At 41.8% G+C, this 72089-nt stretch overlaps 1 pseudogene; it reads left to right on the top strand.

Annotated features, from left to right (window-relative positions):
* The first annotated feature begins 47934 nt into the window (after positions 1 to 47934).
* Positions 47935 to 58806, top strand: LOC142108934 (F-box only protein 24-like; annotated as a pseudogene).
* The last annotated feature ends 13283 nt before the right edge of the window (positions 58807 to 72089 follow it).

Below are 72089 nucleotides of genomic sequence, written 5' to 3'. Positions count from 1 at the left end.
AGGCTAGTAGTGGATATAGGGTAAAAATAGGACTGCAATATTAAGTCTAGGGGGGATTTTCACAATTGAAACAGATTGGCGGTTGCTTACTCTGGATTAATTTCAAATATAAGTGCAGGATTGCAGGAGATCCAAAATAGGTTGAACTTGATGGACTCGTGTCTTTTTTCAACCTCATCAACTATGTAATTCGTCAACATCTACCTGGACGACATTCTGATATTTTCTCGAGACCTCCCTTCACATAGGGAACATGTAGGTCAAGTACTGGCCCGTCTGAGAGAACACAACCTCTTCTGTAAATTAGAAAAGTGCCTTCTCAGGCACAGCCCTTCAGATGGACTCGGCTAAACTAAGAGCAATTTTGGATTGGCCCTTGCTATCCAACGCTTCCTTGGCTTCGCCAGTTACTACAGACAATTCATCAAGGGGTATTCTACCATCATTGCCCCCATCACTGCTCTTACCATGAAATCAGCTAATCCCAAACTTTGGTCCCCCGAGGCCATCTCAGCCTTTGAACATCTAAAGTCAGCCTTCACTTCTGCTCCTATTCTTCAGCAACCTGATTGCCAATGCCCCTTCTTCTTGGAGGTAGATGCATCTTCTGTGGGCACTGATGCGGTTTTGTCTCAACGTGACACTTCTGGGAAACTACATCCATGTGGCTTTTTCTCTCATAAATTCCTCCCAGCAGAAAAGAACTATGGAATAGGAGATCAAGAATTAGTGGCTATTAAATTAGCCCTGTCTGAATGGCGACATCTGTTGGAAGGGGCCTTGTTTCCTATTACGATATATACCGACCATAAGAACCTCATTTATCTCCGTTCAGCCCGTTGTCTGAATCCTCGTCAAGCCAGATGGGCCTTGTTCTTTTCAAGATTTGATATTAGTCTTACCTTCCGCCCTGGATCAAAAAATAAAAAAGCAGATGCTCTTTCTAGGTCCTTTCATTCCGAAGACCAGGATTCTCCTGAGGACATTCATCCCATCTTCAACCCTAGTTGTGTCTTGGCCCTTACTCCTGTGCATAAATCTACTTGCCCTCCAGGCAGAACCTTCATATTACCACATCTACGTCTCAAGTTGCTACACTGGGCCCATTTATCTAGTTTCTCGGGTAATGCTGGAGTCAAGAAGACTGGAGAACTCCTAACCCGGTACTATTGGTGGTCATCCCTCTTGAAAGATGTGAAATCATTTGTCTCTGCCTGCTCTAAATGTGCACAACATAAGGTTCCTCGACATAGACCCTTCGGTCCTCTTATTCCTCTGCCTGTTCCTGAAGTACCCTGGTCTCAAATATATATGGACTTTATTACCGATCTGCCTCCCTCCAAAGCTCATACAGTTATCTGGGTGGTGACAGACCGTTTTTCGAGAGCAGCTCATTTCATTCCTCTCAAAGGACTCCCTTCTTCCGCAGTGTTGGCAGAACTTTTCATCAAAGAAATATTTTGCCTCCACGGCTGTCCACTCCATATCGTGTCAGACCGTGGTTCACAATTCGTTTCAAGGTTCTGGAGATCCTTTTGTTCTCAGTTAGGCATTAAATTGGACTTTTCCTCGGCATACCATCCTCAATCTAATGGCCTGACCGAACGGACAAACCAAGAGCTCGAAAAATTCCTACGAATGTATGTGTCTGCTCACCAAGTGGATTGGCTGGAACTCCTCCTGTGGGCCGAGTTCGCCCATAACAATCATTTCCATGAAGCTGTTTGTAATTCACCCTTTTTCGTCATGTATGGGTGTCATCCCAGACCACCTACCTTTTCTCAAACTCCTATCTCCTCAGTTCCTGCAGTAGATTCCCTGCTATGCAAGTTTTCTCTCATTTGGACATAAACCAAAAGTAATCTGGAGAATTCTACTGCTCGGGCTAAAAGATTTTACGATAAGAAAAGGTGTCTTGCTCCTCCACTTCTTCCAGGGAATAAGGTCTGGTTATCCACTAAAAATATCCGTTTAAAAGTTCCTAGTATGAAACTAGCACCCAAATTTATCGGTCCCTATCGAATCTCCGAGATGATCAATTCAGCAGCTTTCAGATTAGAACTTCCATCCTCACTACGGATTCCCAATGTGTTTCACGTCTCTCTGCTAAAACCGGTGGTACAAAATCAATTTTCAAGCGTCACAGCTTCTCCGCCTCCGACTACTTCTCAAGATCAAACTGAATATGAGATCAAACAACTATTGGACTCTCGTAGATCCAGAGGTTCACTGCAATTTCTAGTCGATTGGAAAGGCTATGGGATCACATGACTCACTTCAGGGCGTGCCATTAAAACCTGCTCTATTTAAACTCAGCACTGACACCTGCTCACTGTCAGTGCAACTTGTTTGCTAGCCTGTCTCCATGGATTCCTGTGCATTCTCTGATCTTTGTGTATTCCTGAACTCTCCTGTTGGATTTCCTGTGGGTGAACCTGCTTTATCAACCAAGTGCTGGTAGCACCATCTTTGGGACTCTGTTTGCAAGTATCTCTATGCATCAATTTACAAGACTTTGTTTATTATGCCAAGTGTGCAGATGCTCATCATTGTGATATTCTGAGCTGCCATCTCACCATCTCTACTGTGTACAGAACTTTGCTGCATTGTTTCCATGTGTTGATATATACTTGCTCATATTCATTGAAGTACTTATTAAGCAGACCCCCTGTCTTGTGTTCTTATTTTCTAAACATTGTATGATCCTGACTCAGCTAGTCACGTGCACAGGCCATCGTGGGAACTGCCCACTAGGCCTGATATTATTCCAGGCCATAACAGGAGGTTATGGCTGGAGTAGTGGGTAAAGAACCCTGTAAGACATCAAAACGGGTTGCAATACTTTGGACATACTGCAGAAGATGAGCCTGGGTCGCTTCCTGTTGTTCAACCCGCTGGGCCAGGTGCAGAAGTAATTCTCGGGCTGACGGTTCACCAGAGCCCTCTATTATCAATGGTCGAGTATACTGTCACAACTATATGCGTACCTGCTATTGTTGGCACAACTCAGAGGAAGGTGCGGAATCTAACGTGCCCCTGGTATTCACCAGGAACCCCTGCAAGGAGGTATGGACTCCGCTGCGGGGACACGCAGGTCGCGGTCCTTCCACGAGTCAACAGTGAGATACAAGAGAGGTGTCAGACAGGCCGGGTCAGTATCGTTCTGGAACAGGAGGTACACAAGGATATCCGAAGGGATGGTGAGGCAAGCTGGGTCGGTAACATTCAGGAAGCGCAGTACAAGAGGGGATCCAAGAAGAGGTGGTCAAACGGTCCGGGTCAGAAAGGTCACAGGCAAACTAGGAAGGTCAGGAACAATACTAGAACTGGTATCACTGGTAATCACAGGAAACGCTGGAGGCAGGAAGACCTGATACTCTGGCACTGGTAGGAGGGCCAGAAGATGTTTAAATAGTTCAGTGGCCCAATGGGGATTAGCGCTGCAGCACTGTCATAATTAGCGCCATGGAGATCAGAGCATAGCGTCCCGTTGCCTAGCAAAGGGACGCACTAGTGTGTGCCGTGGTCAGGTGGCCGGAAGTGACGCGTCTGGTGGCTAAGCCACCAGACGCGCTGGGGGGAGCACAGGCGACTGTCCCGGAGAGATCGTGGGACGGCACCTGACAATTATCAGCCACCACACTAGTTCTCTCAAGATTAGAGTGGGGGTTCTGTACTCAGAATTGCTTAACCTTCTTATCATTCCCAAAGCTTCACATCCCTTAGTCCTAGGGTTACCTTGGCTCCGGGTACATAATTCCCAGATTGATTGGACTACGTCTCAGATTACATCCTGCGGTGTATCGGACCATAGCCTCCTCTGGTCAAGAGCTTGCACCCCTTTTCTTATGTCTTCAGTAAAGCTGGTGCTGACTCCTTACCACCATATAGAGAGTGGGATTGTTGATTTGATGCCAGGGAAGACACCCTCTAGGGGGCGTACCTATCCGTTCTCTTTCCCTGAGTCTAAATCAATGTCTGAATACATCCAGGAAAATCTTGAGAAGGGGTGTATCTGTCCATTTTCATCACCTCCTGGATCTGGTTTCTTTTTTATGAAGAATTGACAATAGCTTTGAACGATATTATCATCAAAAATCGTTATCCTTTGCCCCTAATCACAGAATTGTTTGAATGTGTCAGAGGAGCCACCAATCTTTATCAAATTACATTAGAGAGGGGCTTACAATTTAATTCGAATTTGTGAAGGGGACGAATGGAAGACCGCTTTTAACATTCGTGATGGGCACTACAAGTACCTAGTCATGCCATTCGGATTGAGTAATGTCCCAGCTGTATTCCAGCATTATGTCAGCAAAATTTTCCGTGACCTCCTCTACAAAACAGTTGTCATCTATTTAGACGACATCCTTATCTTCTACAATAATCTGGAATCACATTGTACCTATGTCAAGGAGGTTCTTTCACGACTCCGTACCATACGCCGGCTCTATTGTAAATTGGAGAAATGCACTTTAAAGTCCCATCCATCTCGTTCTTGGGTTATATTATTTCTGGTACTGACTTACAGTTGGACCCAGAGAAGCTCAAGGTGATTCTCAATTGGCCACTTCCAACCACTCTGAAGGTGGTCCAATGCTTTCTGGGTTTCACAAACTATTACAGAAAAATCATTAAAAATTTCTCCACTCATGTGGGTCCGATACCTCCAATTGGTCTGAAGAAGCTAAAGCGTAATTCTATTTGTTACAGCAATAGGGTTTCTGGGATGCCTCTCGGGATCCTTGGGACTTGCTATGGCAGAAATGTAGTGGAAACTGGGAAGCCGGATGAATGTCTTGCTCATAGAGCTAGCTCTAATCCTGTATACTGGATGTTAGGAGGAGGAATGCTGGACTGGACTTATTACTGAAATAGATGACTTCAATCTGAACCTGATAGACTGGAACCATGATATGGGAACAGAGAGGACCTGAACTCACATCCAGAGACTCAGTACCTCCAAGAACTCAGAAACTCATCCAAATGATAGTACTGCAACTGGGACTGGGAAGACTCAGAACTCAGGTAAAGGATATACAGGGGTGACAACCTCTTGAACAAAATAAGCCTGGAACTGGTCCTGGACAACTCAGAACTGAGAACCTGGAGTAGGCCTGAAAATGGAAGTCAGTACCCCGAGACACAGAGATGGCTCCAGAATGTGAATGACTCAGAACAACAACCTACTACCCCAGATAGCCAGTAGGAGAAACAGGAAAAGATTGATGAGAGGAGGCTCCACACAGAAGGTAACAGTTGGAATCTGTATATGAGCAGATAGAATGAAGGTGAATCCACACAAGGAATAAATAGTGAAAGTCTTTATTTCAGGAGGCAGAATGAAGTTGGATTCACACAAAGGGTTAATAGTTAAAGTTTGTTTCACAGCAAGCATAGTGAACTAAACTCACTCAGAGGGTAAATGGTGTAAGTCCATAGAAGAGCAAACAGATTGAAGCTGAATTCACATGAAGGGTTGATGGTTGAAATCTGTATACAGCAGGCAGAATGAAGCAGCAAATAAACAGCAACTGGAACCAGGAACTAGGAAGTGTAGTACTACCAATTAGCTGAGTGTAGGCGGAAACTCTTATTGTCTGCAAAGGAAGCTAATTGGTGTATGAGATCAGGTGTTCAGACTCAGCAGGATGTTTAGCAAATGTCTCACCCAAGATGGCAGCCTCCAGTATAGCAGACAGAAGTCACACTTTGTCCCAGGATTTAGAATGCTGCATTCTGACATGAGGGAGATGCACGGTGATATGATACCGCCAAGTGGCGTAAACAGGACTTAGACCCCGATTCATGACACCATTGCATTAAACAACTGTTCATTTCTGTTATAGTTCTTCGCCAGCCTGATTTATCCCGACCTTTTATTATGGAAGTTGATGCCTCTGCAGTACATGAAGGTGCTATTTTATCTCAATGTTTTGAAGATGGATATCTTTCTCATTGTGGCTATTCTTTTTATGCAAATTTCTGTCGGCAGAGAAAAATGACTTTATAGGAGATCAAGAATTATTAGCCAATAAGTTGGCTTTGGAGGAATGGAGATATTTGTTGGAAGGTGCTCAATATCCCATCTCTGTCGTCACAGATCATAGAAACCTAAATTCAGCCCAGTGTCTCAATCCACAACAAGCTAGATGGGCTTTGCTCTTTTCCAGGTTTGACTTCAAGATAACCTACCAGCCAGGATCCCAGAATTGTAAGGCCAATGCCCTTTCTCGTTCCATGGTTCAAGATGAGGATCTTTGTCTCACCCAAAAAAATCCTATCATCGATCCTGTGTCTTTTTCTACCACCAACATTGTTCCTACCCCGCCTCTGGGAAATATTTTCGTGGCCCAGCACTTCGCAAGAAATTGCTTCATTGAGCTCATGCCTCCCGATTTTCCGGACATTCTGGAGTTCAAAAGACTCTCAACTGTCTCCAAAGATCCTATTGGTAGCCTCAAGTAGGACTTCCAAGAATTTATAACTTCCTGTTCCAGGTGTGCCCAATATAAAATATCTTGCCAGATACCTGCCGGCCAACTTCAACCATTGTCAATTTCTCACCAACCCTGGACTCATCTGTCTATGGACTTCATTACTGATCTACCAGATTCTAATGGTTTCAACATCATCTGGGTTGTAGTTGACAGGTTCTCCAAGATGGCTTATTTTTTTCCCCTCTCACTGAAATACCCTATGCTCCAAAACCGACTCAATTATTCATTCAGGAGATTTTCAGGGCTAGATTTAATAAACTGCGGGTTTGGAAAAGTGGAGATGTTGCCTATAGCAACCAATGAGATTCTTTCATTTATTTAGTGCATTCTACAAAATGACAGCTAGAATCTGAATGGTTGCTATGGGCAACATCTCCACTTTTTCCAACCTGCAGTTTAGTAAATATACCCCTCAGACTTCATGGCTTGCCTTCAGAAAAAAATCTTCGATTGTGGGGTCCAGTTCGTGGTCAAGTTCTGGCTGTCTTTGCGTACAGCTCTTCAAGTGAAACTCAAGTTTTCGTCTGCCTATCACCCCCAAACAAATGGCCAAACCGAAAGGGTGAATCAGGACTTAGAAACTTCTCTTTGCATATTTGTCTCATCTTCACAAGACAACTGGAAAGAACTTTTGCCCTGGACAGAATTCTCCCATAAAATTCAGTACCACTCCTCCTCTGGGTCTACACCCTTTTTTACAGTCTATGGTCTTCATCCTAGAATACCTGAGTTCCAGCCTTTTCCTTCTGCCATTGTACCTGCTGCTGTTAGTACTTTACGTCAGTTCTTTAAAATATGGAAGGAAGTCCATTCTTCCCTGTTAAAGGCTTCCTCCAATTGCAAAAAATCTGATGATCACAAACGTTGAGCAATATCCAGTCTCAAACCAGGGGATAGAGATGGCTTTCCACTCGCAACCTGAGGCTTAAGGTACCTTCCATGAAATTTTCCCTTCTACATTGGTCCATTTCCCATAGAATGAGTTATCAATCCAGTAGCTTAGAAACTCAAACTTCCTCTAAATCTATGAATCCCAAACTCCTTCTACAAATCCTTGTTGAAGCCTTTGGTCTTGAATAGATTTCATTCTGCACTCCCAAAGACTCCTAAAATCCAAACTCAATATGAAGTCGAGCATTAAGTGGAAAGGATACTCGATTCACAGATTCATCATGGTCATCCAGTAAGAGAGGTACTGGAACAGCGATGGTTTAGCACAGACCACAAACTGAGAGCAGACTGTAACACAGGCAAACCACAAGGAGAACAGGAACCAAAACCACAGGCTGCAGGAAGTGAGCTTGAAGAACAGGCATCAGACTGGTGAATCCAGGAGGTTTAAATAGTGCGCCAGAAGTGCTTAGCCAATAGGCTTGCATCTGCACAGACCTGAATATAGCTGAATGAATGAACTGGATAATGTCTGATGCTGGGACATGGTAGTTTCCAGATGAATGGACTGCAGGTAACGAGACAGGTACTATCTGTGGGACCGGAGCATTACAGCAGTAAGTAGATCATTGGTCCCTTTTATGAGAGCAGTTTAAGTGGAATGTTGGGAGGAAAACCGAGATTGTAGAAAGTCAGAGGAAAGAAAGTGAGATAGGTGTTTGTACACTAATCGCTTGTCAGACGCCGCCCCCACACACTCACCGGGCGCTGGGGATAGAAGCCCTCTCTTCAGCCTGGCCGTCCCGTTGCTTCCGGCCAGTAGAGGAAGTTCAGGCGCATCCCATAGATTGTAAGCTTGCGAGCAGGGCCTTCTCACCTCTTTGACTGTTTTACCCAGTTTGTTTATTAGTTTACTATGTTTGTCCCCAATTGTAAAGCGCTACGGAATATGTTGACACTATATAAATAAATGATGATGATGACGACGCTGGGCAACGGAGACGCCAGGCCGCACTTCCTGTAGGTGGTCAGGTCAGCTGACCGCCAACCCCACGTCCACCAATGATACAGGGGCAGAATGAATTTAAACTAGACTCTGACACCACTAGGGTGCCAGAGTATCTAGTTTCTAGTGTCAAGCTCCTTGTTTCTTGTTCTTGGCTCCATTTATTGTCATACCTTTTATCATTCTCCTCGGATTTGACCCTGCTTGCCTGACTACCCTCTTCGAATTCTTCCTTGGACCATTTTGATTTCCTGGTTTGACCTCTGCCTTCCTCACCATTCCTTTGCCTCATCCTTTGGTACCTTATCTTGCCAGCTCGGTTCTGACCTTGGATAGCACGACTCGATTTATCACCGTACCTTGCTGGTAGCTACCTGGGAGGGCCGTGACCTGCACGTCTCAGCAGCTCAATCCAAATCTCCTTGCAGGGATCCCTGGTGAAGACATTAGGCGCGTCTAGACTCCGCACCTCCCAATGTAGCAGCGCTGATACTGGCAGGTGAGACCCTCATAACTACCCGCTTGTGACATCGCTCAAGTAGTTTGGAGGCAAAGGAGAAGAAAAAAATTGGGTGGTGGAGAGAATAGCTGGATCAAGTGATGATTTCTTTAGAATTGGTGAGATGAGGGCATGTTTAAAGGCAGATGGAAATGTGCCAGTGGAAACAGACAAGTTTAAGAGGTGAGCTAGAGGTGGTCATGCAGTGGAGTAGAGGGAGCGGAAAGGTTGGGAAGGAATGGGGTCGAGGGGACAGGTTAAAGAGGTAAGATGATAAGATGAGTGCAAAACTTCGTCTTCTGTTACTGGAGAAAATAAATTAGCATAGTGTGTGTAATTTGGCAAGAGGAAATATCTTGTCGAATTATGTTGATTTTGTCTTTGAAGTAAGTGGAAAAATCCTGGGCTTTGTGGGAGGAAGCAGGAGGAGATGCAGGTGGGCAGAGAAGTGAGTTTAGTTGGCAAAGAAGAAATGTGAGTAGAAGACTGGGTGGTTATTAAAGATTTGAAGAATGCTTTTTGGCAATTGAAGTGGAAGTTCTGTAACATGAAAGTAAGAATTTATAGAGGAATAAATTGGGATAGGAAAGACATTTCCTCCAGTGGTGCTCTACAGTGCGGGAGCACTTTTGCAGGTAGTGGGTCTGTTTGGTATGCTATGGTTGGGGGCTGGGGTTTGGATCGTCGGATACTGTATGTGGTTGCTGGAGCTACATTGTCTAGGACTGAATAGAGTGTTTTGTTGTAGAAATAGGCAGTCTGATTAGGGAAGGTCAATGCAGTCTTTAGAGAAAATAGCTGTTTTAGTGAAAATAAGAAGTGGATTGGATGAAGAGTAATTAGTTGTCGTTATGTACATATGGATTTGGGTTCAGGGGGAGGGCATGAGGTAAGGTGAGGCTAAAGGAAAGGAGGTTGTGGTCAGAGAGTGGGAAGACAAAGTTGGAGAAATTAGATATTAAGCAGTAGCGGGAGAATACAAGGTCAAGACTATCACAGTGGGTGGGAGAGGATATCCACTAGAAGATATAGAAGGAGGAAGTAAGTGAAAGATGTTTAGTGGCAGAATTAACAGAAGAGACAGTGGGATTATCAATGGGAATGTTGGGATTGCATAGTATGAGATTAGGCAGGTCAAAGGCTAAGAAAGAAGTTAGCCAGGCCACAAAGTTGTCAAGGAATTGGGAAACTGGACCTGGGGGAGATAAATGACAGCAACATTAAGGTGGAGAGGATAAAATAGACGAAAAGTGTGGACTTCAAAGGAAGAGATTGAAAAGGAGGGATCAGTGGTTATGACTTGAAAAGTGCAGTTTGGACAAAGTAGAATGCCTACTCCCTACCAAATTGTCTGTTTCCAGGTCTGGGAGTGTGATTGAGATAAAGTTTCCCGTAGGAGAGAGCTGCAAGTGTCAGCTGTAGTGTCAGAGGAAGTAAGCCAAGTTTCTGTAATTACAAGTAAGTTGAGGAATTTAGAAATGAATAGATTATGAATGGATGCAAGTTTGTTACAAGCAGATCTGGTGTTCAGTAGTGCATATGAGAAGGGAAGATAGGGTAGTGGAGATATATGGATAAGGTTGGCGGGATTGCAAGTACAGTGTGGATGGAAATGTTTGGGCTGAAGTGAGGAGCGTGAATAGATCATGGGGATTGTACAGGGCCCAGGGTTAGGTGAGATTTCATCAGCAGCCATGATAAGGAGCTGGGTGAGAAAGAGGACAGGAATCTGAAAAGGATTTGTGGGTGTGAGGTTTATGTAGGCTGGTGAGTGTGGTGGGTGAAGAAGACAAAACAATTTGTGTGTACAGACTACAGATGAGAGAAGTAGTGAGGGGAAAATCATAATGGAGAGGGAGAAATAAGATGCTGGAGAATGAAGAGGAGATTGAAGAGAAGTGTGGTGACAGAAAATAGGAGTGAGTGTAAATTGGGTAGGTGCAAGATGAAGGGATCTGTATGAATGTGAATATGTATTAACTAGGGTAGGTGATGAGAGAGTGGAAATGAACAATTGATTCAAATTGTGTAGGGCAATGGAAGAGGTGAAGGACACTTTACCATCCTCTGGTTGGGGTTAATAGAGTAGACTGTTTCTGCTGCTCTCACATGACAAGGTCCAGGATGGCAACAACAATCACAAATGAGCTCAGTAGGCAGCTGAACAGATATTGAAACAACAATGACAATTGAGCTTTGTGGGTCCCACAGCTGCACAGAGATGGTAGTTCAGTAGATCCTAAAACAGCCTTGTTTTTTGGTATTATTATTAGTTTTTCTTTATTTGTTATTATATAATTTTCTGTAGCGTTATTAGGATGTATATTATATAGAGGTTTTGTGACGATTTTTTGGCTGTGATTGTGGACATAGATATAGATAGATATAATTATCTAATATATAAAAGCCTAGCGGCGTGTGTTAGTGTGTGTGTGTGTGTGTGTGTGTGTGTGTGTGTGTGTGTGTGTGTGTGTGGAAAAAACTATTTTCTCAGAAAGGGCTCATCCAATTGACCTGAAATTTGGTATACTGACATTATTTGACAAAAAAATTATAATAGTGAAGTCAGTTAACTTCCATCATCCCACCCTTCCCCCCGTGGGAGGGGTAGTAAAGGCTAAATTTACGAGTTGAGGGCTCAAACTCTTGACTCCTTCCGGAATGCCAAGGCACAGATTAAGATTGAAAGTTGGAAGCATTATTATGCTATTGAGAAATCTGAATGTTAAGAGAGGGCTGTGCAATGGCACTCGATTAGTAGTGACAGCACTGAAAACGAATGTGATACAAGCAGAAGTTTTGACTGGCTCTGCTGAAGGAGAGAAGGTGATGATACCTCGGATTGACTTATGTTCATCCGAAACAGGACTGCCGTTTAAGCTAAGACGGCAGCAATTCCCTTTGAAGGCGGCATTTGCTATGACCATTAACAAGTCACAGGGTCAAACACTTGACCGTGTGGGTATTTATTTACCAGAGCCTGTCTTTGGTCATGGACACTTGTATGTCGCATTTTCACGAGTACGGAGAAGCAGTGATGTGAAAGTGCAGGTTATGAATACTGCTCTTTAAGGAAGACTGATTGAGCACAGCGATAAGTTGTTTAGCAGAAACGTCGTGTATCGAGAGGTTTTAGAACAGTAAGACGATGGAGATTAAGGATGTGGCGATGAAGATGAATGATGCGTTGGTGACATGTGGACAAAACCACGTTAAAAAAGGGCACTTACGTCGGGAAGTAACGCTCTTCCCCTGAGGAGGCCTGGCCTAGCACCAAATGCATGACAAGAACCTTTTTAACACCTTAAGTAGCTTGATTTGACTAGAATGCACGAGTATCATGCACGGGTTAACTTGTTATTGAATATCTGCCTAAAAATATAGATAAAACTAAAAATGGGAATTAGGATAAAAATAAAGATATAGAGAAAATGGACATAAAAAGTAACAACTGAACTTTAGATTAGCTATTTAGATAAAGTTAATTATATATAGAAATTGTAATTTAATTGTTATATAGTTTAATCTAGTTATATTAGGATATGTAAAAATGTAATTATATATAAAAAATTATATTTATCTTGCAATTGTTTGATACATAATGTTCATGGTTATAACATATTGGGATTAGGGTTGTTATTATTATAGGAAAAATTAATCTGTTAATTAGTTAAAATTTATGGCTACTTTTGTGTTTTTATATACATTGTTTTTGATTCTTTTTCTCTTGTATTGTTTGAAAAGAGATTTGCAGATACCTGTACTTCGTTTGAAAATCAGGTGTTCATTAATTAAGGAAAGAACATTCATTAAAGAGAGCAAAGCATAAAAAAGTAGCACCTTTGCACCTGGGCAAAACCATGTTGCATTGGATGGGGCAAATTTAAAACGTGGGGACAGATTTACAGTTGGAATAAGGCATGTCCTAGACCAACTTTAAATTTTAGTGTACAAATAAAGCTATCAGGTATTTGTGTGCTATATGAAAAAACAGCCAGTAATTAACTTATGTACAAAATAATAAACTAATTTGAACCCCTTGCATTGTAAAATGGTTTGTTCTGGAGAACATTTACTCTTTTTTTGCCTTACTTTCCTTAATAACTCGGGCCCTTATGTCTCTATGTTAAGATTGGACAGAGTATTTTAATATAATCCATCCTTGCTATGCTTATGAACTCACTATCAGCACAGAATCGCCACCTAGATTTTTGTGCGTGAGGAAAAACGTTAGCTCTTGTGTTAGTGTCGCTCAACAAACGAAGAATATACTGAGAGAAGACATCAGATGTTTCACCCAGGGACAGTGGGTACAGTGATAAGGATTTGGCTTTATTATAACAGAGCCCCACGGTTATCAGCGGCTGCTTGAAAAGCTGTCAGTGTGGAGAAGTGTGTCGGGCATCTCAATGGGAGACGGTAGCAGTTGTTTTAACTCAGGGCAGCAAGTTTAACTGAAGGAATTTGGCTTGAGTAATAGAGCCTGAATCATTCATTAGTAACTGCCTAGGAGCTATCAGCATGGAACATCCTATGTGAGTAAACTTGTTGTAACTATGGACCGCAAAGACTATACATTTCACTTGGTGAGAACTTATAATTATTTGAAATGCCTGGATGTTGCTGTGAGCATATATAGTATCTGGGAAACACTTCTCCCTCATTAATTACACCTCCGGACAATACATTGGGTGACATCTATTTGCAAGTGGACATCTAACAAATTGGCAGTATTTTTGTTATTATATTAGGTCAAGATTGATCCTAAAGCTCTTCTTAGGGACCTATACAACAAAAATTAGTGTGGATCAGTAAAGATTTTTGGGTCACTTTACATTAAGACCATTCTAATGTGGGACCTTTGATAGAATCTTTAATAGATTTGATGAGTCACTGGCCACTGACTTATTAAGGTTCAAGTTGTTACTATAAATTCCATTTATGTCATCACAATTATATATTGTTTGAAATATTTTTGTATGCTTTGGTGATATTTATTTATTCTAGAGTTTAACTGTGGAGTTCATGAGCATTTTATACATTGTGTATGAGTTTTAGTAAATGTTTAATAAATTTATGTAATCAATTATCCACAGGTACAATGGTACAGAGTGGATTGTTTTCGTTGTATATTTTTTTTTGGGGGGACAGGCAGAACCATTGCTAATGATTGCCTTGTGCTATTGCAATACCCGGCTCTTTTTCTTTAGAGATTATTATTTATTTTTCGGTATGAAGTCGATCCTCAGCACTGCTGTGACGTGTGCCAACATTATTCAGAAAAAGCCAATGCTTTATATGTGTGAGAATAAGGAAAAATTGGAGCTTCGGCAAAGGTCTTATCCAGTATAGAGCTTACTCTAACTGCAGTCTGCATGTCATAGTAAGGACTTTCTTCCAAATAAATTTAAATGTAAAGTGGTGTAGTGTACTTCTGGGAGATTAGTGGGTGGGAGATGAGACAAAGAATTAGCTCTAGAATGCTGACAAATTACACAGAAGAATGGAGAGGATTTGGATGAGGAATGGCAGGCATTGTTGTATGCAAATTCAGTTTATGGTAAATATTTAATATAATCATTATAACATTTCCAAATACCACACCATACATTAGTTTCAGAGTTTGGTTGACTATTTCAGTCTGGCCATTAAATTGAGGGTCTGAGGCAGAGGATTAATACCCAGAAGAGAGCAAAAGGACTTCCCGAACTGAGCAACAAATTGAGATTCTCTGTCTGAGACTATATTGAAGGGCAATCCCTGGAGACTGAATATAGGTTGAATGAACAGAGAGACTAAGGATTTAGCAGTGGGTAACTTGGTCAGAGAGACAAAATAAGCCATCTTACTGAACAAAGACCAAGATAGTGTTATGCCCATTAACAATGGGTAGTTCAACAACAAAATTCATGGTAATATGGGTCCAAGGTGTACTGGGTACAGAGGGAGGTAGGAATTGATTGGACAGAATCTTCATAGGAGTTTTATTTCTGGAATAGATTTTGCAAGACAAAACAAATTTTTGAACATCCAGTTTCATTGGTGGCCACCAGTCTGAACGTGATAGCAATTTCAATGTTTTCAAAATACCAGGATGACTGGAGATTTTGCAGGAGTCAAATTCAGAAAGTAAAGCTTTTCTAAGACCTTCAGGGACAAACAAGAGGTGAGCCAGAGTCTCAGGAGAAGCTTAGCCTTGAACCAGTGACAACTGAGTAGTGAGTTCTTAAATGTGAGACTTGCTAAAATGGATGAAGCATGAATTATGTGTAGATTCCTAGTGATATGATCTTATCTAAAAAAGGAAACTTCTGGATAAACCATCAGCTTTGAGATTTTTGAGCCAGGTCTGAAGGTAAAATTAAAGCTAGTAATGAATAATGCCCATCGTGCCTGTCTGGAATTTAACCGTTTCACAAACTCATTATATATGACCATTTTTATGGTCAGTAAAGATGATAATACTATGGTTGGCTCTTTCTAACCGGTATTCAAATGCCCATTTGATAGCAAGAGTTCATGACTGCCAATTTCATACTTGGAGTCAGCCAAAGACAACTTGCCGGATATAAAGGCACAAGGATGTAACTTCTTGTCAGTATCCACTTGTGAGAGGATAGTTCCAGCACCAACATCAGAAACCTCAACCTTTATGATGAAAGTAAATTCTGGATTGGGATTACAAAGCACTGCAGAAGAAATGAATGCTTTTTTTAAAGCAACAAAACCTTCAAGAACTCAACTAGACCAAACTGCTGTGTCAGCCCCCTTTTTGGTAAGGTTAGTAATTAGTGCAACCAAATAGATAAAGAGCGAATAAATATTCTATAGGAATTGGAAAATCCTAGGAACCTTTGGATGGCTTTAAGGTTGGTGAACTGAGCCCAATCAAAGATGGATTGAAGTTTACTGGGATATATGGAAAAACCTTCAGGGGATATAATGTGCCCAAGAAAGGAAACCTTGGCAACTTCAAAATTAGCATTAGCGTTTTACGTGAAGCTGATGCACTTCTAGACATGGGGAAAAATCTAGTATGTTGTCCAGATTTACGATAAATTTGCCAAGGAAAGTATGAAACACATAATTGATTAATTCTTGGAAGACCACATAGGCATTGCAAAGACCAAATGCATAACAAGATATTCATAATGTCCAGATTGAGTATTGAACATGGTCTTCCATTCATCTCCATTTTTTTGATCAAATAATTTTGAGATCAAAGGTAACAATTAAGTATTCTTATTGGTAATTCTATATAGAACCCTAAAATCAATACAGGGTGAAGGACTCCTAAGTTTTGTAGAAACAAAGAAGAATCCTGCTCCTGCCGTTGACCTGTACTAAGGTTTGCCTGGATATACTCCCCATGGCATTAGTTTCAGGACAAGACAAAGGATGACCTCTCCCGGTAGGCAGTCTTGCCCTGAAACTAATTTATTAGCGCATTCATAGGTCCAATGGGGAATAATGTATCAGCTGCTTTTTTTTAGAGAAGAATTCAAGGATTTCGTGGTAAGGATAAGGAAGAATTGGATGAACAGAATGGAGCATTCATATGGGTAAAGATAAACATGAGGCAGTACAAGAAGATTCTCAGCGAATAATTTCACGATTAGTCCAATCAATAAGATGATTATGATTAAATAACCACAGATGACCTGAGATGAGAGGACCGTGGTACAACTAATCAAATACAGCAACAGTTGCTCCAAAAACAGACTCCTAGGGGGTATCTGTATCAAGCTGAGAGTTTTCCAGCGGGTTTGAAAAACCAATCAGATTCTAGCTATCATTTATTTAGTACCTTCTACAAAATGATAGCTAGAATCTGATTGGTTGCTATAGGCAACATCTCCTCTTTTCAAACCCGCTGGAAAACTCTCAGCTTGATACATTTACCCCCTAATTGCTAAATATATGAAAGGAGTTTTGTACAAACTTTTACCCGGGACCTGGTGATTGCCATCAAGACCACATACTGTGATGGGAGGGTCCATCTTGCAGGAAAGGGCTTCAGGATTCAGCAAGCCCAGTATCCAGGAAGGTAGAGAAGTCAGCAACTTGATTGTCAAAAGAGATAGGAACAAGAAAAAGAAGATAATTTTTTTTTAATTGAAAGCCTAGGTAGATCTCTTCCAAAAGCCACTAGGTTTTGCCTTTTTCGCTGCTTATTGGGCGGGAGCGAACCATATGCTGCTTGGCAGCACAATACAAACAAAGTCCCAAAGGTCATCTACTTCTCCTCAAAAGAAAGTCTATAAGCCCAAGTCTGCATGGGCTCTACCAGTTCAGTCACGGTAGGAGATGTTATAGTTAATGTATAAACAAAATTCAAATTTTCTTTCCTTAATGGGTCTTTTGATTTTAATCATTAATTGCATTCATTTCTACAAAGTATCTGGAACAGGGTACTGGATCAGGGAAACTAATCTGTTCCAAAAGTTCTAAATTGAATTGGCAGTGCAGAGCTGGATCATTTCACTGTCTGTGAACCACGCGTCTGAATTTAAGACTAAAAGCCCATATGTGTTGGTCTCTTTGGGAGTAGGGAGATAACAATTTAAACTTTTTGTTGTTCAGATCTGGAGCAATTAGGCCTCTGTCTAAAATATAATTTGCAGCTCTCCTTAAAGTTGTAGAAGAGCTTATGTTCTACAGAAAAAATCTCAGGGAGGTAGACAAGCCAAAAGGTCAAGGCAGGCAGTGCACAGAAACAAGCCAAGGGTAAAAACAGGCAGAGAACAGAAAATATCCAGTAAACAGGCAGAAGGTCTGGCAACAGGTAATCAATCAGAATTGCATTCAATAGAATAGCAGGTAACAAGGTGCAGGCACAACGGTATAACCAAGCAGGGAGGCTAAGCCCTCCCTTCCATTTAAACTAATGAAGGCTAATCAGAAAGCCCCACTGCGAGTTCCACCTCACAATAATAGGTGATTGCAGTCACATGAATGCAATCCCTGAATAACAGGCAGTCGGCAAAAAAAAGGCAGAGACATGGCAGCTGTACACAGAAAGCAGTGTCTTGGCAGTTTAGCAACAGCCAGAATAAATAATCAGTTTGAGCTGTTGTGAGTATCGAAGTAACTCATAGCAGAAACTCAGGATGATTTATCTCAGTTTCTTGCATGGGCAAAGTTCTCAAAGAACAAACTGGTGCAGAGATATCACTATTCTACCTTAAAAGAGTTTCCAACCAGGGGGTAAATGTATCAATATGCGGGTTCTTCAACACCCGCGTGTTCAGCCTCTTCCGCGATTAAATTTCAAGCGGCGCTGCATTGTAAAGGGAAGTTAACCCTTTACAATGCAGCGCCGCTTGAAATTTAATCGCGGAAGAGGCTGAACACGCGGGTGTTGAAGAACCCGCATATTGATACATTTACCCCCAGGTGTTTATCCATATTTGACTCCCCCTTTGGAGTTCCTTCTACAGACAAGCATGCGCAGGATCATCAGGGACTGTGGAGGTGGACAAAGATGTTGTTACCTAATCTAAACATATTTGCAGACCAGAGGATTTGGGATAGGTAAGTATTCTCAGTGAACAATAAAGTGTGACTCTCCATATAAATCATTGCCCTAAAAATGCAATCATTATATAACTGGGGCCTAAAAACATCAGTCCATACTCAATCAACAGGAAGATAATCCCAGTAGCATTGAAGATTCGGCTATGACCTCCCTTCCGGATCCGAATGGTATTTCACTTATCCATTCTGAAGCAGGTGTGAACTGACCTTTTTTCAAGATGAAAGATGGTTCCTCCTCCTGCAGTAGAGGTAGAAAGCCAGCAGGAATTAATCATTTAATCGATCATTAAGTCAATACATCATTGCAGTCAATGGATTTTCACATTCCTGCACTATGCTTTAGACTGCATCCTGCATTCTATGACTGTATGTGGAGACTGCTCATAAATGTACTGTGAGTATCTGCAATATCAGCTACAGATGGCAGTACACCATCAACACTAACAAGGGCAGATTCTTTATCACTCTAATTACTGCAATAACCCCTTTGCTAAAGTACAAGTCAATTAAGACCATGAAACCTCACCTGTATGCCACCTCTATAAGGCCATCTGTCACAAGCTTGGGGCACCGCTGCCACTCACGTTGTACCTGCAGCTCCCAGCATGGCCGAAGTCATGATAACTAGGACGTCATTTCCTGTATTGCCATCCTGACCGTCTCCTAGACAAATGGTCAGGATGCTCTTTCATTGTAATTAACGCCATGTTCCAGCAAAAGTGCCAGCAGAGCGAGTGTACGTCAGCTAGGGTTAATTCATTTATTAATCGACTCCTGGGGCTGATTGTTCACAGGCTAGTGCCTGTTTTCTCATCGCACGTCCCACATTGCTTATCAGCTCTTTCTGTGACTCTCTGCTGTTCTACCTTTTGATTATCTTTTGTGACCTTGAATTGACTTTGGGCCCTGCTTGAATTCTGATAGCCCCCGACCTCTGCCTGCTCTCTGGATTATTCTTTGCTTGCTACCAACCCTGACCTTTGGCCTGTTCCTGTTTATCCTGCTTGCTGCCAATCCTTGACCTTTGGCTCCTGTTTTCCGGCTACCTTTAGTCTGCGCTGCGGTTACCTTTGATAAACTTTTACTAAACTAGATTAAAGTCCTTGGGGTAAATGTATTAACCTCCGGGTTCTTCAACACCCGCGAGTTCGGTGTCTTCGGCGCTTAAATTTAAAGCGGCGCTGCCTTGTAAAGGGAAACTTCCCTCTACAAGGCAGCGCCGCTTTAAATTTAAGCGCCGAAGACGCCGAACTCGCGGGTGTTGAAGAACCCGGAGGTTAATACATTTACCCCCTGGGGGCGTCCGAGTACCTCCGAACATAAATAGTTCTACAGGAAAAGCGGCTGCTATAGGTGAAGACCCCTATTCCTCCATTGTTCTAAAATGTACGGACTTCAGCTGTATCTCCTGCACCAGTAATGGGTCTATACAGTTTAAAAGTAAATAATTACATTTAAAAAAATGTGCCCCCCTACCCCAATGATATTAACCTTTTTGCTGCCAATCTAGTACTTGTAATTGCAAAATCAGGGGCATAAAAAGTGTGGGGTCCTCCTGATTTTACGATAATCAGCACTAGGCCAGTAATCAGCCAGCTGGGACTGGTGGCATTATAGCAGGGTAACCTGCAGGGTGGGGTCCCCATGTCATAATGACAAACCAGCCCCAGATTGTTCAGCATAGGGATAGATTCTCTATGGAGATGGCTTCTAGCTTCTTCAATCTCCTTACTGATTGGCTTGCAAGACAATTGTATATGAAGGAATGTAAGTCGCTGTTCCCTTCAAGACTCTATCTAAAATGGCAGATAAACTTTCCTTTTAACCTGCCCACAATGGAGTACCTGTTATATCCCCTTCAATCATAATATTCATCATCATCATCACCATTTATTTATATAGCGCCACTAATTCCGCAGCACTGTACAGAGAACTCATTCACATCAGTTCCTGCTCCATTGGAGCTTACAGTCTAAATTTCCTAACACACACACAGACATAGAGAGAGACTACGGTCAATTTTGAATAGCAGCCAATTAACCTACTAGTATGTTTTTGTGGGAGGAAACTGGAGCACCCGGAGGAAACCCATGCAAACACTGGGAGAACATACAAACTCCACACAGATAAGGCCATGGTCGGGAATTTAACTCATGACCCCAGTACTGTGAGGCAGAAGTGCTACCCACTGAGCCACCATGCTGCCCGTAATATTGGGCCGTACTAACACAATTAGGGGTGTACCAGTGCCTGGCAGGAGAATACGTTTCTGCAGACACTATAGAACACTGAAGAGGCAAGTATCCAGTCTCCATTTTGGTATTATACAGTCTTTATTATACAATTTTGTAGAATGTCCCATTCTATGGAATAAAAGCCTGGCCCAGTTGAGTGTTCATAAACGTAGGCAGCCCAACTTTGGATACAAATATGTTGAGGTGCTGCTGGAGAGACTGCACCAAAAAAACCACCAGCTATCCACCCCAGCAAAGCACCACATTTAGGAGGATATTACAGAGCAGGTCAATGCCTTGTGCTTCTATTCATCACTGAGGTCAAAAAGAGGTAAGTGAACACAAATATTTCTAAATTATATTACGCTCATAATATAGTTTAAAAGTGTCCACCTGGTTTAAACAAATGTTGTGCAAGGCACGTGAATAACAACCTACACACATTTGCAAAATATAAAAATCTTTATAATTCCATTGTTTATTTTTTGGTTATATTTTTAATCTTTATTTTTAAAAACAGGGAATATAGAATACAATAGGTGTAAACATAGACTGACTGGAGTGAGGGGGCTGGATATTCAGTGAGTTTATATCTTTTAACCATTATGTCCCATATATCTAGTGTGAAATCAATGGTGGGAACAGAGAATGTTGAGATTGGTCTATAATCCCAGGGTAATAATGGAAGGAATTTAAAATTTTGTGTCTGATTAAAGGTATTTTCTATATCTACCTTTTTATTTTTTTAATGCCTGGATCAACTTGCCAGGAACTAATTTGCTTGCAATAATTGGTTGTAGGCTTTTGTATTTGGATTCCTAGGTATTGAAGTGATGTGGGTTGCCATTGAAAAAATTGACCTTAACGTTTTAAAGGTATGGGTGGAGAGCTCTCTGTCTCTGCAACTATCGTTGCAGAGACAGAGAGGGGATCTGTGTGCGCATGTCCAGTTCTTGGAACTGGTCATGCGCAATTGAAGAGTGAAGAGAAGACCCGGAGACAGCGCTTCCGAAGAGGGGGGTAAGTATGATTTTTTTTTATCACTGAAACAGCAGTTTTTCGGAACTGCTGTTTCTCTGCACGGCTGTACATAAATGTGAGAAATAGTTCAATCCTTATCATTGCGATAAGGATTGAAAACTACTTTTCACTTTATGTGAATATTGATAAATGTGCCCCATAGTCTGATAGATACAGTTAATACTCATAAGTTTTTCAGTAATATCTCAGTTTTCAAATTTAGAACACAGATCTATCCTATTATTTTGTCTTGCAGGCTTAATAAAATATTTCGCCAAAATTATGGTCTTTATTTGATATGTTTTTATTGTTTCATTCATCATCTGTGAAGATCGTGCACCAGATAGTCTAAATTTCTAATAGCCAAGTGTCTATCCAACATTAATACACAGGGTTAAATCCTTTTAGTAATGCCAGAGTTCAAATACTCCCCAACCTAAATATAGGAAAGTTTGGTTTCTCCATTTACAACTATTAGGTTAATAGGATTAGCAATTTAAACAGCAACAAACAGTCTGCCTGTCAGCTGTAGTGTAATATTATGCAGCACAGAGAGACTGCTCCTCAGTGGTAATTAACCCTGAAATGCAAAGCTGTAGTTGCTTTGTTCACCAAGCTTTGGTCAGTGTGATTAGGATTTCAAATAACAATAGGAATGTATTTGTCAGCTATTTATTTAAACATACATGGTACAGAGAGGCTGATTTGCAATAGTAATCAGCTCTAAAGACACAGGTAACGTTAGTTCCTCTGTCCGTAGCTTATTGACTCAAAAAGATAAACAAACTGAATAATACTGGCAAATTGCCTATCAGCTGTTGTTAAAACGTCTGAAGTAAAGGGAGACTGGCATTTGATATTGTCTAAACATAGAGAATGATAGGATAGTTCTTTCATTTGCAGCCTGTTGTCTTGCTATAATTAGCAGTCTAAATAGGATTGGTGATCTGCCTGTCAGCTATTGTTGCAACATATAGGGCTAGATCTAAGAGTTCCCCATTCTAGGCTGAGATAAGATAATCTGTGTCATTATTGAAACATTAGTAGTAGACTCCTTAATCATATAAGACAGGTACACAGCACAAACAACCAGCACTTCTGGTCATGGTAGCTTTTAAATAGAGCAGTAACCCCACCCTCATAATGACATCACATTCATGGGGCCAATCCTGATGCTTTGTCTCCAATAATGATAGACAGTGTATTAATCCAATCCTGGGGCACAGGATTAGTCAGACCCGCCCATCGTGTCTCACTATTGGTCAGTGTGAAGAAGTTCATAGGGACACATAGCATTTATCAGGAATAGCATGAATATAGCCCAGGTTCCAGGAAAAATAGCTCCAATGATACAGATATTTCTTATGGTTAGTGATACTAAGATATGATACTTCATTCTGACCACCAATGAATACAGTAAGATTAAACAGTTAAAAATAAACAATTAAATCAACAGCTACATGCTATATTCACAATTATTAATCAAGTTTTTATTTTATATATTTTTTCATAATTAACAGTAATTTTTATATAATCTATTTTTGATTGAGCAATAATATTATTAGGATTTTTCACTGATTTATTCTGTTTACTATAATAGTCCATCCAGATTATATATTCTGTTTACTATAATAGTCCATCCAGATTATATGCCCAAACAGGGACAGGGTGATCTGTAACATGTAGCTGTTGATTTAATGGTTTATTTTTAACTGTTTAATCTTACTGTATTCATTGGTGGTCAGAATGAAGTATCATATCTTAGTATCACTAACCATAAGAAATATCTGTATCATTGGAGCTGTTTCTTCCTGGAACCTGGGCTATATTCATGCTATTCCTGATAAATGCTATGTGTCCCTATGCACTTCTTCACTCTGTACACAAACAATACTTACCCTGCAAGTTGATTTATTTTCTGTGTGGATATATATCAACATAGCTCTTTCTGACCAATAGTGGGACATGATGGGCGGGTCTGACTAATCCTGTGCCCCAGGATTGGATTAATACACTGTCTATCATTAAGATAAGATAAAATAAGATAATCTGTGTCATTATTGAAACATTAGTAGTAGACTCCTTAATCATATAAGACAGGTACACAGCACAAACAACCAGCGCATCTGGTCATGGTAGCTTTTAAATAGAGCAGTAACCCCACCCTCATAATGACATCACATTCATGGGGCCAATCCTGATGCTTTGTCTCCAATAATGATAGACAGTGTATTAATCCAATCCTGGGGCACAGGATTAGTCAGACCCGCCCATCATGTCCCACTATTGGTCAGAAAGAGCTATGTTGATATATATCCACACAGAAAATAAATCAACTTGCAGGGTAAGTATTGTTTGTGTACAGAGTGAAGAAGTGCATAGGGACACATAGCATTTATCAGGAATAGCATGAATATAGCCCAGGTTCCAGGAAAAAACAGCTCCAATGATACAGATATTTCTTATGGTTAGTGATACTAAGATATGATACTTCATTCTGACCACCAATGAATACAGTAAGATTAAACAGTTAAAAATAAACCATTAAATCAACAGCTACATGTTACAGATCACCCTGTCCCTGTTTGGGCATATAATCTGGATGGACTATTATAGTAAACAGAATATATAATCTGGATGGACTATTATAGTAAACAGAATAAATCAGTGAAAAATCCTAATAATATTATTGCTCAATCAAAAATAGATTATATAAAAATTACTGTTAATTATGAAAAAATATATAAAATAAAAACTTGATTAATAATTGTGAATATAGCATGTAGCTGTTGATTTAATTGTTTATTTTTAACTGTTTAATCTTACTGTATTCATTGGTGGTCAGAATGAAGTATCATATCTTAGTATCACTAACCATAAGAAATATCTGTATCATTGGAGCTATTTTTCCTGGAACCTGGGCTATATTCATGCTATTCCTGATAAATGCTATGTGTCCCTATGAACTTCTTCACACTGACCAATAGTGGGACACGATGGGCGGGTCTGACTAATCCTGTGCCCCAGGATTGGATTAATACACTGTCTATCATTATTGGAGACAAAGCATCAGGATTGGCCCCATGAATGTGATGTCATTATGAGGGTGGGGTTACTGCTCTATTTAAAAGCTACCATTACCAGAAGCTCTGGTTGTTTGTGCTGTGTACCTGTCTTATATGATTAAGGAGTCTACTACTAATGTTTCAATAATGACACAGATTATCTTACCTCAACCAAGAATGGGGAACTCTTAGATCTAGCCCTATATGTTGCAACAATAGCTGACAGGCAGATCACCAATCCTATTTAGACTGCTAATTATAGCAAGACAACAGGCTGCAAATGAAAGAACTATCCTATCATTCTCTATATTTAGACAATATCAAATGCCAGTCTCCCTTTACTTCAGACGTTTTAACAACAGCTGATAGGCAATTTGCCAGTATTATTCAGTTTGTTTATCTTTTTGAGTCAATAAGCTACGGACAGAGGAACTAACGTTACCTGTGTCTTTAAAGCTGATTACTATTGCAAATCAGCCTCTCTGTACCATGTATGTTTAAATAAATAGCTGACAAATACATTCCTATTGTTATTAGAGATGAGCGCACTCGGATTTTGTGAATCCGATCCCACCCGAACCTTTCCGATCCGAGTCGGATCCGAGACAGATCCGGGTATTGGCGCCAAATGAAAACTTGAAACCGAGGCTCTGAGTCATAATCCCGCTGTCGGATCTCGCAATACTCGGATCCTATAAATTCCCCGCTAGTCGCCGCCATCTTCACTCGGGCATTGATCAGGGTAGAGGGAGGGTGTGTTAGGTGGTCCTCTGTCCTGGTAGATCTCGTGCTGTGCTGTTTAGTTCTGTGCTGTGCTGTGCTGTGTTCTGCAGTATCAGTCCAGTGGTGCTGTGTGCTGTGCTCTGTAAATTTTGAGTTCAGTGGTGCTGCTGGGTCCTGTGCTGTGTCCTGTTCAGTCCAGTGGTCCTGTGTCCTGTGCTTCTAAGGGCATAGTTATTTCCCCATTATTCCCAAGTGTTTAAAAAATTAAAAAAAAGTTATAAAAAAAAAACAAAAAAAAAATTACAACAAAATTTGCAAAACCAATCCTGCAGTATAAGTCGATTGGTACTGTCTGCAATATTACCAGGTTCACACATTCTGCAGTATCTTGTGCTACATATAATGTAGACCAAAAATTTGGAGGTAGGATGGGGAGGGGGGGGGAAAGATGGGGGGGAGAACAGGCGAGACAGTATACACGAATTCGGCCGTCAGGTGGCTCTTCTAGAGTGGGAGATGTTTATAGCTCCTTTTGCAGTATGTTTATAGCTGTTTTGTCTTGTTTATAGCTCTAGTGCCGTGTATACTGGGGCGACTATGTGGGTATGCAGAGTAGTAAACTCTTAGGGGTGGGCCGGGCCACGATCCAGTATCCAGAACAGCAGCCAACCCGCTCACCCAAGGTAACCTGTACACTAAACTGCTCTTTTTAGAGCTTTGCAGCAGAACGCTAATACATTGTTACCCATCCACCTAAGCATCTACATAGCACCCACAACATAACATTTTCCTGTTACCTTTAAACTCCCCACATATCTCTCCCCTTATCTATCTGAACATAATTACACACACCGCTTCTCCCTTTTAGAAGGGAACACTACCAAATTTATATTTAAACCAAAAGCTTGCTCCACCCCCTCACCATCCAGCCACACACTACATTATTTTAGGGAAAGCAAGTTTATATACCAATTAGCAGATTTACTGCATAGCTTTTGCCGAAGCACTTTTGAACCGGGCACCGTAATTCCACTGCCCGGCCCACCCCTAAGAGTTTACTACTCTGCATACCCACATAGTCGCCCCAGTATAAACGGCACTAGAGCTATAAACAAGACAAAACAGCTATAAACATACTGCAAAAGGAGCTATAAACATCTCCCACTCTAGAAGAGCCACCTGACGGCCGAATTCGTGTATACTGTCTCGCCTGTTCTCCCCCCCCCATCTTTCCCCCCCCCCCTCTCTCCCTCCCTATCCCCATCCTATCTCCCCACAGGTCGCGCCACGGAAAAAACAAAGAAACAACCAACAAAAACCGGAACTGGAACATCCGGAGCATCCATCAAGGCAGCACCAACCCTCATAACAACGAAACAAAGCGCAGACGCCCCAGGTAAGCCCCTCCATAAGGGTCCCTACCACCCACTCCAAAAATTTGGAGGATAAAGTAGGAAAAGATCCAGACCCACTTCCTCTTAATGCTGAAGCTGCTGCCACTAGTCATGACATAGACGATGAAATGCCATCAACGTCGTCTTCTAAGGGCATAGTTATTTCCCCATTATTCCCAAGTTTTTAAAAAATAAAAAAAAAGTTATAAAAAATATTAAAATAAAAAATTTAAAAAAAAAGTAATTATAACCAAATTTGCAAAACCAATCCAGCAGTATAAGTCCATTGGTACTGCAATATTACCAAGTTCACACATTCTGCAGTATCTTGTGCTACATATAATGGAGACCAAAAATTTGGAGGATAAAGTAGGGAAAGATCAAGACCCACTTCCTCCTAATGCTGAAGCTGCTGCCACTAGTCATGACATAGACGATGAAATGTCATCAACGTCGTCTTCCAAGCCCGATGCCCAATCTCGTAGTACCGGGCATGTAAAATCCAAAAAGCCCAAGTTAAGAAAAAGTAGCAAAAAGAGAAACTTAAAATCATCTGAGGAGAAACGTAAAGTTGCCAATATGCCATTTACGACACGGAGTGGCAAGGAACGGCTTAGGCCCTGGCCCGTGTTCATGACTAGTGGTTCAGCTTCACCCACGGATCTTACCCCTCCTCCTCCTCCCCCCCCTACAAAAAATTGAAGAGAGTTATGCTGTCAGCAACAAAACAGCAAACAACTCTGCCTTCTAAAGAGAAATTATCACAAATCCCCAAGGCGAGTCCAAGGGTGTTGGTGGTTGTCAAGCCTGACCTTCCCATCACTGTACGGAAAGAGGTGGCTCGGGAGGAGGCTATTGATGATGTAGCTGGCGCTGTGGAGGAACTTGATGATGAGGATGGTGATGTGGTTATTGTAAATGAGGCACCAGGGGGGGAAACAGCTGATGTCCATGGGATGAAAAAGCCCATCGTAATGCCTGGTCAGAAGACCAAAAAATGCACCTCTTCGGTCTGGAGTTATTTTTATCCAAATCCGGACAACCAATGTATGGCCATATGTAGCTTATGTAAAGCTCAAATAAGCAGGGGTAAGGATCTTTCCCACCTAGGGACATCCTCCCTTATACGTCACCTGAATAACCTTCATAGTTCAGTGGTTAGTTCAGGAACTGGGGCTAGGACCATCATCGGTACAGGGACACCTAAATCCCGTGGTCCAGTTGGATACACACCAGCAACACCCTCCTCGTCAACTTCCTCCACGATCTCCATCAGATTGAGTCCTGCAGCCCAAGTCAGCAGCCAGACTGAGTCCTCTCTAATACGGGATTCATCCGAGGAATCCTGCAGCGGTACGCCTACTACTGCCACTGCTGCTGTTGCTGCTGTTAGTCGGTCATCTTCCCAGAGGGGAAGTCGTAAGACCGCTAAGTCTTTCACAAAACAATTGACCGTCCAACAGTCGTTTGCCATGACCACAATATACGATAGTAGTCACCCTATTGCAAAGCGTATAACTGCGGCTGTAACTGCAATGTTGGTGTTAGACGTGCGCCCGGTGTCCGCCATCAGTGGAGTGGGATTTAGAGAGTTGATGGAGGTATTGTGTCCCCGGTACCAAATCCCGTCGAGATTCCACTTCACTAGGCAGGCGATACCAAAAATGTACAGAGAAGTACGATCAAGTGTCCTCAGTGCTCTGAAAAATGCGGTTGTACCCACTGTCCACTTAACCACGGACATGTGGACAAGTGGTTCTGGGCAAACGAAGGACTATATGACTGTGACAGCCCACTGGGTAGATGCATCGCCTTCCGCAGCAACAGCAACAGCTGCATCAGTAGCAGCATCTACAAAATGACTGCTCGTGCAAAGGCAGGCAACATTGTGTATTACAGGCTTTAATAAGAGGCACAACGCTGACAACATATTAGAGAAACTGAGGGAAATTATCTCCCAGTGGCTTACCCCACTTAGACTCTCATGGGGATTTGTGGTGTCAGACAATGCCAGTTAACATTGTGTGGGCATAAAATATGGGCAATTTCTAGCACGTCCCATGTTTTGCACACACCATTAATTTGGTGGTGCAGCATTACCTCAAGAGTGACAGGGGTGTGCAGGAGATGCTTGCGGTGGCGCGCAAAATTGATGGACACTTCCGGCATTCAGCCAGTGCCTACCGCAGACTAGAGGCACATCAAAAAAGCATGAACCTGCCCTGCCATCATCTCAAACAAGAGGTTGTGACGCGCTGGAACTCCACCCTCTATATGCTGCAGAGGATGGAGGAGCAGCAAAAGGCCATTCAGGCCTACACAGCCACCTACGACATAGGCAAAGGAGTGGGGATGCGCCTGAGTCAAGCGCAGTGGAGACTGATTTCCTTGTTGTGCAAGGTTCTCCAGCCGTTTGAACTTGCCACACGAGAAGTCAGTTCTGACACTGCCAGCTTGAGTCAAGTCATTCCCCTGATCAGGCTGTTGCAGAAGCAGCTGGAGAAAGTGAGGGAGGAGCTGGTAAAGCATTGCGATCCAACAAAGCATGTAGCTATTGTGGATGAAGCCCTTCGTACGCTTTGCCAGGATCTGAGGGTGGTCACTCTTTTAAAGTCAGAGGAATACATTCTGGCCACCGTGCTCGATCCTCGGTTTAAAGCGTAGGTTGTGTCTATGTTTCCAGCGGACACAAGTCTACAGCGGTGCAAAGACCTTCTGGTCAGGAGATTGTCCTCTGAAGAGGACCGTGACATGCCAACAGCTCCACCCTCATTTTCTTCCACATCTATGGCTGCGAGGAAAAAGCTCAGTTTTCCTAAAAGAGCCGCTGACGGGGATGCTGATAACATCTGGTCCGGACTGAAGGACCTGCCAACCATTGCAGACATGTCTACTGTCGCTGCATTGGATGCTGTCACAATTGAAAAAATGGTGGAGGATTATTTTGCTGACACCATCCAAATAGACATGTCAGACAGTCCATATTGTTACTGGCAGGAAAAAAAGGCAGTTTGGAAGCCCCTGTACAAACTGGCTCTATTTTACCTGAGTTGTCCCCCCTCCAGTGTGTACTCGGAAAGAGTTTTTAGTGCAGCGGGGAACCTGGTCAGTGAGCGGCGAAGGAGGTTGCTTCCTCACAACGTTGGAAAAATTATGTTTATAAAAATGAATAATTAATTCTTCAATGAAGTACAGCACTGCCCTCCAGATAGTACAGAGGGACCTGTGGTTGTGGAGTCCAGCGGGGACGAATTGATAATGTGTGAGGAGGAGGAAGTACACACTGTAGGGGGAGAGGAATTAGAGGTTGAGGATGAGGACGACATCTTTCCTCAGTAGAGGCTGTTTAGTTTGTACAGGGAGAGTTGAATTGTTATTTTGGTGTGGGGGCCCAAACAAACCAGTTGTTTGGTAGGCCCTGTCGCTGAAATGATTGGTTTGTTAAAGTGTGCATGTCCTATTTTAACAACATAAGGGTGGGTGGGAGGGCCCAAGGACAATTCCATCTTGCAACTATTTTTTTGGCATTATGTGACCATTCAACAGTCGTTTGCCATGGTCAAAAAGTAAAAGAAAATGTCAACAAATTACAAAAATTTAATCAAAAGTTAAATGCCCTGTCATTATTTAAAACAAGAGGGTTTGACGTGCTAGAATTAGTGTAGTGTTAATATGTTATAAACACTACACTTGGAACTTGGAGGAGGTATTGTGGGCCAGGTATCAAATTTAGTACCGGGGCCACCCCACTACACAATCCAGAATTTTTTTGGGGGAAATTCAGACCCGTGGAGGGTTTTTTATTAATTATATTGTGGTGACCACTCCTCTACGCAGTCCAGATACATTTATTGGTGCGAATCATACAAGTTCAGGGTTTTTAAATTATATTGTGGTGACCCACTCCTCTACGCAGTCCAGGTACATTTTTTGGTGCGATTAAGACCAGTTGATGGTTTTCTTATTATATTGTGGTGACCCACTCCTCTACGCAGTCCAGATACATTTATTGGTGCGAATCATACAAGTTCAGGGTTTTTAAATTATATTGTGGTGACCCACTCCTCTACGTAGTCCAGATACATTTATTGGTGCGAATCATACAAGTTCAGGGTTTTTAAATTATATTGTGGTGACCCACTCCTCTACGCAGTCAAGATACATTTATTGGTGCGAATCATACAAGTTCAGGGTTTTTAAATTATATTGTGGTGACCCACTCCTCTACGCAGTCCAGGTACATTTTTTGGTGCGATTAAGACCAGTTGATGGTTTTCTTATTATATTGTGGTGACCCACTCCTCTACGCAGTCCAGATACATTTATTGGTGCGAATCATACAAGTTCAGGGTTTTTAAATTATATTGTGGTGACCCACTCCTCTACGCAGTCCAGGTACATTTTTTGGTGCGATTAAGACCAGTTGATGGTTTTCTTATAATATTGTGGTGACCCACTCCTCTACGCAGTCCAGATACATTTATTGGTGCGATTCATACAAGTTCAGGGTTTTTAATTATATTGTGGTGACCCACTCCTCTACGCAGTCCAGGTACATTTTTTGGTGCGATTAAGACCAGTTGATGGTTTTCTTATTATATTGTGGGGACCACTCCTCTACGCAGTCCAGAAAGATACCTTGTTGCAATGTTTTGGACTAATAACTATATTGTGAGGTGTTCAGAATACACTGTAAATTAGTGGAAATGCTTGTTATTGAATGTTATTGAGGTTAATAATAGCGTAGGAGTGAAAATAAGCCCAAAAACTTGATTTTTGAACTTTTTATGCTTTTTTCAAAAAAAATCCGAATCCAAAACCTTAAATCCGAACCAAAACCTTTCGGCAGGTGTTTTGCGAAACAAATCCGAAACCCAAAACATCGCGAAAATCCGAATCCAAAACACGAGACACCAAAAGTCGCCGGTGCACATCCCTAATTATTATTTGAAATACTAATCACACTGACCAAAGCTTGGTGAACAAAGGAACTACAGCTTTGCATTTCAGGGTTAATTACCACTGAGGAGCAGTCTCTCCGTGCTGCATAATATTACACTACAGCTGACAGGCAGACTGTTTGTTGCTGTTTAAATTGCTAATCCTATTAACCTAATAGGTTGTAAACAGAGAAACCAAACTTTCCTATATTTAGGTTGGGTAGTATTTGAACTCTGGCATTACTAAAAGGATTTAACCCTGTATATTAATGTTGGATAGACACTTGGCTATTAGAAATTTAGACTATCTGGTGCACGATCTTCACAGATGATGAATGAAACAATAAAAAACATATCAAATAAAGACCATCATTTTGGAGAAATATTTTATTAAGCCTGCAAGACAAAATAATAGGATAGATCTGTGTTCTAAATCTGAAAACTGAGATATTACTGAAAAACTTATGAGTACTAAATGTATCTATCAGACTATATATCAAACCAATTGAAATTCTCTATAAGGATTAATCCAATTATCTTGAATTATATTATAACGCAAAGAATATAAGAAATATAATTTCTCAGAGCTAGATATTGGAATTATCTGATATACTAAGGATGAGTAGCTCCTTAATATATAACGACAAATGATTTAGTGGACAAATGTATTAGATTGTACTATATATATGAAGATTAATGGTCCTATACACTATACAATAATTTAGACAGGACCACAGAGCGTTTGCAGTTGATCTGCAATATAAATTCACTTTGTATGTTTTGGTTTTTAATATTTCGCTAGTTCTCTCTCATCAGGAGAAGCACACTATATTTTATAGAAAATATTAAAGGTTACGTTTTATTTCAATTTTTGCCTTTCCACTTATATAGATTCTGAGTGCCCCATATCTGCCCTGTCTTTCCCCCTTTTTTGTGTATGAGTATTCTTACAGTGTTAGGGTGCACCACTCAGTAGTTTCTCTATAATTAAGTACTCTGGGATATGAGGTGGTATATTCATCCACTCATATAGGGATCTATAATTGATGACATACCTTGTGCGGTATGATCTCCTCTTTTCTGACAACATTCTTTTCACCAACAACTAGACTTCTTGGTGGCCAATATTTTTGCTTCCAGTGATTTTGTCGGTCTCTACTGTCCCATAAACATAGAAAACAAGGGTATTTGCTGTACCCAGCCTGTTGTCCCAGCAGCATACACAATACTTTTAAATCCCCACATACCAACCAGTTTTGGTTTTGATAACCCACTTTCTTGAGTACCAACTCCAAGTTCTCATAAGTCTCCTTCAAGTACACCAAATGAGCAACAGGAATGGACGCATAACGGCCACCATTGTGAAGTAAAACTGCTTTTAAGCTTCTTTTAGAAGAGTCAATGAAAAGCCTCCATTCAGAAGAATCATGTGGAACTGAGCCATCAACCCCTCTAAATCAGAGCAAAACACCAAATTGCCCTCATGAAAAAAGTAAGACAGAAAGTCTTTTTCCCGATGTCTGTACCATGCAAAAATCTTCCATGAACAAAATTTTGCTTTTAAGTCTAGAACCAAGTAATTCAGCAGATTGCTTAGGTAGAACTAGGTCTCTCACCAAATCATTGAGTTCCTCTTGCGAGAAAAGTTTTGGTTAGTCAACTTCAACATCTGAAGAACTTGATCCATCTTCAGGCTGAGGTACAGTTCCATTCTCATCAGACCAATTGACTTCATCCAGGTTTGTATTAGGGTCGGGCACAGGGACGTTCCAGCTACCTGCTTGACCAAGGCACATTTCGATTGTGAAAAAAACTGACGTCCCAGGAAAAAACGGTGGTCATTTTCGAATTCAGCGCACCAAAAAACATAAGAATCAGATAAAATTATGAAAACAGCATTTTGGTTGCAGACCTGTGTTATTCTTTTGTCATAAATGTTTCTTTCTTGTCACTGATGGCCAAGACAGCTTGCAGTGCTTTACAAAGCTTTTAGTTCATTGGCTAGTAAGGTGTTAGCTTTATTCCCTTTCTCATAAAATTTCAGTTTTAACCATCTAAAATTTATTTTGTCTTTTCCCGCTATTCATTGTTTGATATTCCCCTCTAAGTATTGTAATTTGTTTAAATAACCTGGTCACAGTGCCGTAACTAGACATTTTAGTGCCCTGGGCGAGACAGGGCACCGGCGCCCCCCATCTAAGTGGGAGTGACATTTGCCAAGTGGGTGTGGCCAACCTAATGTGGGGGTGTGGCTAGCACTTTACTGAATGAATTCTTTTGCATTGCTGTGTAGTTGGTATCCTCAAAAATACAGGTGTAACCTATACAAATTTCTCTCACTATAGGGAAGAAATATAAGAGCCCTTGGCTACACCTGTATTTTTTGCAATAGACACTATGTGGAGGAAAATAGAAATCATAGATTATGAATATGAAAATGACAAATTTTCTATTTCCTGTACTTTACACGACATACACTATATAAATTTGGAATTTTAAATACATATAAACCCAGTGCTGGAAGTGGGCTGCAGGATGACAAGTAAGAGGAATAGGGGAGAAGATGGTGCAAGGGGGTAGATGAGAGGGACAGGGGAGAAGGTGGGCCTGGGGACAAGGTGGCACAGAGGGGGTAGTAGATGAAAGGGCCTGGGGACAAGGTGGCACAGAGGGGGTAGTAGATGAAAGGGCCTGGGGACAAGGTGGCACAGAGGGGGTAGTAGATGAGAGAGCCTGGGGACAAGGTGGCACAGAGGGGGTAGTAGATGAGAGGGCCTGGGGACAAGGTGGCACAGAGGGGGTAGTAGATGAGAGGGCCTGGGGACAAGGTGGCACATGGGGGGGGAGTAGATGAGAGGAACTGGGGAGAAGGTGGCACAGGGGGGTAGATGAGAGGGACTGTGGAGAAGGTGGGACAGGTGGGGTAGATGAGAGGGACAGGGGAGAATACATAAATGCAAAATACCAAAAAACACAATACCAAAAAATAATCATTATACATTTTCATGTCCCCTGCCCCCATAGCTTTTGCTTCCCCACTACACTCCCTCAGTTTTTGCTCCTGGATGGAGCACCCTATTTCCTATTTTTTTTTTTTTAAATATATATTTTAATTACAATATAACATTTACTTACCTATTTTTCTTCCCTCCTGGATGGTCAGCATAGCAGTCAGCAGTAGATGCAGGGGACTCACTCTCTCTGCTCAGCAATGGCCGCTCCTCACTTTCTTTTCAGAGGGGGGGGTGGAGCGGAGCACAGCATCCTGGAAGGGGAGGGGGCGGGACAAATAACTTTATACACACTGTCTGACAGACAGACAGTGTGATCATTCTTTGACCAGCCACCACACTAGCCCCTCCCCCGACTCGCGGCACCCGACCCCCCCTCCCCCGACTCGCGGCAACCGACCCCCCCCTCCCCCGACTCACGGCACCCCCCCCCTGCATGAGTCGCGGGGGGGGGGGGGGCAATATTTTTTTATTTTATTTTATTTTTTTTAGATATTTTTTTTTTACTTTGTGCCACAGAGGGGAAGGTAGCGGGCGGCTGCTGCGCCCCCTCGGGCTTGCGCTCGGGGCGACGGCACCGCCCGCACCACCCTAGTTACGGCTCTGCCTGGTCAAGTGTGGTTGCATGTGGAGTAATTCCAAGTGCTGCAGTTGGCAAGTGGGCATGTCTATCATCATCATCATCATCAACATTTATATAGTGCTAGCAAATTATGCAGCGCTTTACAATTGGGTACAATTGGTATAAAACAATACTGGCCAATACAGAAAGAGAGAGAGGTAAGAGGGAACAATATGAGCTTGATAAATGAGGAGCTACATATTGCATATTGGTACAGCCAGATTGCAAAGATAAATTGTGCTTTGAGGCCTAAATGATCCAGTCACACAGCAAAGTTGGTGAGGGTGCCAGAGAGCTATTGTCTTGTGTAAATTGTGTAAAGGGTGGAAATAGGGTACCCTAGGGAGGTTAAGAGGGTGGTTGAGAAATTTTATAAGCTTGCCTGGTGGGTTTTCAGAGAACACTTGAAGTTTTGAAGACTAGAGGAAAGTCTTATTGTGTGAAGAAGGGATTTCTACAAAGTGGGCATAGCCCAAAGAAAGTCCTGTAACCAGGAAGGGGAGCATCAGAGACACAGATCTTGTGCAGAACGGAGGTGTTGAGTTCCTAGATAATTTGAGGCAAGTGAGGAAATCTATGTAGGTGCAGTTTTGCTGATGGTCCTGTATAATAGTAAAAGTATTTTATATTGGATTTGGTAAAAAACAGGCAACCAATGTAGAGACTGTCAGAGTGGCTCAGCAGTGGATGATTAATTTGAAAGTAAAGTCAGTCTATCCACTGCATGCAAAATAGATTGTAGGGGTGAGAGTCTAATTCAGGGAAAGACCAGTAAAAAGGAAATTGAAATAGTCAATGCAAGAGCTGATGAGTGTATGAATTAATTAATTAATTAATTCAAGTTGCTTGTTTGAGATATGTGCTCATTATGGGAATGTTCTTTAGATGTATGTAACATGATTTAGATATAGAGTTGATGTGGGGTGAAAATGATAGTTTGAAGTCAAGGATGACATCTAGGCAGTGAGCTTGTGAGGTGGCATTGATTATCATGTTGTTAACAGAAATATAAATATCAGGTAGATACACTTCTGTTGGCAATTGTGAATATTTTTAAATAAGATTTTGAAAGTTCGAGTTTGTGTGGCAATACGACATCCAAGATAAAATGGCATAAAAACAGTCAGTAACAGGGGCCTACTGTCATGTTTCCTAGCATTAAACACTATGGAGTGTTATGGTATTGAAAACAGAATGTCTTTATTTATAAAACGGTTACACAGGGAGCAATAGGTACAGTCAATGGTTAACAGCAACTCAATTCTTAGAGACAGCAGATTCAAGACAGCATGAAATAGGAATTATGGCACGGATTACACAGTAGCCAACAAATGCAATAAATGGTTAATGGCAACTCAGTTCATAGGGACAGCAGGTTCAAGACAGCGGGGATGGCAGGTATAAAGTACCCTGTGATCTGGTCAAGATCAGATCACAAGAATGCTCAGAGAAACCAGCAGCAGCAATGGCAATTGATGCACTGTCTCAGATTGCAGGGGAAGGCAGTTTCTTAAAGGCCAGCCACAGGTTATTGGGATCCACGTTCAGTGATGAAGTGTTAACCCCTTGCAGGCAGGATCTGTAGAAAGCGAAGTAGCATCTACAGAGAAGATGTTGCAGTGTAGCAAGAGGCAGATTGTGACACCAACACAGATGGGGAGAGATCAGTATTGAATAGATACATTTGTGTATCATCTGCATAGAGGTTATACTGAAATATAATGCTTATCAGTTTTCCAAATGAAGTGGTATAGATAGTGAATAGCGGACCTAGTACAGAGCCTTGTTGTGCTCCAACTAATAAAGGAAGTGGAGTAGAGGTTTATCCAGAGAAACTAACACTGAAATAACGATTTGATAGGAAAGATGTTTACCAGGATCAGACAGTGTCTTGAAGAACTAGAAATTGTGGTGTTTGACTGAGAAGAGAGTGGTCAACAGTGTCAAATGCTTCAGAGAGATCAAGGAGAATAATGGTCTTTAGATTTAGCAGTGATCAAATTATTGATAGCCTTAGTCAAAGCAGTTTCTGTGGACTGTTAAGAATGAAAGCCTGACTGAAGAGGTTACAGTAGTTTGTGTGAGGAAAGAAAGTGTATGAAGTGAGTGTAAGCAATTCTCTTAAGAAGATTTGAGGGGCGTGGGAGCTGATAAATGCAATGGTAATTTGAGAGAAAGTTTGGGTCAGAAGCTTATTTATTCAGAATAGGAGTAACCACTGCATATTTGAATGACAAATAGATACCGGTAGAACAAAAGACTATAGATTTTAGTTAGGGGTGGGATGAGCACAGGAGACAGAGATCTTCCGATTTGTGAGTTTATAGGATCAAAAGGACAGGTAGCAGAGTTGGAATATAAAAATATGGGATAAAATGAAACAGGGTGTCAGAGGCTGCGGGGAATGAATTGAGTTGGTTGCTTGCAGGGGCGGCCTGGCCCGGGGGGCAGGGGGCAACGGCCCCCCGGGCCACTGGGTCAGACGGCTATTAGGGCCGGGGGGTAGGCCGGCCGCCCCCCGGATGCAAAAAACATCATGACATCAGATGCGGCCGTGTCAGCGCACAGGCGGCCGCATCACATGACAGGGGATGCGGCCGCGTCATCAATGACGCGGCCGCATCCCCTGTCACATGATGCGGCCGCCTGTGTGCCCCCCGGCCATCCCTCTCCTAGCCCGCGCCTGGTTGTTTGCCAAGGAAGATGACACCATTTCAAGTCAGAATTTATCAATCTCATCCTTAAAGTAGGGAGCAAGGTCTTGGGAGCAAGATCTTTGGGGTGGGAGGGTTGAGAAAAGATTTATATGATTTAAAAAGGCAGCTTGGTGTCTGGCTCACTTCCTCTGTGTATCCTGTGCTGCTTCCTGGTGCCTTTCCATTGTTATACCACTGCTTCTGGATTATCCTTCTGCCCGTCATTGTGTTTATCCAACCCGGCTATTCCTATTGACTACTCTACTGTCTGAGTTCCTGTTTATCCGACCCGGCTATTCCTATTGACTACTCTGCTGTCTGTACCTCCGTGTACCCGAACCGTTTTATTGTTGTCCTTCCACTCCCAGAGTATCAGTGTAACCGTCTCTTCGACTCTCCTAATTGTGGTATCTCTTCAGTGTATCTGACCCGGTTTTCCACTGAAATGTGACAGTATTCTTCATTGCGTGCTGATCTATAACAGCTAATTATCCTGCCGTGCCTAACCGCTTCAGAGTCTGCTGTCCGGATCTCTCATCTACAGCCTCTCACCTATTACATCAGGGGGTTGACCTAAGGGCCGCAACCTGCGGGCCTCCAGCAGCAAAACCCATCCTGCCTTGCGGCGGTCCGTACCTTTGGAAGGACTGTGTAAACTCTGTCTAATAGCAGTCTCCCGTGAGACGTAACAGGTAGTAGGCAGCATATGTGAGGAAATCATTAGAGGTATGAGATTTGCGTAAGTGATGTTCTTCAAAGATGACACAGAGTATGAAGAGTCACTGGAGCCACTTGATCAAAGGCTGTTGGCAGGGTTTGGTGAAAATGTGGTATCAGTAGAGGAGAATATAAAAATTGGGGAGAGAAGGTGTTGAAAAGAGTTGAAAAACTGTTGAAAATGAATAAAGATTTTAGGTGGTATAAGGAGGCTTAACAGCAGAGAGATTAAAGTACTGGGGGAGAGCTTGTAGATGATAAAAGGTGATGATTTGAGATGGGATGAGGAGTGTTAAGCAAAACAAAAACTGAGCATAATCTAGAGAAAACAAGATCAAGACAGTGGTAATCCCAATTAGTAGAGGATTCAGCCCACTGGGAGAGGCAGAGGGAGGAAGTCAAAGAGGGTAGTTTGGAGGCAAAATTGGAACGTGGATTATCGATTTTGACATCACACATGATGATGGTGGAGGTGTCGGAAGTTAAGAGTTGAGAGAGCCATGCAGGGAAATGTTCAAGAAACTGTTGGTGTCGTTCAGGGGGGGGGGGGTGGAATGGGCTACAAATTGGAATAGCATGTACTTCAAACGTGATGAGTTATGAATGTGCAATGAGGAGAAAGAAACAATCCAACTTCATTTTGAGATGTGGAAGATATGAGTCATACTCTAGGGATATATAAGGACAGCAGCACAGATTAGCGGTTATCTGTTATTTTAATTCATATATTTTCTTTATTTATTGGGTTTATTTTTTATTATTATTTATTTCTTTTCTCCTCACCTTAATTATTTTGCTAATGAGATACAGCCTTATTAAGGGCAGATCATAAATAACATACATGTTGTTTCAATTTTAAATAAAAAATCAATACAGTTGAATTTTTATCTTATATTGTTTAATAAAAGTCCCAAGAGTGCCTCACAATACAGGCTTCTTTCTCTCTTTTTGTTTATTTCCACTGATGCATATCCTGTGTGAGTGCACCATTGTTTGATGGCTATATAGAAACATTTATGGACACATATCGTTATTGCCATGTAAGATATGTCACTATTAGTTCAGGACTCACCCAGTGAGATTCACATTTGTTCAATGTATAAATTCTTGTAACTATTGCATTTCTTGGTATATTCTAAAAATATAATATTATAATTTACATAAAAATTACTCAGATGGCATCTTTCAGCATTGCTAATGATTTATTAAAAAGACAAGAAAAATGGCAGGGATATATAAATGTGGATTTCCTCTCAGATACTTTGGATACAAATGTAAATTCCAAAAGTTGGTCTCAATTATTATTTGATCTTTAAAATCTTATGTTTAAACAAATGAAAACATTTTGGAACAGAACAATGTCCAACAACTACCTCAAACAAAATATGATTCCGAGGGGATTACGTCCCAAGCATTTGAATTAGCCAATGATGATTTAAAGAAGAGATGGGAATCAACTCTCATTAAATGCTCTCATGACCTTATTAATATTCTTATTGAACACGATAGTTTATTATTGGAGGAACTCTCCCAGGAAATTAAAACTGTGAGTGAGAAACTTAAACAGTATGAGGATTTAGACTCTTTTAAAAAATCCTATGAAAAGTTCTAACAAGATTTAGACCACTTTGAAAAAATCATTGTTGATAAAAAAAGAGGTAAATTTTTGAGAGACAAAAATGATTATATTAACAGTTTTCAAATGGGATGCCCGACATAAGAGTAGAAAACCTATGTCAAGTTATAGTACATCAGAAGTTGAATCTTCAGAGGGAGATACTTTGGGGAATTCCCCAGAACAACGCAGTACACGTTCCAACATGAGGGATTTTTGGGATTTTGGTCCCAGAAACAGAGATGGGGAAGGAAATTTAGACAGATACGAAGGGGGGGGGGGGCAAGAAAAACAAGAGAAAGAAAAAGGAAAATCATGGAAGAGCAGGAGTCTCTCCCACAACCATCTCACAGGAGAAACAACAGATGGACACGTTATTAGAAGATCCCTTAAGGATCATTAATTTATCAGACGAAGTCCTCAACCCCCATCATATCTCCCTTTTAAGTAGGGGTCTCTCCTTCTCGCCTGACCAAAGATTCGATCGCTTTGAGTGGGAAAAAGACCTAGCACTCTTCTCTAGGAAACTATTGCTTACATTTTTTTTTACCAACCAATACAGGGATCATAACACAAATGAAGGGGAAACCGCTGACTCTGATGTTCCGATTTTTGACACTATATCTGAAGTAGAGGCTCTACAAATTTTGGAAGACTCTTTATCAAATGTGGATAGAGAGGAAAGAAACCAAACAGAAGCAGTGAGACATCATTTAAAGAAAAAATCCACATTTTCCCCAGATATAAAAATATGTCTCCAAGTCAAAACATTCAAGGACATGGTATCTAAGGACTTAGATTAGCTCTTTTCCCAATCTAAACACTCTAATAGATTTAATAGCAACCTAACTAAGGAAGAGAAAACAGCTTTAAAAGAGATTGAGAATTGGAAAGATGTTATAGTGAAGCCCTCAGACAAAGGGGGGAATATTGTGCTTTGGCCCCGGGAGTTATATTTAAAAGAGATTTATCATCAACTTAATAACAAAGAATGCTATAAGCGTTTAATTTTTAACCCTACAGCAATATAATAAACTGATTGAAGACGCATATCTGAGAGGAGTAATAACACAGATTTTCAGTATCTTTCAGTTGAGAATCCCAAAATATCAGCGATTTATTTACTTCCCAAAGTTCATAAAAATGAGCACAATTCCCCAGGGAGACCCATCATTTCTGGGGTGGGTTGCCTTACAGAGAAATCCAGTAGATATGTAGACAACTATCTGCAAGAACATGTAACTAGTCTGATTTCGTATGTAAGGGACACTATAGACGTACTTTTAAAATTAAATAATATAACAATGAAGATACCTTTTTGGCTTCATATGATGTAGAATCCCTATACTCTAACATTCCACACAATCTGGGAATTGATGCAGTAAAATATTTTCTAAAAATGGGCTCAGTAAATCATTTCAATGACTTTTTGATTGTACTGTTGGAATTTATATTGACCAAGAACTATTTCCTTTTTGAGGATAATTTTTATCTTCAGATACAAGGTACCGCGATGGGTACAGTATGTGCTCCCACCTATGCCAATCTGTTTTCTGGCTGGTGGGAGCGGGAATATGTATTCATTGATGCTAATGAAATGTACACCAAACTCATCAATGTATGGTTGAGATACATTGATGATATCTTTATCTTGTGGGACGGGGATGTCCAATTATTCAAAAAATTCACTACATGACACTCATTTAAACCTTCTGGATTTAACCATCTTCAAATCAACGGATGGGAAATTAAGCACTGATATATACCGTAAACACACGGCCACGAATAGCTTATTACATGCAACAAGTTCACATTATCCCGCGGTCATCAGAGGCATCCCCAAAGGGGAAATGCTTCGAACCCGCAAAAATTGTTCTGATGATGACTTATATTGTCTAAGGATAAGTGAACTCAAATCCAGACTTAAAAGTAGAGGTTATAGTAATAGAATTATCAGTAAAGCCCACAAAAAGGTTAATTTAAAGAATCGGGATACCCTCCTACACCCCACTACTAGGTTTAAGCCTCCTGACACAAAAATACGCATGATTGGGACTTTTTGTCCCCAATGGAAACAAATTACTACTATTTTTCAGAAACATCTAAATATATTACAATCATATGAGGATCTAAATAGAATCATCGGTGACAAAATTTTCATGACTTAGCGAAGATCCAAGAATTTGAAGGATCGACTTGTCCACAGTGCACTTACCCCAGAGTGACCAAACAACAACAAACTGATGGGTTTTTTCAAATGTGGTTTATGTAGTGCATGTAAATATATGAAGCAGATTAAGGAATACAAGGATCAGTATTTGAGAACATGGAAAATCAAACAATTCTTAAATTGCAGATCACCAAATGTCATCCACGTGGATGGAGCTAAAGACGCCTCTGTCAAGCATCTTAAGCCGGCCCGGCCATCTGCCAAACATAAGATGGACAGGCTGTACCGACTGCGTCAGCATGAGGGGCCAAGAGTCTAAAGCGCTTCCAATCAAAATGGGAAAGGGAGTCAGCTATACAGTTGTCTACACCTGGAACATGTTTGGCGCGAAAATTTATGTCGCAGTCCAGGCAACGAAGCACCAGAACACGCAGCAAGTTTACTGCCGGCTTAGAGGAAGCGCTCTGCCGGTTAATTGCCTGCACCACGCCCAAATTGTCACACCAAAAGGACACATTACGCCCAGACAGCTGGGGGGCCCACAACTCCAGCGCTACAATTATGGGAAAAAGCTCCAGTACCAATAATTTCTTTGTAAGCCCACTCTCTACCCAAGATTGCGGCCAAGATGAAGCGCACCATCGACCTTGGAAGAAAGCACAAAATCCTTTAGCGCCTGATGCGTCCGTGAATAGATCTAACTCTAACGTGGTAATGGGAGGCGAAGGCCAGATCCTAGAACCGTTAAATTTCTGAAGGAATGTCACCCATATAGCTAAATCCGCCTTTATCTCGTCACTCAGTGTTATTAATGCGTGGGGTCTGTTTCTTCCTGCTGTGGCCAACTGTAATTTCCTGCAGAAGATTCTACCCATGGGTATAACCCTACATGCAAAATTGAAAGATCCTAGCAAGGCTTGAACCTGCCTAAGTGTACGAGAAGGAGAGGCCAGAGTGCTGGATATCAAACTCTCCATTTTTTCTATTTTATCGGCTGGCAAGCGACAGCAGCCTGCCAAGGAGTCTATTTCTATCCCCAGGAACGACAAGCAATATGTTGGGCCTTCTGTCTTATCCTTGGCTACTGCTACCCCCATAACCAAGAACAGAGCCTGAGCTGAATACAGCGTATCCGAGCATACTGAAGAGCTAGCCGGGCCTACGAACAGAAAATCATCCAGGTAATGAGCGATGCCCTCGTGCCCTGTGCCCGCCTGAATCGCCCAGTGAAGAAAGGAACTAAAGGCTTCAAAGTAGGCACACGACAAGGAACACCCCATGGGAAGGCATCTGTCAATATAATATTTGCCTTTGATCTTAAACCCCATGTACCGAAATGATTCCGGGTGCAGGGGAAGTAACCTGAAAGCCGACTCGATATCTAATTTGGCCATAAGTGCCCCTGGCCCAAACCCCCGAATGAGCATCAAAGCCTCTTCGAATGACTGGTAGACCACTGAACTTATGTCCTGGTCTATGGCATCATTGACGGAATTGCCTGCGGGATGTGACATGTGCTGAAATAGTCTAAATTTATCTGGCACTTTTTTAGGTACTATACCTACTGGGGATATGACTTAATCCGAAAGTGGGGGGGAGTCAAATGGGCCAATCATGCGGCCCAGGCTTATCTCACCACAAATTTTCTCGTCCAGGATATCTGGGAATACGTAAGCGGATTTTAAGTTCCTAGAGGCCCTGGCACTAACCGATGTGTTGATAGGGAACCTAAACCCGTGACGAAAACCTTCGCTTAGAAAGGAAGCCTGCTCCGCATTTGGGTACAGTCTAAGCCATCTTTCCAGTGCGTCATTACATATAGGGGACTGGGCTTTACAGAGCGCTGTTATCGTTGCCGCGGTTTCTGGAGAGGCCGGGGGCACTCCTCGGACACTCTCTGGCTGCATGCGCACCGCGGCAATAGGAACAGATGTGCTTGTATCTGCAAGACTCACCTCTGCCGCACGCCCCGTTGTTGCAAGCGAAGCATCTGTTTTTAGCAAACTGGGGAGCTCCACGTCTCCCCCCTTGCGGAAACCGATTCCCCTGTGCCCCTGAACTGAAGGCTAAGCTAGCCCGGTTTAGTTGTATCCAGATCTCAACATCCTTAACACCTAAGGGCATGTCCACCCGACCTTCTACTCTCTCACGAAACAATTTGTCGTATTTGCGCCAAGTCCCCGGGCGGTCGTTAATAAACATCTCGTTTATCATATGCAAATATTTCCAGACCTCTTCGATGGCCTGAGGTCTCGTCTCAATATAGCACGCTGCGAAGGAGCAATAACCTGACAACCAGTTAGGGAAGGTTTTATATGCATCTTCCCCTATACCCCCTCTTCCGCAGGCCGCTTCTAACTCCTTCCTGCCCGCCTTCGTGATCGCAATCATGTCTACAAAGTACCCTTTCTTAATCCTGTCTATAATGCAAGGGCGAATGCCCGCCAAAAGGGCGGTGTTCTCACATTGCACCATGGGTGCTCTATTTGTTGTAAGTTTCGCTGCTGTACTACGTCTATCCCCTTTTGGTCTAGATCTACTAAAGTGCGTGTTAAGAATTTTTATCAACTTCCGAGGACCCTCCCCCGATGAAGAGGGGGAGTCCTTGTGAGTGGACGACATAGGGCTGTGTGACAGTTCGTGTGACATAATAATCTCTGGTAACTCACCGCTTCCGCTTGTCTCCGCTTGCTGCCCGGCTCCTGTTGTCCCGTACGGCCCCGGTACCGATGACGCCTCCATGACGGCCGCCTGTTGAGATTCCTGTCCAGCAAAACCTCCCGCAGGCACAGATGTAGGCAAGGTCCGGCTACCCGATGTGACCCCTGATCGTCCTTCGATTGCCGACCCGGTTCTGACCGGAACCGCTGATTGCCCCGATGTCCCTTCTACCGGCACTTGAGTATCTGCAATCAAAGACACGTTAACACCAGAGCCATCTCGCTGATCACTAACGGGGGGAGCGAGCCCCGCACCTCCTGCGCCAACTCCTGCTTGCCCGATAGGGGTTTGCCCTATCCGGATAGGGCAAACCCCAAGCTCCCCAACTGACTTGCCTGTTGGACCCAACCTGCGGCTGGACGGTCTCCCTACCCCCACTCTCTTCACTTCTGAATGTGGACCCCAATCCCCAAAGAAAGGTCCCCTCGGCCTGAAAACGAGGACGGGAACTGGCTACTGACCCCCCTCCCAAAGGGGCAAAGTACTCTGGCCCAACCTTACTTACCTCCACCGCTGCCTCACGCCTGGGGTCGAGCCCTAGACCTGACCCCACCCTACTGAATGCCTCTCTATCAGCACCGACTCTGCCTACTCCGGGAAAGGGAAAAACAGGGCCATAAGGAGGGGGCAAACCACCCCCCACTGACGTGCTCCTCTCGATGCTACCCATCCTTTGTGAGGTGAGAGACTGATCCCCCCCTACCGCTGTAGCTACAGGGTCCCAAATAACGGGGCCTAGCCCTCTATATGTAGAAACCTCCCCTCTGCCTTCTCCCATTAAACCAGGGATTTTCTCTACAGGCCCCCCAGCCGACTCCCAGCCCCTAAATAAATTTATGGCCCCCGCGTGAGAAGATAGAGCCTGAGAAGGAGGGGGGATGGAAGGGGCCACCTGACCACCCACCTGCTGCCGACCGGAACCTGACCCGACCGCTACAATGGGGATACCAGCGCTCACAGACCCCGCCGACCGGGAAACCGTTGCCGTAGCAACGGCGCTACGTGACCGCCGCCCGCCCTGACCAGGCCTACTATGTGGAGCCCCAGAAGGAGAGGCGCTGCGGGTCCCCCTAGCGGACACGCCGCTAGAGAGCGGGGACGGAGCAGCCTCGTGGAGAGTTGAGGAGGAGAGGGGACGGGACATGGCTGCTGGAGCTGCGTCTCTAAATCTTACTGGGGCACTGCGAACCTGACTAGGACGGGACATAACTGGGACAAGGTAGGAGAAAGGGATGCCACCAAATACAATAAAAGGTTGGGGGAACGAAAAGACTAAAGTAGAAAACTATTAAAGAGGGCAAAAACAGTATAAAGGAGGGGAGGGGGGGGAGCGAGAGCGATGAAGGGGATAGAGAGGAGAGAGTGCACGGAGCCCCGCAACTCTGGAAGGGAAGGCTGAAGAGGGAGGGGAAGGGGGATAAGAGGCACAGGGAAAAACAATACAGAACAAAGACAGGGAAATGAAAATTGTAAAATACACTGAAATATCACCACACAATAGAAGGAAAAGCACAAGAAGCAGGAGATACACTACTCAGCCTGACTCGCACGAATCCGGAAGCAGGAAGGACTGTAACCTCTGAGCACTGACTTATAACTGTGTATAAGTCCCATCCCCTTCCTGCTCCCATTGGCTGAAATTCCAGGAATCCACAGATCATAGGTTCTTTGGCAAGTTACTCACCCGCATGATTTTAACTGCGTTTAGTCTAAGGAACACACTTCTCATAGTTTTTATTTTGTAGTTAAATGTTATATTTGTTGTTTGTTTTTGTTTATGTTCCCTTGTTCAAATAATAAAAAAAAATGTGTAATATGTCCTGTCCTGGATTAAGCAGGTTAAGCCGTCTGTGAGCTATGTGTGAAGATCAGCGGGATGAGCAGATATTTGTTGCAGCACAGATCGGTTTAAGTGCAGTTTGTAGTCTCAGACCAAAACTGAAATCTTGGAGACTAAAGTGATGTCATAGATAGAAATGAAAGCTGCCATTTTATTGGCTGAACATCCCTCAGAATGCAGGGAAGTTCAGCCTATTCCCTAATAATGTCTTACAGGTGTGATGACACTTTCTTCTATAGTCACTGTGAGGAGCACTGCTAATAAGTTTAATACAGAGAGGAATGTTAGGGACAATATTGTATATTATATTTTATGCTCTGAGTACAAAGTTACGAAAATATCCCTTATCCAGAAAAGTGTACGTCAGAAACATTGTGATTAGTAGATTCAACAACTGTAGAATATTCTATCTATTTGCTCAAGGAATGTTGGCTTTACTTACTGTTATCTGTCCTGTCCTTATTTTTCTAAATATCTTTATCTTTCCATGTACATAATTACATAGCAAACAAAAGCACTGGTTTCATATATGTAATGTGATTATATTGTATTCCTAAAAACTGAAAAAGGGAAAAAAAACTCTTTAAATTTGATATATGATAGTAAATGGAGCATAATGGCTACGGGAGCTATGAAGTTCTTCAAGGAAATGAATTATTGGTGAGTATAATTTTGTTATTTCCTCCTCAGACTCCATGGTATATAAAGTAATGTCTGGAGAAGATATGAAGCGATGACCAGCTTCCTGCTATGTAAAGATTGTTTACTGAAGCCTGAGCCCTGTGTGCCCAGGAGCTTGCCACCACCCTTAAGGAATGTGAATTAATATTTTTGGCACCTCACGTGCATTCCTCATATGACTGAAATGACGTCTTGAACCCACCTTACAAATTATGTTTAGATGGAGTCTGCCCTTGATGTGGACCCTTGGAACGTCCAAAGATTTGATCAGTCTTTCTGAAATCCTTTGGTCTCTAGAGTTGCACAGAAGTTTCGCTGATCATGTCTAGAGTATATAAGCTTTTTTCATTATTGTTAGTTGGCTTTGGACAATGGGACAGAAGTACAGTTTCTTCATAGATATGAAATGTGGATACTACCTCATTTAAGAAACCAAAACTTGCCTTTAGCACTACTTTAATGGTGGACATGTTCAGAAATAGCTCCTGTCCCGAACACGCTCCCAGCTGCCGTGATTTCGGGGTGTTTGCTGTATGAGGTCACACACGATTTCAGCCCGCAGTCTCTCTCACCTATCACACAGGTCCTAGACCTACGGAATCGCCCCCAAACACAGCGCTCTCACCCCCCCCAGACACTTCAAGGTTCAGCCACCACCTATTGGGTACGAGCAATAGGACCCCAATATACTGTCCTGCACTGGCACACAGGCTTCTAGTTATCCACAAACTAACAAGACCCACAGCAGCACACACAGGATTAACTCTTCACACCTCCAGACTGTTACACAAATGTAAATACAAGCACACACAGCTTGTTAATCAAATGTATCAACAAAATCACACACTGGCATTCCAAGGGTTAACCTGGACGAGCAATCTCTTCTAAACAGGCTAGTGAATCCGTTAGAGTATCAAGGACGCAACTTATTAAATTTTAGATTTAATATACAAAAATACAGGGCATTCAGATATAAAGAAAAATAATGAATAAAGAATTAATATATTGACATAACAAGCAAAACAGTTTAAAATAAAAAGGATTACATTCAGATTTGCACTTACATAAATTGCATTCTGGCCAAGGGGAATTTGGCTAGGAAGATGGACAGCTTATCAATGTAACTTGATTTCCCCAAAAGTCTGACACTTTGTCCCTCCAGACACAGGTTTTTAAGCAAACTCAAATGGGACGGCATTCCCCAGGGCAGTGTGAATGCTAACGTGGGGGGCGGAAATGTCCCCTGGGTGTCACCTCAGGTTTATTCAAACTATTCCTAAGTTTTGACCTGTTTGTAATTCTTCACAGATATATCTCAGAGAAATAACACCCCCCTCAATAAACCGGTCATAATCTCCCGCACATTTAAATACCAAACATGATGAGATTACAACAATATCCAATCTCCTGTCATCTCCAATGGCTTCCAACGCTTCTTGGTCACCAAGAACAACGTGTTTATTCTGGACTACGCGGGAACGCTCTTCTTCCTCCGCAGTGCTCTGTTAACCTGTGACTACAGCCACGTCTGCGTGCAGTTTAAAAGATCCTGCCGCTTTGTAGAACTGTGTCAGAGCATCAAAGACGTAAGACCAAGTCCTGGAAAATGTTATTGCACTATCCCTGTTTCCCTTTGTGATACTGAGCCTCTGTGTTCCTGCACCTCCGAACATTGTCACTGACTTCCCACACATACACCGCACACCATTGACATTGATTCCTGGTATAGTCATTGGCATTTCCACAGCAACCACCTTTACAGTCACTGGCATTTTCATGGTAACTCCTGATGCAGATTATCTTCAGACCCGTGTGCTGCCGTGATATCTCTCAAAGCTTGTGTGAGGGAAGACCATATGTCATCTGTCCAAACAGCACTATAAAGATCATGCTGCTGATTACATATATTGATATGGAGATTGATTCATTTATGGACTAAAATATGCCATGTTTGTTTTCATACATCTGGACTGCGAACTGGACTGATACCCATTAAGTTCTTAAATAAGGCCAGGTGGGTTAACTGTATCTCTGTGGATTACAAAGTGGTTGCTTTTCTATTTCCTATCCCCAACAGTAGGAACAGGAAATCTGGATCATCGAAAGACCATTCTTTATCAAAAAATCTTGGAAGGGGTTAAAACAGGAACACTCTCTTACTTAAACCGGATTAAATCTATCAACACCTAGTTTGAGCAACTATTGTTCTCCCTTGTACTACGCTAAACTCCTGGGCTCCAAACTAGCAGGAGGGAAACAATGAGGAGATGACAGCTCTCCCCTCCCATCTCCATCTAGTAAAGATTTCATAACCATTACATCCAGAGTGAACTTGGGATAATCCTACAGGGCAGGATTTCCACTGTCTTGGTGGCTCTACAGCCTGGTGTTAGTGTTGTTTTTTTACCAGCTCACTTGTGATTCCTGCTTTAAACCTTGCTTCTTATTTGAATCTTTAGTGGAACATCTTGCTATGGGGGGAATTCTGCTACATCTGGAGCTGCACGTGAAGATTCACCTGGTGTGCATCCTGGAGTAGGGTGACTGGGGTGCAGATCCCTACGATCTCAGTAGAGAGCTCTGGGACAGTATTCACAAGACATGAAATTGCAGCAACAGCTTGGCCGGGAAGTTGCCACTAACAAACCAGCAACTTGGCAGCCTAGCGGGGAAACAGCTTGTCCAGGACATACTAAAGAACAGCTTTACCCAGAGTGAAAATTGTACAATTTGGCCAGACAAACTTTCCCATAGACTTCAACAGCGGTTTAAGTATGGTGCATGCTTATAGTGAACTATACAAGAACTAAGTTTGGCCGCGGTACTTTCAGCGTACTTATGTACCATCCTTGTGTTTGTCCTGATCACTAAAAATTCTACAACTTGACTTGAGAACGGTTTAATACAGCTTGGCCCGACTAAATAATTGAGTCCCTATTTATAAAGCGGTTAAGGGATACTGGTCACTGGGATGCTGTGTGGGTTTTATGGAATGTTGGTGACACTCTGCCCTAACAACCTGGTATCCTGACAGCTTGTGACAATTTGAACTGGGCAACATAACATTAGTGAGGTCCAGCAGTCATGCTAGACCTCCGTGAAAGAGTGAAGAAGCAGGAAGCCAAGGAGTACCACACTGTTCTGTGTCTGCAAGGTCTGTCTACCTGCTTGGAACCCTTTAGGCATTGCTTGCTACAAGCATCTGTGTGTCATCCTAATTTTGTTCCTGAATCTTTTGTACCTACACTTGTTCAACCAGTCTTAACCTACTGTAATACCATGCCACCTTGCTAAAGTGGGCATTTTCAGGGGTTTCCACCCTAAGTGCATAATTTAATTCAAACTGCAGCCTAGAAAAATAACTCCTGAGAGTGCAAAAGTGGTGAGCTTGAGCCTCGCTCCTTTGAGAAAAGGAACTACTCTTATTTTTCAGAAAGCTATTCCCTTAATTTCAGCATTTCAAGAGGTCTTTGATGTGCCTGGTTGAGTCTCTCCTGCCTCTGCAAGTCTGGGGATGCTTACAACAAGGTACTATCATCGTGGAACAGTATGCTTTACGATTTCATACCTTGGTCTCAGTACTTGGGTTGAACGCTGAAGCCCTGGTCGCCACTTTCAGGCAGGTCCAATCAGGCTGTGGTGTTTCAGTATCTCTTGATGAGTTCAATACTCTGCGAATAGTATCTCTTAGGTACATGCTTGGGTGAATCACTTGACCACCTATGTCACAGTTCGAACAGGTACTTCATTTTTAAAGGAGAGTGGGAAACCTAACTTTTCACTTTTGTGTGGGAGGAACCAGCCCCAGAAGGTCTGGTGGAGGTCTTGTGTCAGTTTCTCCTTTGATAATTACTATACATTGTAGAAAAAGAAACGTATTGTTCTAGGTTTCTGTGTTCTTTTTCCCATTAGGTATTTTTACGATCCCCTTATCTTCTCTCCCACAACAAATTACTCCAACTGAGATGTGGAGCTTCTGTCCCTTAAACTGTCATTAGATTAACGGAGACATCTAATGGGAATATTTACTATCACCAATAATCTGTGATACCTGTAAATTGCACAAAAACCTGAAGTAATGTCTCATATAGCTGACCCATCTTGAATCCTTTCCTCCATGTTATCTTGAAAGATTCCCCTCCACAAATCCTTTGTAGACGAGGAAGTTTGGATTAAGATGCTTTCTTGGGTGCACAATTCACAGTTTAGTGGGAGATTTTTAGTCAAAGTTATTGGGGGCTAGACATTCGGAAAGACATTATTGAATACATTCCATCTTGTTCCATATAGACATAAAGCAAGGTATCTCACCAGTCTCCTGAAGGACCTCTAAGCCTACAAGACTTTTCTGTTATTCCAGTCACAGTAGACAATTTTCCCAAAATGTCCCATTACATCCCTCTTGAAGGCTTTCCTTCTACTTCCTTTCCTGCATTGTGACACAGACAGAAGGGAGCTATGAGTCTGACCCTCCTACTGCAGGGTAACACTGACAGAAGGCAGCTGTAGAAATCGTTGTGTCTCGTTTTGCACTGTGTAGCATATATGTGTATCTTGAACTTCTTGGTCAAGCCTCAATAAATGTCCCTTTTTGTCCTGCTAGTTAGGGGCCATTGTGCTTAATTTTCTGCACCATCACTGTGAAATGTGTTACAAAGATAAAAATTCTCCTGAAAGCCCTGTTCATTAATGTAAGCCTTGGCCTTGTAGTGCTCATTGAAGAGTAATTAAAGATAATATAATTTACAATAGTAAGTTGGCATCATATATTGTCATGTGTCTTATAATGCACTTGTTACAGCTGGAAGAGGCAAACATTGTCCCATTGAAAGTAAAGGATAACACCAGTAACTAAAGGTCTTACACTCAGGGAATACCTTTAAGAATAGCAAAATCCTACTTCTAACAGTGGAGATGGTCAGACCAGTGGTAATGGTATTCACGATGCTGTAAATACCGACAGTGTTTACAGCTACATAATTACAAAACTGAACACAGCGACATGTAATAAATACCTATTTACCTGTAAACAGACACAGCCCACTTCCGATGTGAGTAGAGCCTGACACAAAATGACGTCATTTGCAACGCGATTTGGACATTTCGGTTTTTAAAGTGGCAAAGAACGGACCCATTTAAGTACTAACTTTACGCTAGGGTTAGGTAGCGGGTTAAGGTTAGGCTGCGGGTTTGGGATAGGATTAGGCTGCGGGTTAGGATTAGGCTGCCGGTCAGGGTTAGGGTGCAGGTTAGGGTTAGGCTGCAGGTTAGGATTAGGCTGCAGGTTAGGGATACAATTAACATTACCATCATCAAATGGCACCGTGCGTCGCCTTTTAAAAACATAAATCTCCAAGTCGCAATTGCAAGTTACATCATTTTGACGTGTCAGCCTCTCCTCACATCGGATCTGGCCTGTGTTTGTTTACAGGTAAGTAGGTATTTTTATTATGTTACTGTGCTCAGTTTTGTAATAATCATGTAGCTGTAAACACTGTTGGTGTTTACAGCATCGTGAATTTGTACTACACCCTGTCAGACAGACTCATAATTGTGACTTGATAGTGTAAGTAGTGTGACGTAACGTCATCCAGAGAAAAAAAATGGTGTGCAGCAGCGTAAAACTCTCCACATCCGGTGTATTGGTTGTTTAGTGATGCCACAATAATTTTTCCTATACAACACTCCAATTGTTAGCTATTTAAATGATCCCTTATACTGATAGAAAACATTTATGGATCTTACACCTCAGGGTGATGGGGAAGATAAGTTAATATTTTACTGTTGTTCTGTCCCCAGATCTTGGTGCTGTTTATTTTGAGGTTCACTCCTCTGGTGTCTATAGATATTTATTTGGGACAGTCCAAGCATTTGACTTTCAGATGCCGCTGATGATATCACTGCAAAGCAAGGTAGTACATAATGCTTCACATAAAGCAAAAATATACAGTCTCAATTTTCCTATGTATGAGGTTTATCAACAATTATGTAAAATAAATAGACTGGTCTATCTTGCATGGACTCATCAGGTGTGGGACCTAAAGTGCTACAGAGCAAAAGATTTTTCAAAATAATTATAGATCATATAATATCACTTAAATCAGGTCCTTCTGTTATTCTTATTATTATTATCGGAGATTTGTAAGGCACCATAGTGCTCCTCAGCGCTGTACAGTAGGGAACACAGTACATACATAAAACAGTGACATACAAGGTAGACAGAATAAACTCAGACATGAGAAAAATAGCAAATGTGGTTCAGAGACTGGGATAGTTGTGAGGGTGCATTAGTGTGATAGTGTTATCGGGGATTAACCCACCTCTAAAAAAAGAGATGGGTTTACAAAGAGCGTCTAAAGATTTGAAGGCTGTGGGAAAGTCTGATTGAGCATGGTTGGGAATTCCATTAAGTGGGGAGCAGAACGTAGACGGGAGTGAGAGGTTGTTACCAGAGACGAGATAAGGCGCAGGTCAGAGGTTGATCTAAGAGGGCAGGAAGGAGAGTACATTGATTTGAGATTTGATATATATGCAGAGGTAGTGTTGTTGAGGGCTTTATAGGTAAGGATGAGTAATTTGAATTTGATTCTGGAGGACACAGGGAGCCAGTGTAGGGATTTGCAAAGTGGTGCAGCATATGTGGATCGATAAGAGAGGAAGATCAGTCTCTCAGCAGCATTTAGGATGGATTGAAGTGTGTATATATTGGTGTCAGGAATGCCAGATGGCAGGAGGTTGCAATAGTCAAAGTGGGAAATGATGAGAGAATGGATAAGAGTTTTGGTAGCATGTTGAGTAAGAAAAGGGTGAATTCTGGCAATTTTTTAAGGTGGAGTCGACAGGACTGTTGACCCGAAGTCTTGGTGCAAACCTGCTATATTTCATTTCATTGCATCTTTTTATTTAATATAACATCCAAAAACTGTATCCTGTGTGTCTCATTTATGTAAAAGTATATACAAGTCAAGTAAGCAGAGAGTGGTGTTTCATTGTCCTTAAAGCAGTGATTATTTAACTCCATAATCTATAAAAACACTTCCAGGGAGCAGTTTAAGGGAGCCTGACAGGGATCATAGTAATATTTCCAGGGATAGAGAAGGGAAGTGATGCAGCCACTCTACAAGTCCCAAGTTTTTTTTTGCATAGTGCATCTGATCATGTCAATAACTATAATGTAGGGGGATTGCTTTGTGTTGGGCTTGAAAGAAAACCAGATTATTATATCAAACACCAGACATAAGATCCCTAGAACGTCTTGACGAGGTCTTTGCCTATAGCCCCTGTTCTCATAGAGCGCAATGTGCTCACCAGTACTTGGTTGGCCCAGGTCTTTACTCTTGAGTAGTTTGCACTTATCTATGCATCAGCTCTGTGTTGATGTATTAGATACTTGATAATAGATTTCCAAAAGCAGACTGAAATGAGTAAAGATACCTGGAAGTAGCAGGAAGTGCTGGCGGCTGGAAGACAGAAAAAGGGGTGCCCCTTGAAGCACGCACTGATGGATAGAGACAAAGTAAGAACCGCTCGGCATCCAATTTAGGTGAAAGACAAAGGCTGAATCATTAGACAAGCCGAGGGTCACATCTTGCAGAGAGTATTACAGTAGATAAGCTGAGGGTTGATAAACGCAGCAGATAGATTAATCCAGAAATCAAGCGAAGAGTCAACAAAAGGCAAAGAACCACAGAAACGATGCAGTAACCAAGAGCAGCAATGTGGCAATGCCATTCCAGGCAAGGAGGCATGGGTCTTCTTGTCCTATGAGGACCAGTGAGCCAATCAGCAGGCTTCCTGAGAATGAGCTTCAGGCAGACACACTGAACACAATACGGTCATACGGCTTTCGAACGCTGAGCGAGGCTGCATCTTGGTTGCCAAGCAATCCGCTGCTGGCTTGAAGATCACGGCTGCTCTGGGGTCTGCCTGACACAGATTAAATCTTTTATTTCTCTATGGCTTGTGCATAAATATATTTTTTTGCTGGTCGATCTAATTTCTCCAAAGTCGGTGGTGTAATTCTGGGTTGTGTTATGTCATATTATGTATCAAAGGTTTTTTTTGCCACTAGTAGAGGGTTGTCTATGATATTCGGTGAACCTCTTGGACATATAGGTGGAGAAAATTGATTAAGTTTGTCTCAGTAAGGACATTTGTTTATAGGGGAGTTGGACATTTTTGCATGGAACCTCTCAGGTATCTCAGTTGAGCTGCTTGCATATATAGGGCTGTGTTGGGGGGTTAATTCCGTCATTGAATTTAGCTGCGATTTAATTAAACTTAACCGAGGCATTTCATGTTTATGAATAAAATTGCAATTTAGTGTATGTATAAACTTGATGCTTGATGTCTTTATGGACCAGGACTGATTGGAGTGATAAAATTGGGCAGATTAGTCTGGGAAAGGCTATCTTGTTAAGAAGATTTTCCATTCCAATGTAGGACAACTGGAGATGTACTTGTTCTTTCCCCATGATGGTCTAACCATGTCTCAGCACATGGTTCCTTCTGAATAGTTAGATGATGTCATTGCTCTATTTCTATCTACTTTCTACTAATAAGAGCTTTTGTATAATTGGCCTAATGGTTGATGCCCTCACTTTCCCCCATGTCATTAATCATCCTGTGCCCTGAAATACCAGAGAGAGACTTGAGTATGGTGAAAAAGCCCACCACTTTATTATAATTAGATTAGAATTTAAATTGGTGACAAATAACAGCTCTGCCGGACTCCAGCCCACACCATATCCATATTTATTTTTGGGAGAACATTGAGTCCCCTAAATCTAGGCCTTGGAGGTCCCACCCATGACTCCTCATGCTCTTAAGTCGTGCCGGCTTTTCTGCCTCAGCTGTGACCCATCTGCAGATCGAAATAAATGTTGGCACAAAATACATTTCTTAGCAGGACAGGGAAGCAATTCAAATGCCAAAAGTATTCCAGCATACCCCTACCTCCCCTCCTTTTAAGTAGCCCCACACAAGGAGAGGACTAGCTATTGTCAGTCACCTTTTTCTAAGTAAAAATACCAACATTTGCCTGAAGCTTATAAAGAAAAGGTTGTTTGACTTATTTTACCTCTACTTTAAAGACCATTTATCTCCACTTCCTTTGTGGAAATGGGTGTTCAGTGCTCCCTATTGTAGTGTGTCAGTGGATGAGCAGCCACCTGGGAGTGGGGGAATATAGGGATAGCTCAACCCTAATGGAGGATTATATTGGCTATAACTCCCTTGGCGCTTGACACAGAGGGGACAGTAAGTGATAACAAAACCGGATTTAATGAAGGCAGTAAACGAGTAACAACCCTACAGTGTACTTTACACTGACATAGTAATATAAAAAAGGCACATAAGCATATTATACCGTAGAAGCAGATCGATCCCTGAAGAAGCCTAGTGCGAAACGCGTTGGTTCAACCAGCTTTGCCCTTCAAGGGCTACACAGACTGACCTTATTACCGCTGAGGATAACGAACGGATCCGGTCACGCATGCGCAACTCTGCCGACTACGAGACTACCCGCTACTTCCAGGCTGTTACATCGCTCTTTAGCACATCACCATACTGTACATCGGTTTTCTTGGCAACAAGCAGGAAGCTGTGAGGATGTTACTGGCCCTAATTACTTAAGGGTAAGTCCTTTATTGCAAAGTTTGTTTCAAGATTTCTCCACTGGATTTCACTGTCGGCTGACAGACCCAAAGACTTGTGCATTTGCCTATCTGCACAGGACTAACTTTACTTGCCTTGTTGGTGGTATAGTGGACTATTATTAGCCCCACCAGAGAACCGCGTTATTTATGGTTCCTGTGGATTTATCAGGACTTTATACGGACATCGTTTGCCTGCTTCTACGGTATAATATGCTTATGTGCCTTTTTTATATTACTATGTCAGTGTAAAGTACACTGTAGGGTTGTTACCCGTTTACTGCCTTCATTATCTCCACTTACTGCCTCCTCCACATTTATGGAATTTCCCCCATGGAGGCTGCATTAGATGTTGTTTCCATTGGTCAAGGAGCTCTGTCTGTCTTCCAGGTGGTGCTCTGCTCGGTCGGGTGCAGTCACCTGGCCATGGTATATGAGTTTGGGAGAATATTCATGCAAGAAAATAACCGCTTCGGACAACTGGGAACTGGGGACAACATTGATAGAGGAGAGCCCAGCCAGGTAAAGACAGGGATCAATGGGGATCCTGACATACTACTTGTACTTCTGTTCTCTGAGTAACCCAGAAGGTATTTAAGGTCTCCTTTTACTAGCTTGGACTGTGGATATCTAAAACACCACAAAACTGTAAATAAATGATCTTTTTCCAGACTGCCCATACCACAACCATGTTTCATAGTGCTGGTAATTGGTGAATGTCTTCAGGACTTACAATTATATTGAAGACACCTTCACAGTGGGGATGTCCACCCACAATTCCTTTCCTCTCTATAGAAAGATAAGGATGACATATATAGAATCCATACTGTTCTAAAATGGGCCACCCCCGAAAATAGAATTCTCAATTTATAAGTGGCCGGGATTTGTCTTATCGAACTGAATGGCTTCAAAAGGAGGAAACCGTCTAAACATCTAAACATAAGAGATGTGGATGGACATCACCTATAATGTATTATGTCTGGAATCGTCCAAGAATTGAAGAGTGTCCAACAATAATGTTATCATGACGTGTACACAACATGCGAGAAGATCTGTCCTCTCACATCACTCTATCCCCTCTGTAGGTCCATTATGTAAAGAATCCGGTTGATATTTTTTGTAGCCTCAACCATACGCTAGTGATCATGCACAGTGCGGACTTTGAGAAGGAGATATATGGCTGTGGATGTGGAGCTGGGGGTCGCCTTCCAGGATGACCCAAAGGGAGCCCCTTGTTTGTTAAATTGCTGATGAAGATGAGGAACTTCTGAGTGGTCATTTTGTTATCAGGTTATACCTCCAGTGTCCCAACCAACTCTCTCTGTCCATATATCTTTACCACTATTTGGAGACAATAAGGGCTAGATTTACTAAGCTGCGGGTTTGAAAAAGTGGGGATGTTGCCTATAGCAACCAATCAGATTCTAGCTTTCATTTATTTAGTACCTTCTACAAAATGACAGCTAGAATCTGATTGGTTGCTATAGGCAACATCCCCACTTTTTCAAACCCGCAGCTTAGTAAATCTAGCCCTAAGTCTTATTCACTCGTAAAACATATAGACTCCCAACAACCAATCAGTAGCTAGCTTATATCTGTCTAATGAAAGTTGGAGAATGAAAGCAATTGTCTGATTTGGTGGTGGTTCCTATGATTTTCTAAATGGAATGTTGGTAAATGAGCCCAATGAATCAGTAAGGGTAATTTACAAACTGCAAGTAGAGTGGACCAGCAATGCTTATACTCACAAGTGTGCCAGTTGCGCATTTCAAAGTTCACCCCCAATTCACAGTTCTTGGAACAGCAGCCAGAGAATCAATCTATGCCCAGTCTTATGGGTTTGTGTGTAGACCTGAAAATGTGCATGTTGGGAATCTCTGAAACGCAACATTGAAGTCCGACCTAGGTCTACCTTAGAACCAACACACATTATTCATTTAAAACACTGCTGGGCTTATCCTTATTTTTTATATAAATTAATCCTAAGAGTGAAGTGACATCAGGGGGTAAATGTATCAAGCTGAGAGTTTTGAAAAGTGGAGATTTTGCCTGTAGCAACCAATCAGAGTCTAGCTATCATTTTGTAGAATGTACTAAATAAATGATAGCTAAAATCTGATTGGTTTTTCAAACCCGCCGAAAAACTCTCTTGATACATTTACCCCCAGGACAGTCTGTATTACATGTGTCCTGAGAATGAGGGGACATCGGGACTGTCTGTAAAGCAAAGCAATGATGACTGCACATGTGTCCTTGCACATAACGATGGTTAACAGAGGAAGAACAATGATTTCAAGCACCACTTTCCTTTTAAAGCCTCCAGTCTGTTATTCTAACTCAATCAGCATGACAGAGTGATCTCCAGCCTTGTCCTCGTCAACACTCTCACCTGTGTTAACGAGAGAATCACTGACCTGATGTCAGCTGGTCCTTTTGTGGCAGGGCTGAAATGCAGTGGAAATGTTGTTTTGCGGATAAAGTTCAATATCATGGCAAAGAGGGACTTTGAAATTAATTAAAATTCATCTGATCACTCTTCATGATATTCTGGAGTATATGCAAATTGCCATTATAAAAACTGAGGCAGCAGACTTTGTGAGAATTTTTTTTTTGTGTCATTCTCAAAACTTTTGGCCATGACAGTAGGTTATAAGAGTATTAGAAGTCACCGACAAAAACCATTACCATATAGTCAGTGATGACTGAAATATCAATATTATCTAATGTAAGGTGATCCTAATATTGAATCAGTGAGGATGACTGTAAAAGTGTGTAACATATCATAGCAAAACCTTATACAGTATATATTATGTTTTATATATTGGGACTGATGATACTGTTTAGTTGGAGGAGAGAGCTGTACTGTCTTTATAGATTTTTAATAATCCTACTGGAACAATTCGGTTTATTTTCAGAAAATTCTAAGCAACCACCCCAGCGATGGGAAAACAACAAACCCCAATACCCAAGACAGGATAGTAAAGCCCCAGAGAAGCCCACTGGTATGTATTTTATACATATTTCTGCTGTACAAGTTTCATCATCTAGATGTTATTGACATGTCCAGTATACAAGAGACCGGGAATATATTTACTAAACTGCGGGTTTGAAAAAGTGGAGATGGTGCCTGTAGCAACCAAAGTTATAATGAAGTATCAAAGAGAGGAAAAGTAGGTGACTGAGGGGCACTCAGAGACGATGTATGAGTATGTATATGAAATAAAATCAATTTTTAATGATATGCCTTAAAAATTATGTATAAACATTTCATTCTAAACCCAAAAGCTAGCGAAATATTTAAAAACAAAAAACAAAAACAATAATTGTTAAAATTGCAGATCCACTGCAAACTTAGCTCAGTGGTCATATAATAGATACTAGACTCAATGTAGAGAATAACGCTATTGATAATAATGAGTTAATATAGAAATTCCACTATTTAAGAAGGATTCCTTATTAACAATATTGACTTCTAGGTATCTTAAACAATATATAGGATCAAAAGGATGCCATTATAGATCAAAGGAAGCCCCTTGATAAGGGTTATAGTAGTAACTAACTAATATATCATAGTCAAAATTATTAGGAAATTGAGTGACCTATCAGAGTAAGCCCCTGTTTCTATAGTTGGTTATTAAATGGTAAAGGATAACTTGGGAGAGATGCCTGTGAACCTTTAGAAGCAGTCCCCCTAGTGGTCGCTAATATAGAGAATCTCAGGTTTATCCTGTATCTTCTAACTCTGATAGTAAGTCTCCTAGAGGTCTAATATGAGAACAAGGTGTGTTTGTTAAATAGACTCAGGGAATAACGTGGGAACCCTGATGGTAGTAACGCTAAATAACCTACACTATTTCTCCCTGAATGCCCTGTATTATCTAAAACAGCTAATTGGTCAATCAAGGGTAGGAGAGAATAGTGAGAGCGTGATTAAGTGATATTACATATTAAGAACACTGAGCTAAGAAACGCCAACGCGCGTTTCGCTGAACAGCTTTATCAAGGCTAACCAGAGCCTCTTGTTCGTATGTCTTAAATAGTCAATCAGATCAGCCCCTGAAATGTTCAGCCAATCACGCCACAGCATGAGTGGCATTGATGGACATGTGCCTTGGCCAATGGAGGGGAATTAGAGCGGTTAGGCTCCACCCCCAAATCGCCGTAATGCAAAGATAATGAAAAGACTAGGAATAGAAGCAAACAGCTGCAGTTCTTACTGTTATATATGCTGATTTTGTATAATCAATTAGCATAAATCCAACTTGATTTTAGCTCAGTGTATGGTTCTTTTGAGTCTTCTTTTCAACACTCACCTCCAGTGAATCTTTTTAACCTCAAAAGATAATACCTTGTGACAGGATGGACCGCCTATGCCAACCCTGTCTGCCGTGTTGCTGGGGACCGGTTTGGGCTTGCCTTCCAACCGTCCCCTCTTCTTTATCCCAATTATGCCCTATAACCGCAGTAGGAGGGGCTTTTCCTGCTGTCACCACTGGACTCCTTTGCGGCATCCAGAACTGCGTTCTTCTGTGTAACTCCGCGTCCTTCTAGTGTACCCCCTTGCTGGTACACCTAGGCTGGTGGTACCCCAGACCTCTCGCCTTCATATCAGGGTTGCTGTTGATGTTTCCCCCTGGCCTATCACACTGGCCAGAGCCTCTTGTAGTAGGCAAAGACACAACTGTTAGCAGGGGTAACACTGCCCTCTGATCCTAGATGGCTCTGCAAAGACTGATAAATCACATTTAATAATTACCATTAGGATGTAATATTTCCTTTAACCGTGGAGCTAACGCAATTTAAGGTTTAAATCTGGTGTCAGACATTTATAATATCTCAGATCTCGGCTTCACATTTTGTTAATGCACCTCTGCAAGTGACCGCGACCACTGTTTAATATGTTATGAACTCCATCAGGACCTACCACCACCTAGGCAGCACTGGGGTCTGTAGATTTAGCCCCACATCCAAGTATGTCCAGTTCCTTTAGAGCAAAACATTTAAAATTGTGACATTTGGATGTAACATTAATATATATTACATATACAATTATATGATAAACATACCATTAGTACAATGTCTACATAGTGAATATGACATATAAAAACGCAAATTATATATAGGGTATTAATATTTTATACTCCAAAATTAAACTCCAGAATTAGGGGGAGACCTCCTGGACTCTGGAGGGACCAGTGTACTGTTCCGAAAATAGTGCTTACCTGCTGCAAGGTGGGTAGAGAAATGACACAATCTGCCACCACATCATCAAGCCCTGCCCCCCTCCTCTATTCCCACCATGTCTCCGCTTCTCCTCGAAATTAGGAATAGAAGGAAATACGGTTATATTTGCAACACAATCCTGTGTGTGTGTCTACTTGATTTGTTTAACCCATCAAAGAAAGACGACAAAAGAACTCAGCCTTTAAATGATCAAATTACTGCTATATGTATGTTTGTCAGCTTAGATATATATCAGTGTTTGTGAATTTAGGCCAATATGTGTGTAGGAATAAATATGAATATTTTAATTGCACTTATCAGATAAAGCAGAACAGAGACAGCTGTCTCCTGAAGAGGAAGAGGAGGTGAAAGTCATCATGGCTGTTTGTTATGGAGCAGGTAGTAATATAGATGCTGCAGTATGTAAGGGAAGCGATGTGATAGTCAGCAAACATATATAATATCCAGGAACACTTTACCACTTGGTCAGTAGATGACAGTATTTCACGCTGCTGCACAACAGTCTCTGCAGATGGTGTAGTCCAGAAGAAAACTTTGAGTATGTAGTTCCCAGGGCTCAGGAACAGCCCAACACACATCGGCCCATCGGGCCATGACCTACAGGACAATGTGCCCCAGTCTACAGACATAGTGACAATACACCCCCAAATCAACTTCCTTATCTTATACAAGATATAATATAACTATAATATACTCTGTATTTTAGGAGACATCTATAAAGTTCTGGTCTGTGAAGAAACAAATGTTCAAACCTCAAAACCAGATGGCAGTAACTGTAACATCAGCAGAGCCTCGGATGCTGAACATCAGGAAGGTAACTGTAGCTTTTATTTATTATCTGTATAGAGTACATTTTATATATATACATATGGAACACGTTTGTAGAGAACTAATGCCCATGTCCGTTGCTGGCCCTAAGCTCCTCACACTCCGTTTTTCCCCGTTCCCCGGCCAAGGTTACCCTATTGCTTAGGAATGCTGAACGGTGTTGAAGGAGTGATTAATCCTAATACAGAAGCCACTGATTTCTGTTAAAGTTGTCCTCCTGGATGCTATGAGCCTATGGCACATGCCTTCTGTGCCCTGACCACAAAATGGCCTTATAAAGCAAATAACGTCATAATATGTAACCCATAGCTAGTGGAGTGATACCCCAGGCTCAGTCCTATTACTTTTGTTAATCTCCTGCAGACTAAGCAGAGGTGGTGTGTAATAACCTAAGTAGGTATCAGAGTAGAGGTCCGTTCATGTGACTCTCTTCTGGACAAGTACACCCAACTGCTGAGGATCCTTCCTATGAATCCTGATGAATAAGGTGATAATATCTCTGTGTGCACTTACCTGTACAACTCGGGGTCACCACAGGCACCTTTGTCTCCTTTTATTGTAGAATTGCCCCAGGTTTCACTCCAGACATCACTCTGTAGGTGCTCAGGCAATGTGTTCCCATGTAATAAGCATTCTACCTTTTTAAACTGTATCTAATTGTTAGGAACCCCTCCAGCCGGCACAACACAACCCGGAATCTACTCTGCCAGTCAGGTGTTCACTGGAGCCCCTGATGGTGGGGACAGACTGGGCCGCAGACTGACAGAGTATCGTGAAGTGTGTACCGGCTGGGCAGCACCCAGGCAAGCAGAGTGAGGTTCACGCAGAGGTCAAGGGCCGGCAGCAGACAACAGTATCAGTAAACAAGCTGAGGTCAGGGGTCACAGGCGGATAGCAGAAACGGTAAACAGGCCAGAGATCAGGGTCACAGGATACACAAGTGAAGTCCAATTCAAAGCCAAGGGTCATACACAGGAAATCAGTAGCGGTATCAGAAGACTAGAACAGGAACAAGCAGGTTAGCAGACTGGAGCACAGAAGCTATAACCGGAATGAGGCAGCAGACCTCATTGCCTTAAATACAGACACAGACCAATCAGCAGTTGAACACACTCCTGCAGACTAATTACAAGTATCCAGCAGGGCCAATCAGGGCTTGTCCCTGACCTACACAGTTGCAGGCTAATGCCTGTTAATCAGCCTTATAGACTGACTGCTGTGCGCATGCGCCCGGCTACCAGCACCGCCGGGACGCAGCGCTAGTGAACTAGCGTCCAGCCGTTGCCCTGGTGACGGCCGGACAGGAAGAGGAAATGATGTCGTCAAGGTGACGGCCGGGACGCATGTGAAGCGAGCCACGGCGGCTGTGAGTACCGCCACGGCTCGTGACACTAATGCACATTGTATGATGATGGTGATCTGAATGTCTGATTTTATTACAGAGAAAACCTTAGAACCATTGAGGGACATTAATATAAAATGTGAGAAGGAGACAACAATAGAGCAGGATACCAAATCCTCAAATGTCAAAGGTAAAATAATACTTAAGTATAATCAAAATAATAGATGGAGCGCTAAGATTTCTGAGCACAAAACCTTACATCCAAAACTAGTGTCCTTGGATGCAAAAACATTAAATTTGTAATATTTAGTGAATGTGTGAACAGAAGACCCAGTAGACGCCCGGAACAACTGTTCTGCTGAGATCCCATGCCGCACTTCACAAGAGGCACTCACCGACCTGGTGGAATTTACCCTCATGTAGAAAACATAGGCAAACCTGTTCCCATGTATACCATGTATGCTATATAAATAAATATATTTATTTATATAGTGCCACTAATTCCGCAGCGCTGTACAGAGAACTCATTCACATCAGTCAATGCCCCATTGGAGCTTACAATCTAAATTCCCTAACATACACACACACAGACAGACAGACAGAGAGAGAGAGACTAGGGTCAATTTTGATAGCAGCCAATTAACCTACCACTATGTTTTTGGAGTGTGGGAGGAAACCGGAGCACCCGAAGGAAACCCACGCAAACACAGGGAGAACATACAAACTCCACACAGATAACGCCATGTTCGGGATTTGAACTCATGACCCCAGTGCTGTAAGACAGAAGTGCAAACAACTACGCCACTGTGCTGCTCCGGATAATTCTATACAGTACTCCTAATCTTATGAATAATTTACTTCTGTTATTTGCTGTAAAAGTCCCCCAAGCAGCCCAAATTTATACTACAGGCAAAATGTATTAATGATTCTGGGAGTTACATTATAGTAAATGGTCAAATGGTAACAGGAATGGTAGCGCCAGGTGTCCCTATACCACTTTCTATATCTGTATCCATTTTTCCCAATTACTCCATGCTTTACACCCGTAGCCACACGAAGAACATATTAAGGGGAGACACAAACATGATACTAAAACATACAAATAATATTCCAATGAAGAAGTCCAAAGTTAAAAGAATCTTTTTTTTTCCAGAAGATATATGTCCTCTAGTTGGTTTTCAGACTCAGGAAGATTAAATATACTAATGAATACATAGGAACACATCAATCGATACCTCAATTTTTTTTAACAAAAACAACATAGTCTAATAAACTAGAAACAAACAAAAATAAATAGATGTTAGTGAGTTAAACTCACATTTATGTTGATGATGTGTTCAGGTATAGGTCATTAAAGCATGTTAGATGATTCTTTATCCTTTGATGTCTCCTTCTTAATACTGCTTAAAACATCCAACAATACCACAAGGCAAAAGAAAACAATAACAAAGTGTGATATTGCAAAAATATAACTTTATACGGAACTTCAGGAGAAAAGATTCAATACATTTAGAACAAGAGATCAAATTAGTTTCTCTGCTTTCTGATCTTGAATATTTTAGAGAATTATCCAACAGCTCAATAAAAGTGAGAACGTGATTACCTAGAAAAATATAATAAATACAGTAGAGATAAAACAGATTTTAAATATAAAACAGGCACTCAATATGTTAGATCCGGGAAAGAAAGGGATATGTTGAACATACAGGCTAAGTTTAAAATAGTGCAGTAGATTTTCACAAATAGAAATAATATTAAAGGATGAAGTGAAATATGCAAAAAATCCTGGCAATAAGAGACAGACAGTTTGAGGGCCAAACCACAAAATACAGCAAAAGGTAGTGATCATTTCCACAAGCTACATACTAAAGAGTCCTGGAAAAGGGGAAATAATCAAAAAGAGTATATAAGATATATAACACCATAGGATCAATGGAGGCAAATAAAATATAAAAGATTTGATCAAGAATGAAGACAAGGCCATTACGACAGAAACACAAGAGGCCTTTATAAGGATCCCATGGCTCGATTTAAAGTCAATGGCTCCCTTTCTGACATGTTCTCTTTAAATAATAGGATATGGAAAGGTGCCAGCTTCCCCCTGAATTTGGCCATGGCCAGGTCTATTGGAATCAACTCTGATCTGTCCATGTTGCTGGGGGGACATAAACTGATGGTATTTGCAGCTGACCTACTGGCAGTCCTATGATTTCATTATGCAAATTGTTGCTAGAAATCAAGCAGTTTGGTACTATCTAGCGTCTAAAATAAATTATGCCAAATCTATGGGTCTGATATCGTCACCCACTCTAGAGGGGCTCCAACATTCAGTTTCTTTTACCTGGCACCCCAGTCACATCAAATATCTTGGGGTATTATTAGCTAATGATCTCTCTAACATGTACAAAGCTAATTTTGTCCCCTCGATTTCTAAGTTCCACACAGAGTTTAGGAACTGCCATTATCAGGGATTCTCCTGACTGATGCCAATCAGCATCATTAAAATGAACACCCTACAAAAGCTTCTGTATCGCCTTCAAACACTCTCTATCCACATTCCTCCCTGATATTTTACTGATCTCTTAAGGCAAGTACGTGAATTTGTTTGGGTGGGGAACCCCCTAGATTTTGTCACAACATCCTCTATAGGCGGAAAACACAGGGAGGTCTGCAACTACCTCTGTTCTTCAAATACTACCAGACCATGCTACTTAAAAGGATATTAGAATGGATTAGAGCCATTGACTCTAAGCAATGGGTCATGATAGAGGGTCAAATTACCACACTCATCCCATCCCACCTTTGGTCCAACTCAAGCTGCACCAGACTACGGACATTAAAATGTATATCTTCCCTATTATCCCTTCTCACTCCCTTAACCTTCAAGCCAGACTTCCCACAGGAATTGTCACCATGGGCAATTAGGTCATGGTCTGAAGGAGCAATGGTCAGGAGCTGTCAGCTTCACCTCCTTCAGAATTCGTGTTAAACCCGCAAACTAGATACTATCTACATAATAAGGCCATTTTGGTAGGAGTGGGAATCAGTCTGACTAGTTTTGAGGACTTCTCCCAAGAACCCAAACATACAATTTCTAACATCTATAACATGCTGATTGTCAACCTATTTAACTCCTTACTGGGTTACGCCTGGTCTTGGTACCGGGATCTGGGAAGGTCAAGTAGCTACCGGACATGGACTAAAGTCTGCTCTACCAGTCTTTCTGTAGTGAAAATGCAGTTCAAGATTCTCTCTCGTGGTATAAGTGTCCGTCTCAACTTTGTAAAATGCACATTGGTGTCTTGGGTTAGAGAATATGCTATGGAAATTATGCAATGCCCAGTGCCTGGGGGACTAGACATTTGGGTATTCAACCGCCCAAACGTTTTGATCTCTAAGTACAAAAACTCATTATTTAAGACACTTTTAACAATGCTGTAAAAGTAGTGATCCCAGTACACTGGAGGTCTCCTGTTCCCCCAGCCTGAAGGATGGTTTATAGGGTAGACTTTTATATAACCATGGATGATATTTTAGATGTCTAAATAATATATAATATATATATATATATATATATATATATATATATATATATATATATATATATATGTATATATATTATACTATACTACCCACATACACGGCAGCTAGTACTCTGACAGACTGACACCCAATCGATCAGCAATTAGCTGTCTGATCTACAGAAATAAACTGCATAATTAACTATTGTTTTCTGTGTAAAATTCCCTATTCCATCCTGGATAGCGCTCTAGTCACCCTCTATGCGCTATTTTAGGGGCATGACCTGCAAGCCACCTTGCTCCCGTCACGCTGTCTGTTCTAACTTGGCAGAAGAGAACTGAGGGGACAACTATATATCAGAAGATATTGATTGAATATTTATTTCCCGGAAATTATGTTTTGCCTCGTTTTCAGACCTGAATTTGGCGCAAAGAATCGAGTCGTATTTTGTTCATACTCGGACCCACAAATCTCGGATCTGTCTGATTTCTCCAATTCCGAGCCACTCATCTCTACTATTAGACTGCTAGCTCTTTTGGCCAGGTACATCTGTCCTGGTTGCACTCCTTACTTCCATTTTGTATTGTTTAGTAGAATCTTATAAGACATAGCATACACTTAGGATCTTTTATAAACCACGAGAAATGTGAACCCAATCTGCTTTTTGTACAAATGGGCCTCATTGTCCACCTAGTGCATTTCAAGGTAATCACCCACTTCTTGGTCCTTGGAACTGTCACCATGAATTCAGTTTGTGACTAGTATCGTGGCTCTGCCGATCCACATGATAATTATACTCCTACAGTGCTAGCAGATAAGTGCTCCCTGCTTGGCAGCACTGAAGTGAGAAATAGCAGGTTGTGGTCATGTAATAGGCAGCGACACTCTCTTTACCTAAAACTTATGGCTGCCAATCACAGCTAGTGGAACGTTATGTCACACCATAAGTATTCTTGGTTTGGAAGTTTGGACAGGGCCATACTAAGGGTTATGGCTGCCCTGGGCTATTAAACCCATAGTGACCCCCCCCCCCCCCAAATTAATTAAAAAAATATTTAATACTATTTTCCAGCATACAAATTTGGACCATTCTCTCTTTCCTGCTCTTGCAGTTTGACTACCTGCTATTCTCTCTTGCAGCTTTGTTGTAGTTGTGCTGCTCGGAGTCAAAGATCACCCTGTTTTTGGTGCACTAAATAGTCCAGATGTTTTTACTATATATACTATAATATATTATTACAACAACCAGTAACTATTGTTTGTCTACTCTTCATTCTCTGACAACCAATTGATCAGCACACAATTCTAGCAGACTGATCTCTAAAGAAACTGCAGTAAAATTACAGCTATTGAAAAATAAATTGCCCTTTTCACTCTATCCAAGCGATTTTCTTAGCACATAATTGCAGCCAACTTCCTACCCACATCTATCGTTTCTAAAATTGCAGTTGAGAATGGGGAGATGGCTATATATAGTAGATATTGATCCAAAACTCATGAGATCTAACATTTTACTGGAAATGGCATTTCGATTTCAGATTCCAATTTGGTGCGAGAGTCATGGCTCGGTTCTACTCGGAACTCCAAAATTCACATCTGTAGCTTCAAGAACAAACATGAGGTTTTTAGTGCATATTTTCATCAAACTGTGGATGCCTTAGTCTTAGTGCTTAAAGTGTGCATCTGAATTTTGGATAGTGTATTGTACTTTCAGCCACATCAGTGTAGCACCTTTTAATATATTTGAAAATGAGGAACACAAAAAGATGTTTGAAGGAGTATAAAAGTGACAAGATAACTGTGTAAAAGTCGTATGATTGGATGAACGAAAGTATTTTGGTTAATATTGTTTTATCGTGCACTCAGTATGCCACGCTACACAGCGGTAAATGCGCACGCACACGCACTCTAACATTTCGTTATACATATATATTTCATATTTATATTGATTCCAATCCACAGTGATTTATGAGCAGATAGTATTTAGTTTAATATTAGTTTATATATTATGATTATATGTACACTTTAGTGTTATTTAAGGTTCAGGTTATAGGAAATGTGTCATGTCTGGTATCATTTTAATCCCCTATTCATCAGCAGTTGTCCGGTTCTTTCGCGGAAGAGATCACACATTGCATTCTCTAATTAGTGATGTTAGGGAATAAATACTTAAAGTTATACTGACTGTAATGTATAAATAGACTAGCTTAAACTGGATTCTGGGTGGGAGAATCATCTGGAATGTTGACCCTCAGCCTTGGAGGGGGTTGCTTGAACTAGCCTATGACCTGTTTACACTGGACCCACCTGAAGTCTGGACCTATAGAAGCAAGCCACGTCATCTGCATTGTTCTCTCTGTAACACTGAGTGTATATAATATAGCTGTACTCCCACTGGCTTCAGTCATTCTCTGACCACAGTATTCTGGAGTGAAATACTGTCCACCGGTACCCGTGGGAGCGCAGCTAGCGCAAGCCAACGCAGCGGTATGTATTTATCTTTTGGTATTGGCTGTACTGTATTATAATTATGTATTGAACTGTTAAATTTTACATCTGCTAAAATTACTTTGTGCATTGGAAACACAACACAATCGCTTGGGCAATGCTTATTTGAAAACGATCTCTCTTTCTAGAGCATGATTGTAAGGCAACGGATCCAAATAGGTTCTCAAAACATGGGGGTAATCTTTTGAAAGAGGAAAAGCAGCACGCAAAGTTGTAAAAAATGGTCCCAAAGCTAGATGAAGAATAAAGAGTATGCATTGCATCTTGGAAAGGAGAACAAGAGCAGGGGTTCTTAGTAAACGGGAAGACATTTATGAACTATGTTGCAGAGCAGTGGAATCAGTTTCATTTAGATAAAGAAAGGAAAAACAAGAGAGGTTAGTCAAGAAGACTCGTCAGCTAGTTAGGAAATGTATTATGGAAGTGCTAAAAAAAAAAACGAATAAGCGAAGAGTGCTTAGCACTGTTACAACTAGTAAAGTGCGCCAGCTTAATGGTACATGTGCTTACAATTCGGCCAACAATACTCTATGCTCTGCATTCAGTGGGACATATGCCACTCTCCTGTGTCACGCCCAACCCCTAGTGGTGGCAAACCTGGACTGCCTATCCGGACTTCAACCAGGGTGTTCAAAACTCCACAGTCAAGGAGGCATGAGAAGAACAAGGAGAATAGTCCCAAATAAATAAAACCGCTATAAGAGGTGGATGCCACCTCCCAATTCCTGCCCAGCGTAACCTCAGCGCTAACTCTGTTGCCAGCACCTATTCTCCATAAAACTGTCTGCGCATTGCCAATGCTATGCACTGTTCAACCATGTTAAAAAAATACTTCTTTTATTAAGGAGCTATCTTCATTTTAACAAAGTAAGAATGTGTTGGTGTCTGACTGTAAATTGGTATGTGCAGACCACCCCCTTTTGGAATTTTGTATGTTGTGAAAGTCGTGACTGCCTTCTTTTCTTTATTTGATCCTTTATTGTTTGTAAGGATAGCCTTATGTCTACCCCAAGCATGTTTAAATTGCTCTGCTGTATTAGCCTCTACCACCTCTGATGGGGGGCTATTCCACTTATCCACTACTCTTTCTGTGAAGTAGTTTTTCCTCAA

Source organism: Mixophyes fleayi, chromosome 12 (assembly GCF_038048845.1).
Source record: "Mixophyes fleayi isolate aMixFle1 chromosome 12, aMixFle1.hap1, whole genome shotgun sequence".
Lineage (NCBI taxonomy): Eukaryota > Metazoa > Chordata > Amphibia > Anura > Limnodynastidae > Mixophyes > Mixophyes fleayi.
Note: the sequence above shows the minus strand (reverse complement) of the source record. Positions and strands in the feature narration are given on the sequence as shown.